The sequence below is a fragment of the Triticum urartu genome, chromosome 4A, assembly GCF_056163025.1.
Source record: "Triticum urartu cultivar PI428250 chromosome 4A, HENAU_Tu73, whole genome shotgun sequence".
NCBI classification, from domain to species: Eukaryota; Viridiplantae; Streptophyta; class Magnoliopsida; order Poales; family Poaceae; genus Triticum; species Triticum urartu.
The window spans coordinates 30,459,362-30,531,450 of NC_141876.1; the positions used below are offsets into that span (position 1 = coordinate 30,459,362).

General features: G+C 42.4%; 1 protein-coding gene, 1 long non-coding RNA gene and 1 other non-coding gene across 4 annotated transcripts; 2 read left to right on the forward strand and 1 right to left on the reverse strand.

Annotated features, from left to right (window-relative positions):
- Positions 1-37,368: 37,368 nt before the first annotated feature.
- On the reverse strand, positions 37,369-38,036 carry LOC147974605 (uncharacterized). The gene is made up of 2 exons (XR_015601974.1): positions 37,752-38,036; positions 37,369-37,655 (listed from the first exon to the last, which is right to left on the reverse strand). It is a non-coding gene; the product is annotated as an uncharacterized LOC147974605 (long non-coding RNA).
- A 5,938-nt stretch (positions 38,037-43,974) lies between these two features.
- Positions 43,975-49,978, forward strand: POD1 (POLLEN DEFECTIVE IN GUIDANCE-like protein). 2 transcript variants are annotated; one of them, XM_048693660.2, is made up of 11 exons: positions 43,980-44,710; positions 45,391-45,542; positions 45,955-46,058; positions 47,065-47,153; positions 47,237-47,310; positions 47,386-47,536; positions 47,864-48,031; positions 48,548-48,645; positions 48,736-48,858; positions 49,242-49,310; positions 49,402-49,978. In XM_048693660.2, the coding sequence occupies exons 1-11, from the start codon at positions 44,149-44,151 to the stop codon at positions 49,600-49,602; spliced, it is 1,791 nt and encodes a 596-aa protein (XP_048549617.2). In that variant the 5' UTR covers positions 43,980-44,148; the 3' UTR covers positions 49,603-49,978. The 2 variants fall into 2 exon arrangements, with proteins under 2 accessions (XP_087373738.1, XP_048549617.2); XM_087517612.1 differs by lacking the exons at positions 48,736-48,858; positions 49,242-49,310; positions 49,402-49,978 and having other exon boundaries at positions 43,975-44,710; positions 47,864-48,161.
- A 2,651-nt stretch (positions 49,979-52,629) lies between these two features.
- Positions 52,630-52,732, forward strand: LOC125529253 (U6 spliceosomal RNA). The gene has a single exon (XR_007292597.1). It is a non-coding gene; the product is annotated as a U6 spliceosomal RNA (small nuclear RNA).
- The last annotated feature ends 19,357 nt before the right edge of the window (positions 52,733-72,089 follow it).

The following is a 72,089-nucleotide window of genomic DNA, read 5'->3' on the forward strand; positions in this document are numbered from 1 at the left end:
TATCATGCCATCTTTTAACTTTTTCTTTAAACAACTTGGCATTTCGTAGGCTTGGGTTCTCCATTCATCGAGTGAGCTAATATCAAATAACCTCTTCTCATCGGCACGTTTAAAATCATAATTGAGCTCTTTAATAGCCCAATATGCCTTGTGTTCTAGTTCAAGAGGTAAGTGACATGCTTTTCCATAAACCATTTTATACGGAGAAATACCCATAGGATTTTTATATGCAGTTCTATAGGCCCATAATGCATCATCAAGTTTCTTGGACCAATTCTTTCTAGACCTATTGACAGTCTTTTGCAAAATTAATTTGAGCTCTCTGTTACTCAAATCTACTTGACCACTAGACTGAGGGTGATAAGGGGATGCAATTATATGATTAACATCATACTTAGCAAGCATTTTACGGAAAGCGCCATGAATAAAATGTGAACCACCATCGGTCATTAAATATCCAGGGACTCCAAATCTTGGAAAATAACTTCTTTAAGCATTTTAACAGAAGTGTTATGATCAGCACTACTAGTTGGAATAGCTTCTACCCACTTAGTAACGTAATCAACAGCAACTAAAATATGTGTATAACCATTAGAGGCAGGAAAAGGCCCCATATAGTCAAAGCCCCAAACATCAAATGGTTCAATAACGAGTGAATAGTTCATAGGCATTTCTTGACGTCTACCAATATTACCAATTCTTTGACATTCATTGCTACCTCTTTTAGCACTGCGTTGGTTTTCCCCGAAGAGGAAGGGATGATGCAGCAAAGTAGCGTAAGTATTTCCATTAGTTTTTGAGAACCAAGGTATCAATCCAGTAGGAGGCTACGCGCGAGTCCCTTGCACCTGCACAAAACAAATAAATCCTCGCAACCAACGCAAATAGGGGTTGTCAATCCCTATAAGGCCACTTACGAGAGTGAGATCTGATAGATATGATAAGATAATATTTTTGGTATTTTTATGATAAAGATGCAAAGTAAAATAAAGGCAAAGTAAATGGCAAAGTAAATAACTAAGTAGTAGGAGATTTATATGATAAAGATAGACCTAGGGGACATAGGTTTCACTAGTGGCTTCTCTCGAGAGCATAAGTATTCTACGGTGGGTGAACAAATTACTGTTGAGCGATTGACAGAATTGAGCATAGTTATGAGAATATCTAGGTATGATCATGTATATAGGCATCACGTCCGAGACAAGTAGACCGACTCCTGCCTGCATCTACTACTATTAATCCACTCATCGACCGCTATCCAGCATGCATCTAGAGTATTAAGTTAAAAACAGAGTAACGCCTTAAGCAAGATGACATGATGTAGAGGGATATACTCATGCAATATGAAGAAAACCCCATCTTGTTATCCTCGATGGAAACAATACAATGCGTGCCTTGCTGCCCTTACTGTCACCGGGAAAGGACACCGCAAGATTGAACCCAAAGCTAAGCACTTCTCCCATTGCAAGAAAGATCAATCTAGTAGGCCAAACCAAACTGATAATTCGAAGAGACTTGCAAAGATAACCAATCATACATAAAAGAATTCAGAGAAGATTCAAATATTATTCATAGATAGACTTGATCATAAACCCACAATTCATCGGTCTCAACAAACACACCGCAAAAAGAAGATTACATCGAATAGATCTCCGCAAGAGAGGGGGAGAACATTGTGTTGAGATCCAAAAAGAGAGAAGAAGACATATAGCTACTAACTATGGACCCGTCGGTCTGAGGTAAACTACTCACACTTCATCGGAGGGGCTATGGTGTTGATGTAGAAGCCCTCCGTGATCGATGCCCCCTCCGGTGGAGCTCCGGAATAGGCCCCGAGATGGGATCTCGTGGATACAGAAAGTTACGGCGGTGGAATTAGGGTTTTGGCTCCGTATCTGATCGTTTGGGGGTACGTGGGTATATATAGGAGGAAGAAGTACGTCGGTGGAGCAACAGGGGGGCCACGAGGGTGGAGGGCGCGCCTGGGGGGTAGGCGCGCCCCCCTACCTCATGGCCTCCTGTTACGTGGCTTGACGTAGGGTCCCAAGTCTCCTGAGTTGTATTCGATGAGAAAATCACGTTCCCGAAGGTTTCATTCCGTTTGATATTCCTTTTCTTAGAAACCCTAAAACAGGCAAAAACAGCAATTCTGGGCTGGGCCTCCGGTTAATAGGTTAGTCCCAAAAATAATATAAAAGTAGATAATAAAGCCCAATAATGTCCAAAACAGTAGATAATATAGCATGGAGCAATCAAAAATTATAGATACGTTGGAGACGTATCAAGCATCCCCAAGCTTAACTCATGCTCGTCCTCGAGTAGGTAAATGATAAAAACAGAATTTTTGATGCGGAGTGCTACTTGGAATAATTTTAATGTAATTCTTCTTAATTGTGGTACGAATATTCAGATCCGAAAGATTCAAGACAAAAGTTCATATTGACATAAAAATGATAATACTTCAAGCATACTAACTAAGCAATTATGTCTTCTCAAAATAACATGGCCAAAGAAAGTTCATCCCTACAAAATCATATGGTTTAGTCATGTTTCATTTTCGTCACACAAGAATGCTATCATCATGCACAACCCCGATGACAAGCCAAGCAATTGTTTCATACTTTAGTAATCTCAAACCTATAAACTTTCACGCAATATATGAGCGCGAGCCATGGACATAGCACTATAGGTGGAATAGAATATAATGAGGGGGTTATGTGGAGAAGACAAAAAAAGGAGAAAGTCTCAAATCAACGAGGCTAATCAATGGGCTATGGAGATGCCCACCGATTGATGTTAATGCAAGGAGTAGGGATTGCCATGCAACGGATGCACTAGAGCTATAAATGTATGAAAGCTCAACAAAAGAAACTAGTGGGTGTGCATCCAACTTGCTTGCTCACGAAGACCTAGGGCACTTGAGGAGGCCCATTGTTGGAATATACAAGCCAAGTTCTATAATGAAAAATTCCCACTAGTATATGAAAGTGATAACATGACTACATGAAAGACTCTCTACTATGAAGATCATGGTGCTACTTTGAAGCACAAGTGTGGCAAAGGATAGTAACATTGTCCCTTCTATCTTTTTCTTTTTTTTCTTTGGGCCTTTTCTCTTCTTCTTTTTATGGCCTTTCTCTTTTTTTGGGCCTTCTCTTTTTTATGGCCTTTCTCTCTTTTTTTTATTCCTCACTTGGGACAATGCTCTAGAAAATGATGATCATCACACTTGTATTTATTTACAACTCGATACTAGAACAAAGATGACTCTATATGAATGCCTCCGGTGGTGTACCGGGATATGCAATGGACTAAGAGTGACATGTATGAAAGAATTATGAACGGTGGCTTTGCCACAAATACTATGTCAACTACATGACCATGCTAAGCAATATGACAATGATGAATGTGTCATGATGGAAAGTTGCATGGCAATATATCTCGGAATGGCTATGGAAATGCCATAATAGGTAGGTATGGTGGCTGTTTTGAGGAAGATATAAGGAGGTTTATGTGTGAAAGAGTGTATCATATCACGGGGTTTGGATGCACCGGCGAAGTTTGCGCCAACTCTCAATGTGAGAAAGGGCAATGCACGGTACCGAAGAGGCTAGCAAGGATGGAAGGGTGAGAGTGCGTATAATCCATGGACTCAACATCAGTCATAAAGAACTCACATACTTATTGCAAAAATCTAAAAGTCATCAAAAACCTCGGTACTACGCGCATGCTCCTAGGGGGATAGATTGGTAGGAAAAGACCATCGCTCGTCCCCGACCGCCACTCATAAGGAAGATAATCAAATAACACCTCATGTTTCAAATTTGTTGCATAACGTTTGCCATACGTGCATGCTATGGGACTTGCAAACCTCAACACAAGTATTTCTCAATTTCACAACTAATCAACTAGCACGACTTTGATATTATTACCTCCATGTCTCAAAACAATCATCAAGCATCAAAAGTCTCTTCGTATTCAATACACTCATAAGAAAGTTTTATTATTAATCTTGCATACCAAGCATATTAGGATTTTAAGCAAACTACCATGCTATTAAGACTCTCAAAATAATCTAAGTGAAGCATGAGAGATCAATAGTTTCTATAAAACAAATCCACCACCGTGCTCTAAAAGATATAAGTGAAGCACTAGAGCAAAATTATATAACTCAAAAGATATAAGCGGAGCACATAGAGTATTCTAACAAATTCCAAATCATGTATGGCTCTCTAAAAAGGTGTGTACAGCAAGGATAATTGTGGTAAACTAACAAGCAAAGACTCAAATAATACAAGATGCTCCAAGCAAAACACATATCATGTGGCGAATAAAAATATAGCTCCAAGTAAAGTTACCGATAGAAGTAGACGAAAGAGGGGATGCCTTCCGGGGCATCCCCAAGCTTTGGCTTTCAGGTGTCCTTAGATTATCTTGGGGGTGCCATGGGAATCCCCAAGCTTAGTCTTGCCACTCCTTGTTCCATAATCTATCAAATCTTTACCCAAAACTTGAAAACTTCACAACACAAAACTTAAAGTAGAAAATCTCGTGAGCTCCGTTAGCGAAAGAAAACAAAAGACCACTTCAAGGTACTGTAATGAACTCATTATTTATTTATATTGGTGTTATTCCTACTGTATTCCAACTTCTCTATGGTTTATAAACTATTTTACTAGCCATAGATTCATCAAAATAAGCAAACAACACACGAAAAACAGAATCTGTCAATAAAAGAACAGTCTGTAGTAATCTGTAGCTAGCGCAAGATCTGGAACCCCAAAAATTCTAAAATAAATTGCTGGACGTGAGGAATGTATCTATTAATTATCTTAAAAAAGAATTAACTAAATATCACTTTCCAAATAAAAATGACAGCAGTTCTCGTGAGCGCTAAAGTTTCTGTTTTTTACAGCAAGTTCAACAAGACTTTCCCCCAAGTCTTCCCAACGGTTCTACTTGGCACAAACACTAATTAAACACAAAAAACACAACCAAAACAGGGGCTAGATAATTTATTTATTACTAAACAGTAGCAAAATGCAAGGAATAAAAATAAAATTGGGTTGCCTCCTAACAAGCGCTATCGTTTAACGCCCCTAGCTAGGCATAACAAGCAAGAATAGATCTAGGTATTGCCATCTTTGGTAGGCAATCCATAAGTGGCTCTCATAATAGATTCATAAGGTAATTTAATTTTCTTTCTAGGAAAGTGTTCCATGCCTTTCCTTAATGGAAATTGGAATCTAATATTTCCTTCCTTCATATCAATAATTGCACCAATCGTTCTAAGGAAAGGTCTACCAAGAATAATAGAATATGAAGGAATTCAATCTATGTCAAGAACGATAAAATCTACGGGCACATAATTCCTATTTGCAACAATAAGAACATCATTAATTCTTCCCATAGGTTTCTTAATAGTGGAATCCGCAAGGTGCAAGTTTAGAGAGCAATCATCAAAATCACGGAAACCTAACAAATCACACAAAGTCTTTGGAATCGTGGAAACACTAGCACCCAAATCACATAAAGCATAGCATTCACGATCTTTAATTTTAATTTTAATAGTTGGTTCCCACTCATCATAAAGTTTTCTAGGGATAGAAACTTCTAATTCAAGTTTTTCTTCATAAGATTGCATCAAGGCATCAACGATATGTTTAGTAAATGCTTTATTTTGACTATAAGCGTGAGGAGAATTTAGCACGGATTGCAACAAGGAAATACAATCAATCAAAGAGCAATTTTCATAGTTAAATTCCTTGAAATCCATAATAGTGGGTTTAGCAACATCTAGGGTTTTAATTTCTTCAATCCCACTTTTATCAAATTTAGCATCAAGATCAAAAGATTCAGAATTCTTGGAACGCCTTCTAGGTAAAGGTGGATCATATTCAGTCCCATCATTATTAGGATTCATATTGCAAAACAAAGATTTAATAGGGGACACATCAATAACTTTTAGATCTTCATCATTATTTTCATAGGAACTAGAAGAACTCGCTTTTATAAAGGCATCTTTCTTAGCACGCATCCTAGCGGTTCTTTCTTTGCACTCATCAATGGAAATTCTCATGTCTTTGAGAGACTCATTGATATCATGCTTAGGTGTAATAGATCTAAGTTTCAAAGAATCAACATCAAGAGAAATTCTATCAACGTTCCTAGCCAAATCATCAATCTTAAGCAATTTTTCTTCAATCATAGCATTAAAATTCTTTTGCAAAGTAATAAATTCTTTAATATTAGATTCAAAATCAGAGGGCATCTTATTATAATTTCCATAAGAATTGTTGTAGGAATTACCATAATTATTAGAGGGATTACTAGGATAAGGCCTAGGGTTGAAATTTCCTCTATACGCGTTATTACCAAAATTGTTCCTACCAACAAAATTCACATCCATAGATTCATTATTATTCCCAATCAAAGTAGACAAGGGCATATTATTAGGATCAGAAGAAACACTCTTATTAGAAAATAATTTCATAAGTTCATCCATCTTTCCACTCAAAACATTAATTTCTTCTATCGCATGCACCTTTTTATTAGTAGATCTTTCAGTATGCCATTGAGAATAATTAACCATAATATTATCTAGGAGTTTAGTAGCTTCTCCTAAACTGATTTCCATAAAAGTGCCTCCCGCGGCCGAATCTAAAAGATTTCTAGAAGCAAAATTCAATCCGGCATAAAAATTTTGTATAATCATCCATAAATTTAAACCATGAGTAGGGCAATTACGTATCATTAATTTCATTCTCTCCCAAGCTTGTGCAACATGTTCATGATCAAGTTGCTTAAAGTTCATAATATCGTTTCTAAGAGAGATGATCTTAGCAGGAGGAAAATACTTAGAGATGAAAGCATCTTTGCCCTTGTTCCATGAATCAATACTATTTTTAGGCAAAGACGAAAACCAAGCTTTAGCACGATCTCTAAGCGAAAAAGGAAATAGCTTAAATTTAACAATATCATTATCCACATATTTCTTCTTTTGCATGTCACACAAATCAACGAAACTATTTAGATGGGTAGCAGCATCTTCACTAGGAAGGCCGGAGAACGGATCTTTCATAACAAGATTCAGTAAAGCAGCATTAATTTCACAAGATTCAGCATCGGTAAGAGGAGCAATCGGAGTGCTAATAAAATCATTGTTGTTGGTATTGGTGAAGTCACACAATTTAGTATTATCTTGAGCCATTGTGACAAACAAGCAAACTAACACACAAGCAAACAAAAAGCAAGCGGGCAAAAAGAGACAAATAGAGGGAGGATAGAGAGAGAGGGCAAATAAAACGGCAAGGGTGAAGTGGGGGAGAGGAAAATGAGAGGCAAATGGAAAATAATGTAATGCGGGAGATAAGGGTATGTGATGGGTACTTGGTATGTTGACTTTTGCGTAGACCTCCCCGGAAACGGCGCCAGAAATCCTTCTTGCTACCTCTTTTAGCACTGCGTTGGTTTTCCCCGAAGAGGAAGGGATGATGCAGCAAAGTAGCGTAAGTATTTCCATTAGTTTTTGAGAACCAAGGTATCAATCCAGTAGGAGGCTACGCGCGAGTCCCTTGCACCTGCACAAAACAAATAAATCCTCGCAACCAACGCAAATAGGGGTTGTCAATCCCTATAAGGCCACTTACGAGAGTGAGATCTGATAGATATGATAAGATAATATTTTGGTCTTTTTATGATAAAGATGCAAAGTAAAATAAAGGCAAAGTAAATAACTAAGTAGTAGGAGATTGATATGATAAAGATAGACCCGGGGGCCATAGGTTTCACTAGTGGCTTCTCTCGAGAGCATAAGTATTCTACGGTGGGTGAACAAATTACTATTGAACAATTGACAGAATTGAGCATAGTTATGAGAATATCTAGGTATGATCATGTATATAGGCATCACGTCCGAGACAAGTAGACCGACTCCTGCCTGCATCTACTACTATTACTCCACTCATCGACTGCTATCCAGCATGCATCTAGAGTATTAAGTAAAAAATAGAGTAACGCCTTAAGCAAGATGACATGATGTAGAGGGATAGACTCATGCAATATGAAGAAAACCCCATCTTATTATCCTTAATGGCAACAATACAATACGTGCCTTGCTGCCCTTACTGTCACCAGGAAAGGACACGGCGAGATTGAACCCAAAGCTAAGCACTTCTCCCATTGCAAGAAAGATCAATCTAGTAGGCCAAACCAAACTGATAATTCAAAGAGACTTGCAAAGATAACCAATCATACATAAAAGAATTCAGAGAAGATTCAAATATTATTCATAGATAGACTTGATCATAAACCCACAATTCATCGGTCTCAACAAACACACCGCGAAAAGAAGATTACATCGAATAGATCTCCACAAGAGAGGGGGAGAACATTGTATTGAGATCCAAAAAGAGAGAAGAAGCCATCTAGCTACTAACTATGGACCCGTAGGTCTGAGGTAAACTACTCACACTTCATCGGAGGGGCTATGGTGTTGATGTAGAAGCCCTCCGTGATCGATGCCCCCTACGGCGGAGCTCCGGAACAGGCCCCAAGATGGGTTCTCGTGGATATAGAAAGTTACGGCGGTGGAATTAGGGTTTTGGCTCCGTATCTGATCGTTTGGGGTACGTGGGTATATATAGGAGGAATAAGTACGTCGGTGGAGCAACAGGGGGCCCACGAGGGTGGAGGGCGCGCCTGGGGGGTAGGCGCGCCCCCCTACCTCGTGGCCTCCTGTTACGTGGCTTGACGTAGGGTCCAAGTCTCCTGAGTTGTATTCGATGAGAAAATCACGTTCCCGAAGGTTTCATTCCGTTTGGACTCCGTTTGATATTCCTTTTCTTCAAAACCCTAAAATAGGCAAAAAAACAGCAATTCTGGGCTGGGCCTCCGGTTAATAGGTTAGTCCCAAAAATAATATAAAAGTGGATAATAAAGCCCAATAATGTCCAAAACAGTAGATAATATAGCATGGAGCAATCAAAAATTATAGATACATTGGAGACATATCATTCATCACAAGATAAGACAAACTTACGGGCATCCTTGAAGAGAGTAGGCCAATAAAAACTAGATTGCAATACCTTATGTGCAGTTCTATCTCCAGCATGGTGTCCTCCATAAACTTCGGAGTGACACTTGCGTAGGATCTGTTCCTGTTCATGCTCAAGTACACAACGTCTAATAACACCATCTACTCCTTCTTTATAAAGATGTGGGTCATCCCAAAAGTAATGCATCAAATCATAGAAGAACCTTTTCTTTTGCTGGTATGTGAAACTAGGTGGTATGAATTTGGCAATAATGTAATTAGCATAATCAGCATACCATGGAGCAGTATGAGAAGCATTTATGACATTTAATTGCTCATCAGGAAAGCTATCATCAATAGGTAGTGGGTCATCAAGCACATTTTCTAACCTATACAAGTTGTGTGCAACGGGGTTCTCAGCTCCCTTTCTATCAACAATATGTAAGTCAAATTCTTGTAGCAAGAGAACCCATCTAATAAGTCTAGGTTTACCATCTTTCTTTTCCATAAGATATTTAATAGCAGCGTCATCAGTGTGAGTAATTACTTTAGAATCAACAATATAAGGTCTAAACTTATCACAAGCAAATGCAACTGCTAAGAATTCTTTTTCAGTAGTAGCATAATTTCTTTGAGCATTATCTAGGGTTTTACTAGCATATTGAATAACGTTTAATTTCTTATTAACTCTTTGCCCTAGAACAGCACCTATAGCATAATCACTAGCATCACACATAACTTCAAAGGGTAAATTCCAATCAGGTGGCTGAACAATAGGTGCAGAGATCAATGCTTTCTTAAGTATTTCAAATGCTTCTACACAATCATCATCAAAAACAAATGGTATATCTTTTTGTAATAAATTAGTCAGAGGTCGAGAAATTTTTGAGAAGTCCTTAATGAACCTCCTATAAAAACCGGCATGACTAAGGAAACTTCTTATACCTTTGATGTCCTTGGGACATGGCATCTTTTCAATAGCATCAACCTTGGCTTTATCAACCTCAATACCTCTTTCAGAAACTTTATGCCCCAAGACAATACCTTCATTAACCATAAAGTGGCACTTTTCCCAATTCAAGACAAGATTAGTTTCTTCACATCTCTGCAAAACTCGATCAAGGTTGCTCAAGTAATCATCAAAAGAAGATCCATAGATGGAGAAATCGTCCATGAAAACCTCACAAATCTTTTCACAAAAGTCAGAGAATATAGCCATCATGCATCTTTGAAAGGTAGCAAGTGCATTACATAAACCAAAAGGCATACGTCTATAAGCAAAAGTACCAACAGGGCAAGTAAAAGTACTCTTTGATTGATCCTTGGCTGACACAGGTATTTGAGAGAAATCAGAATAACCATCTAGAAAGCAAAAATGTGTATGTTTGGATAATCTTTCTAGCATTTGATCGATAAAAGGCAAGGGGTAATGATCCTTTTTAGTGTCCTTATTTAATTTGCGGAAATCAATTACCATCCTATAACCTGTAATAATTCTTTGAGGAATCAATTCATCTTTATCATTAGGAATGACAGTAATACCTCCCTTCTTAGGGACACAATGGACATGACTTACCCACTGACTATCAGCAACGGGATAGATTATACCTGCCTCCAGGAGCTTTAGTATTTCCTTTCTTACCACTTCTTTCATTTTAGGATTCAGCCATCGTTGATGATCATGAACTGGTTTAGCATCTTCTTCCAAATTTATTTTATGTTGACATAGAGTGGGACTAATGCCCTTAAGATCATCAAGAGTATACCCAATAGCAGCACGGTGCTTCTTCAGAGTTTTCAATATTCTCTCTTCCTCATGCTCTGAAAGGTTAGCACTAATAATAACAGGATATATCTTTTTCTCATCAAGATAAGCATATTTAAGAGTATCAGGCAACGGTTTAAGCTCAAACACAGGATCACCCTTGGGTGGAAGAGGATCCCCTAGGATTTCAACAGGCAAATTGTGTTTCATAATAGGTTCCTGTTTAAAGAATACTTCATCTATTTCCCTTCTTTCATTCATAAACATATCATTTTCATGGTCTAGCAAATATTGTTCTAAAGGATCACTAGGAGGTACGGCAATAGAAGCAAGACCAATAATTTCATCCTTACTAGGTAATTCTTCTTCACGGTGTTGTCTACTAAATTTAGAGAAATTAAACTCATGAGACATATCACCTAAACCAATAGTAATAACATCCTTATTGCAGTCTATGTTAGCATTAACAGTGTTTAAGAAGGGTCTACCAAATATAATGGGACAAAAGCTATCTTGTGGGGAACCAAGAACAAGAAAATTAGCAGGATATTTAGTTTTCCCACAGAAGACTTCAACATCTCTCACAATTCCAATTGGTGAAATAGTATCTCTATTGGCAAGTTTAATTATGACATCAATATCTTCTATCTGAGCAGGTGCAATATCATGCATAATTTCTTTGTATAAGTCATAAGGTATAGCACTAGCACTGGCACCCATATCACATAAGCCATGATAACAATGATCTCCTATTTTAACAGAAATAATAGGCATGCCTACCACAGGTCTAGGTTTATCTTTAGCACAAGGTTTAGCAATTCTAGCAGTTTCATCACAGAAATAAATAACATGCCCATCAATATTATCAGCCAAAAGATCTTTAACAATAGCAATATTAGGTTCAACTTTAACTTGCCCAGGAGGTGTATATGTTCTAATATTGCTTTTACAAACCACTGTTGAAGCTTTAGCATGATCCTTTATCCTAACAGGGAAAGGTGGTTTCTCAACATAAGAAGTAGGAACAATAGGATCCATTATAAGTGATAGTCTTTTCTTCAACTTTAATAGGTGCAGCTACTTTTACTTCTATGGGAGGATGATATTTAAACCACTTCTCCTTGGGGAGATCAACATAAGTAGCAAAAGATTCATAGAAAGAAGCTACTATCTCAGAGTCAAGTCCATATTTAGTGCTAAATTTACGGAAAACATCAGTATCCATAAAAGATTTAACACAATCAAACTTAGGTGTCATACCTGACTCCTTACCTTCGTCGAGGTCCCAATCTTCAGAGTTGCGTTTAATTCTTTCCAATAAATCCCATTTGAATTCAATAGTATTCATCATAAAAGAGCCAGCACAAGAAGTATCGAGCATGGTGCGATTGCTATCAGAAAGCCGAGCATAAAATTTTTGAATAATCATTTCTCTTGAGAGCTCATGATTGGGGCATGAATATAACATTGATTTAAGCCTCCCCCAAGCTTGAGCGATGCTTTCTCCTTCGCGAGGCCAAAAATTATATATATAATTGCGATCACGATGAACAAGATGCATAGGATAAAACTTCTGATGAAATTCCAATTTCAATCGTTTGTAGTTCCATGACCCCGTATCATCACATAGCCTATACCATGTCAGTGCATCTTCCTTCAAAGATAAAGGGAAGACCTTCTTCTTAATAACATCTCCGGGTACACCTGCAAGCTTAAATAATCCACAAACTTCATCCACATATATAAGGTGCTCATCAGGATGTAATGTTCCATCTCCTGCAAAAGGATTAGCTAGCAGTTTTTCTATCATACCTGAAGGAATTTCAAAGCAGACATTTTCATTTTCAGTAGGTTCAGTAGGTTGAGGAGCAACTCTTTGCTCTACTGGTCGGGGTGAACATACCCCGAACAAGCCCCTCAGAGGATTACTTTCCATAGTAACAAGTGACAGCAAATTTCAGCACACTATATAAATTTTTCCTTACGAAATTCCACCTACAAAAGGCGCTTCACTCCCCGACAACGGCGCCAGAGAAGAGTCTTGATGACCCACAAGTATAGGGGATCTATCGTAGTCCTTTCGATAAGTAAGAGTGTCGAACCCAACGAGGAGCAGAAGGAAATGATAAGCGGTTTCCAGCAAGGTATTCTCAACAAGTACTGAAATAAGTGGTAACAGATAGTTTTGTGATAGGATAATTTGTAACGAGCAACAAGTAACAAAAGTAAATAAAGTGCAGCAAGGTGGCCCAATCCTTTTTGTAGCAAAGGACAAGCCTGGACAAACTCTTATATAGAGAAAAGCGCTCCCGAGGACACATGGGAATATCGTCAAGCTATTTTCATCACGTTCATATGATTCGCGTTCGGTACTTTGATAATTTGGTATGTGGGTGGACCGGTGCTTGGGTACTGTCCTTACTTGTACAAGCATCCCACTTATGATTAACCTCTATTGCAAGCATCCGCAACTACAACAAAAGTATTAAGGTAAACCTAACCATAGCATGAAACATATGGATCCAAATCAGCCCCTTACGAAGCAACGCATAAACTAGGGTTTAAGATTCTGTCACTCTAGCAACCCATCATCTACTTATTACTTCCCAATGCCTTCCTCTAGGCCCAAATAATGGTGAAGTGTTATGTAGTCGACGTTCACATAACACCACTAGAAGAGAGACAACATACATCTCATCAAAATATCGAACGAATACCAAATTCACATGACTACTAATAGCAAGACTTCTCCCATGTCCTCGGGAACAAACGTAACTATTAACAAAGCATAATCATGTTCATAATCAGAGGGGTATTAATATGCATATAGGATCTGAACATATGATCTTCCACCAAATAAACCAACTAGCATCAACTACAAGGAGTAATTAACACTACTAGCAACCTACTAGTACCAATCCCGGACTTGGAGACAAGAATTGGATACAAGAGATGAACTAGGGTTTTGAGAGGAGATGGTGCTGGTGAAGATGTTGATGGAGATTTCCCTCTCCCGATTAGAGGAGCGTTGGTGATGACGATGGCGATGATTTCCCCCTCCCAGAGGGAAGTTTCCCCGGCAGAACAGCTCTACCGGAGCCCTAGGCTGGATCCGCCAAGGTTCCGCCTCGTGGCGGCGGAGTTTCATCCGAGGAGATGGCTTATGATTTTTTCCTCATCAAAAGACTCCATATAGCAGAAGATGGCCATCGGAGGGCCACCAGGGGGCCCACGAGGTAGGGGGGCGCGCCCCCCACCCTCATGGGCAGGGTGTGGCCCCCCTGGTGAACTTCTTGCGCTCAGTATTTTATATATATATATATTCTGAAAACGTCTTCTGTGAAGTTTCAGGACTTTTGGAGTTGTGCAGAATAGGTCTCTAATATTTGCTCCTTTTCCAGCCCAGAATCCCAACTGCCGGCATTCTAATATTTTATGTAAACCTTATAAAATAAGAGAGAATATGCATAAGTATGGTGACATAATGTGTAATAACAGCCTATAATGCAATAAATATCGATATAAAAGCATGATGCAAAATGGACGTATCAATGGTGATGACGATGGTGATGATTTCCCCCTCCCGGAGGGAAGTTTCTCCGGCAGAACAGTGATAACCCACAAGTATAGGGGATCGCAACAGTTTTCGAGGGTAGAGTATTCAACCAAAATTTATTGATTCGACACAAGGGGAGCCAAAGAATATTCTCAAGTATTAGCAGCTGAGTTGTCAATTCAACCACACCTGGATAACTTAATATCTGCAACAAAGTATTTAGTAGCAAAGTAATATGATAGTAGTGGTAACGGTGGTAAAAGATAACCGTAGCAAAAGTAATATTTTTGGTGTTTTATAGTGATGATAACAATAGCAACGGAAAAGTAAATAAGCGAAGAACAATATGTGAAAAGCTCGTAGGCATTGGATCGGTGATGGAGAATTATGCCGGATGTGGTTCATCATGTAATAGTCATAACATAGGGTGACACAGAACTAGCTCCAATTCATCAATGTAATGTAGGCATGTATTCAGAATATAGTCATACGTGCTTATGGAAAATAACTTGCATGACATCTTTTGTCCTACCCTCCCGTGGCAGCGGGGTCCTAGCGGAAACTAAGGGATATTAAGGACTCCTTTTAATAGAGTACCGGACCAAAGCATTAACACATAGTGAATACATGAACTCCTCAAACTATGGTCATCACCGGGAGTGGTCCCGATTATTGTCACTTTGGGGTTGCCGGATCATAACACATAGTAGGTGACTATAGACTTGCAAGATAGGATCAAGAACTCACATATATTCATGAAAACATAATAGGTTCAGATCTGAAATCATGGCACTCGGGCCCTAGTGACAAGCATTAAGCATAGCAAAGTCATAGCAACATCAATCTCAGAACATAGTGGATACTAGGGATCAAACCCTAACAAAACTAACTCGATTACATGATAAATCTCATCCAACCCATCACCATTCAGCAAGCCTACGATGGAATTACTCACGCACGGCGTTGAGCATCATGAAATTGGTGATGGAGGATGGTTGATGATGACGATGGTGACGGATTCCCCTCTCCGGAGTCCCGAATGGACTCCAGATCAGCCCTCCCGAGGGAGTTTAGGGCTTGGCAGTGGCTCCGTATCGTAAAACACGATGAATCTTTCTCCCTAATTTTTTTTCTCCCCGAACACGAATATATGGAGTTGGAGTTGAGGTCGGTGGAGTTCCAGGGGGGTCACGAGGCAGGGGGCGCGCCCAGGGAGGTAGGCGCGCCCCCCACCCTCGTGGCTAGGGTGTGGGCCCCCTGGCCTTGATTCTTTGCCAGTATTTTTTATTATTTCCAAAAATAATCTCCATGGAGTTTCAGGTCATTCCGAGAACTTTTGTTTCTGCACATAAATAACACCATGGCAATTCTGCTGAAAACAGCGTCAGTCCGGGTTAGTTCCATTCAAATCATGCAAGTTAGAGTCCAAAACAAGGGCAAAAGTGTTTGGAAAAGTAGATACGACGAAGACGTATCAACTCCCTCAAGCTTAAACCTTTGCTTGTCCTCAAGCAATTTAGTTGACAAACTGAAAGTGATAAAGAAAAACTTTTAAACTCTGTTTGCTCTTGTTGTTGTAAATATGTAAAACCAGCATTCAAGTTTTCAGCAAAGATTATGAACTAACCATATTCACAATAACACTTAGGTCTCATGTTCACTCGTATCAATGGCATAATCAACTAGCGAGCAATAATAATAAATCTTAGATGACAACACTTTCTCAAAACAATCATGATATGATATAACAGGATGGTATCTCACTAGCCCTTTCTGAGACCGCAAAACATAAATGCAGAGCACCTTTAAAGATCAAGGACTGACTAGACATTGTAATTCATTGCAAAAGAGATCTAGTCAAGTCATACTCATTGTAAACTAACAGTAATGAATACAAATGACAGCGGTGCTCTCCAACTTGTGCTTTTTAATATGAGGATGATGACTCAACATAAAAGTAAATAGATAGGCCCTTCGTAGAGGGAAGCAGGGATTTGTAGAGGTGCCAGAGCTCGGTTTTAAAGCAGAGATAAATAATATTGTGAGCGGCATACTTTCATCGTCAACATAACAACCAAGAGATGGCGATATCTTCCATGCTACACACATTATAGGCGGTTCCCAAACAGAATGGTAAAGTTTATAATCCCCCTCCACCAACAAGCATCAATCCATGGCTTGCTCGAAACAACGAGTGCCTCCAACTAACAATAGTCCCAGGGGAGTTTTGTTTGCAATTATTTTGATTTGATTTGCATAAAGCATGGGACTGGGCATCCCGGTGACCAGCCATTTTCTCGTGAGTGAGGAGCGGAGTCCACTCCTCTTGAGAATAACCCGCCTAACATGGAAGATACAGACATCCCTAGTTGATACATGAGCTATTCGAGCATACAAAACAGAATGTTTATTTGAAGGTTTAGAGTTTGGCACATACAAATTTACTTGGAACGGCAGGTAGATACCGTATATAGGTAGGTATGGTGGACTCATATGGAATAACTTTGGGGTTTATGGGATTGGATGCACAAGCAGTATTCCCACTTAGTACAGGTGAAGGCTAGAAAAAGACTGGGAAGCGACCAGCTAGAGAGCGACAACAGTCATGAACATGCATTAAAATTAATCAACACCGAATGCAAGCATGAGTAGGATATAATGCACCATGAACATAAATATCGTAGAGGCTATGTTGATTTTGTTTCAACTACATGTGTGAACATGTTCCAAGTCAAGCCACTCGAATCGTTCAAAAGAGGATACCACCCTATCATACCACATCACAACCATTTTAATAGCATGTTGGCATGCAAGGTAAACCATTATAAGCTCCTAGCTAATTAAGCATGGCACAAGCAACTATAATCTCTAATTGTCATTGCAAACATGTTCATTCATAATAGGTTGAATCAGGAACAATGAACTAATCATATTTACAAAAACAAGAGAGGTCGAGTTCATACCAGTTTCTCTCATCTCAATCAGTACATCATATATTGTCATAATTACCTTTCACTTGCACGACCGAACGATGTGAATAATAGTAACAATACACGTGCATTGAACTAAGCTAGAATCTGCAAGCATTCAATAAACAGGAGAAGACAAGGCAATATGGGCTCTTTTGTCAGATCAACAATAATGCATATAAGAGCCACTTTAACAATTTAATTATGGTCTTCTCCTATCGACCCCCAAAGAAAAGAAAAGAAATAAAACTATTTACACGGGAAAGCTCCCAACAAGCAAAAGAAGAAAGGGAAGTATTTTTTGAGTTTTCTTTTTAATTACTACTACAAGCATGGAAATTAAACTAATTAAAAGCTACAACTTTTTTTGTTTTTCTTAAGGTTTATTAAACACACAAGAAGAAAGCATAAAAGGGGAAAATAAACTAGCATGGATGATACAATGAAAAAGTATGAGCACCGACAACTAGCAATGAGTGTGTGAACATGAATGTAATGTCGGTGAGAAATACGTACTCCCCCAAGCTTAGGCTTTTGGCCTAAGTGGGTTTATTGCCACGGATGGCCTGGCGGATATCCAAAGTTGTAGTTGGGGTCGTACTGAGATGCAGCAGTCATTGCATCATGGGCTGCAGCTTGGAGGTGAGCTATCTCAGCCCTCCTCGTATACTCTTCCGCCTCCTCTCTGGTTATAAAATATCTCCCTTTTGCCTGAAAGTCAAAGAAAGTAGAAGTAAGGAGAGCGATGTGATAGGTGTGTCGTCTGTCAAAGATTAGTCGGTACTAGAGGAACTGATCGTTCCTCTCAACAAAATGATGACGAACCATAGCCTCATAATCCAAATAAGTAGGAGGCAACTCAATATCATCCTCACGTATGGTTATACGAAGAAAATTAGCTATACGGTTGCATAAATTCCACCAAAGAAAACTCCATTAAATCTATTATGATGCAACCTACATGCAACAATGGTTTCCAAATTATAATGTTTATCTCCTAACACAGCACTCCTAAGAATACTGAGGTCAGGGACACACATATGACATGCTTCATCTTTACCATTTATGCACCTACATATGAAGAGAGCAAAATAATGTATAGCAGGAAAATGAATGCTCCCTATGGTAGCTTGTGCTATATCTCTAGATTCCCCCATAGTTATACTAGCAAGAAAATCTCTAAACTTAGATTTGCGAGGTTCACTAGTACTACCCCATTGTGGAAGTTTGCAAGCAGTGGTAAAATCCTCTAAGTCCATAGTATAAGAAATTTCATAGAGATCAAACAGGACAGTTTGAGAATTGCGTGAAGATGAAAATTCAAACCTCCTCACAAAGGAACTAGTGAGATAGTGGTAACAACGGCACTTTTCTGCCTCGAAGCTCACAAGATCAGCATTACGCAAATATGCGTTAAATTCTTCCTTAATTCCTGCTCGATCCATGAAGTCCTCTGAAGGCCATTCACAAGGCCGTACTGGGGCGTCCGTTGGTGGTTCATCATCATCATCATGCATTGCAAGCCTAGGTCCTTGCTTCCTTGAACGACCACCTTGGTACATTTTCCTAAACATATTCTTCTTCTGAAAAATTTCTGAAATTTTTAGTAACTTCAAATAAAAGTGAACCAAGCTCAACAAAATTGATAGCAACTACTCCTACAAGTGCCTAGGACCTATATCATGCATTAGAACTACTTGGAACCATATAAATTTGTCATGCAAGCTCAAGAACATGGTCACCTAGGCAGCACAAATTTGCAATGAATAAAGCACTAGAACAAAAACTAATTGGACCAATGGAGGAGTCACATACCAAGGAACAATCCCCCAAAGCAGTTTTGTGAGAGATGCTTTGAGCAAGGAGATCAAAAATCGCAGCAAAATGAGCTAGAACTCGTGCTTGAGCTGGATGGTGATTTTTTTGAGAGGAAGAAGTGTGTGGGTGCAGGAATAAGTGGAGGGGAGCCACCGTGGGCCCACGAGGCAGGGGGCGCGCCCAGGGGGTGTGCGCGCCCTAGACCCTCGTGGCCAGGTGCTTGCTCCCCCTGCTGTGTTCTCAGTGCCAGATATTCTCAAATATGTTAGAAAAAAATCATATTAAATTGGCAGGGCATTTGGAGAACTTTTATTTTCGGGGTATTTTTATATTGCATGGATAAATCAGAAAACAGACAAAAAATACTATTTTTACTTTATTTCAACTGAATAACAGAAAGTAAAGAGAGGGTACAGAAGGTTGTGCTTTCTAACTTCATCCATCTCATGTTCATCAAAAGGAATCCACTAACAAGGTTGATCAAGTCTTGTTAACAAACTCATTTCGAGTAACATGAAACCGGAGAAATTTCGAATGACACTATGTTACCTCAACGGGGATATGCACATCCCCAATAATAATAATATCATATTTCTTCTTGACAGTAGGAAGAGGAAATTCAAAACCTCCAAAAATAATCGATGGAATTTTTCCAATAGAATTGATGCTGTGAACTTGAGGTTGTTTCCTCGAAAAGTGTATCGTATGCTCATTACCATTAACATGAAAAGTGACATTGCCTTTGTTGCAATCAATAACAGCCCCTGCAGTATTCAGAAAAGGTCTTCCAAGAATAATAGACATACTATCGTCCTCGGGAATATCAATAATAACAAAGGTCGTTAAAATAGTAACATTGGCAACTACAACAGGCACATCATCACAAATACCGACAAGTATAGCACTTGATTTATCAGCTATTTGCAAGGATATTTCAGTAGGTGTTAACTTATTCAAATCAAGTCTATGATATAAAGAGAGAGGCATAACACTAACACCGACTCCAAGATCACATAAAGCAGTTTTAACATAGTTTCTTTTAATGGAGCATGGTATAGTTGGTACTCTGGGATCTCCAAGTTTCTTTGGTATTCCTCCCTTAAAAGTATAATTAGCAAGCATGGTGAAAATTTTAGCTTCCGGTATCTTTCTTTTATTAGTAACAATATCTTTCATGTACTTAGCATAAGGATTCATTTTAAGCATATCAATCAAACGCATACGCAAAAAGATAGGTCTAATCATTTCAACAAAGCGCTCAAAATCCTCATCATCCTTTTTCTTGGATGGCTTAGGAGGAAAAGGCATGGGTTTCTGAACCCAAGGCTCTCTTTCCTTACCGTGTTTCCTAGCAACAAAGTCTCTTTTATCATAATGTTGATTCTTTGATTGTGGGTTATCAAGATCAACAACAGGTTCAATTTCTATATCATTATCCTTATTGGGTTGAGCATCAACATGAACATCGTCATTAACATTTTCATTAGGTTCATGTTCATTACCAGATTGTGTTTCAGCGTCAGAAATAGAAATATCATTAGGGTTCTCAGGTGGTTCAGCAATAGGTTCACTAGAAGCATGCAAAGTCCTATCATTTTTATTTTTCTTCCTTTTAGAAGGACTAGATGCATCAATATCATTTCTCTGGGAATCTTGCTCAATTCTCTTAGGATGGCCCTCAGGATACAAAGGTTCCTGGGTCATTTTACCACCTCTAGTCATAACTCTAATAGCATTATCGTTTTTCTTACTATTTAATTCATTGAGCAAATCATTCTGAGCTTTAAGTACTTGTTCTACTTGAGTGGTAACCATAGAAGCATCTTTACTAATGAGTTTAAGTTAACCTTTAACTCTAGACATATAATCACCCAAGTGTTCAATCATATAAGCATTTTGTTTCAATTATCTACCAAAATAAGCATTGAAGTTATCAAACTCATCCAAACATTGGCTAGCAAACTTAGTGTAACGCCCCGGACACACCCGCTGGTGGTCGTTACTCCTGGCGGGATCTAGACTGGCCCCACAGATCAATACTAGTCTTTTCTGCGCACTTTGTCCTCACTCGTGCGCACCCGGGAGCAACTTTCCGGTCGGTCACCCATCCTGAAACTACTCCAAGCTGAGCATGCTTAACTTTGGAGTTCTGTCCGAATGGGCTCCCGGAAAAGAAGGAATTCCTTATTGATATGAGTAGTCTATCATCCCTAATAATCCAGGCTATCACATACACCCCCACTCAGAGGAACTGACGTCCTCGTCGGGCCACATGAACATTCCCTCCTGGCACATACGTTTGTGCATCTAGTCTGGTACATGTGCCATGTCGTGTGCCACGACGGGTCACAAACGTCATGAACAACATGACCGCGCACCTGTCCACAAACATCCGTGTAACCGTGAGGATCGGCTCTGATACCAACTTGTAATGCCCCGGACACACCCGCCGGTGGTCGTTACTCCTGGCGGGATCTAGGCTGACCCCATAGATCAATACTAGTCTTTTATGCGCACTTTGTGCTCACTCGTGCGCATCCGGGAGCAACTTCCCAGTCAGTCACCCATCCTGAAACTACTCCAAGCTGAGCACGCTTAACTTTGGAGTTCTGTGCGAATGGGCTCCCGGAAAAGAAGGAATTCCTTATTGATATGAGTAATCTATCATCCCTAATAAGCCAGGCTATCACACTTAGTAGGAGGGATTTCAGCTTTATCATATCTATAGAGAGAATTTACCTTTACTACCTGTGTCGGGTTATCAAGACCATGTGTTTCTTCAATAGGTGATGGATTAAAACCATATATTTCTTCAACAGGCGGTAAATTAAGACCATGTATTTCTTCAATAGGAGGTAAATTCTTAACATCTTTAGCTTTAATACCTTTTTCTTTCATGGATTTCTTTGCCTCTTGCATATCTTCACGACTGAGAAATAGAACACCCCTTTTTCTTCGGAGTTGGTTTAGGAATAGGCTCAGGAGTTGGCTCTAGAGCTGGCTCAGGAAGTGTCCAATTATTTTCATTTGTCAACATATTATTCAATAGAATTTCAGCTTCATCCGGTGTTCTTTCCTTGAAAACAGAACCAGCACAACTATCCAGGTAATCTCTGGAAGCATTGGTTAGTCCATTATAAAAGATATCAAGTATTTCATTTTTCTTAAGAGGATGATCAGGCAAACCATTAAGTAATTGGAGAAGCCTCCCCCAAGCTTGTGGGAGACTCTCCTCTTTAATTTGCACAAAATTATATATATCCCTTAAGGCAGCTAGTTTCTTATGAGCAGGGAAATATTTAGCAGAGAAGTAATAAATCATATCCTGGGGACTACGCACACAACCAGGATCAAGAGAATTAAACCATATCTTAGCATCACCCTTTAATGAGAACGGAAATATTTTAAGGATATAAAAGTAGCGAGTTCTCTCATCATTAGTGAACAGGGTGGCTATATCATTTAATTTAGTAAGATGTGCCACAACAGTTTCAGATTCATAGCCATAAAAAGGATCAGATTCAACCAAAGTAATTATATCAGGATCAATAGATAATTCATAATCCTTATTAGTAACAAAGATAGGTGAAGTAGCATAAGCAGGATCATATTTCATTCTAGCATTCAGAGTTTTTTGTTTAAGCTTAGCTAATAATTTCTTAAGATCACTTCTATCATTGCATGCAAGAAAGTCTCTTTTAGTTTCTTCATCCATAACACAGCCCTCAGGCACAACAGGAAATTCATATTTATTAGGAGAGCCTTCATCATCACTTTCATCAATATTATCAGTTTCAATAATTTCATTCTCTCTAGCCCTAGCAAGTTGTTCATCAAGAAATTCACCAAGTGGCACAGTAGTATCAAGCATAGAAGTAGTTTCATCATAAGTATCATGCATAGCAGAAGTGGCATCATCAATAATATGTGACATATCAGAATTAATAGTAGAAGCGGGTTTAGGTGTCGCAAGCTTACTCAAAACAGAAGGTGAATCAAGTGCAAAGCTAGATGGCAGTTCCTTACCCCCATCGTAGTTGAGGGATAAATTTTTGTTTTTGTGTCTTTCAAGTTCTTCATAGTGCCAGCAGATATAAATCCCAAGTGACTCAAAGAATAGAGCTATGCTCCCCGGCAACGGTGCCAGAAAATAGTCTTGATAACCCACAAGTATAGGGGATCGCAACAGTTTTCGAGGGTAGAGTATTCAACCCAAATTTATTGATTCGACACAAGGGGAGCCAAAGAATATTCTCAAGTATTAGCAGCTGAGTTGTCAATTCAACCACACCTGGATAACTTAATATCTGCAGCAAATTATTTAGTAGCAAAGTAATATGATAGTAGTGGTAACGGTAGCAAAAGTAATATTTTTGGTGTTTTATAGTGATGATAGCAATAGCAACGGAAAAGTAAATAAGCGAAGAACAATATGTGAAAAGCTCGTAGGCATTAGATCGGTGATGGAGAATTATGCCGGGTGTGGTTCATCATGTAACAGTCATAACATAGGGTGACACAGAACTAGCTCCAATTCATCAATGTAATGTAGGCATGTATTCCGAATATAGTCATGCATGCTTATGGAAAAGAACTTGCATGACATCTTTTATCCTACCCTCCCGTGGCAGCGGGGTCCTAGCGGAAACTAAGGGATATTAAGGCCTCCTTTTAATAGAGTATCGGACCAAAGCATTAACACATAGTGAATACATGAACTCCTCAAACTATGGTCATCACCGGGAGTGGTCCCGATTATTGTCACTTTGGGGTTGCCGGATCATAATACATAGTAGGTGACTATAGACTTGCAAGATAGGATCAAGAACTCACATGTATTCATGAAAACATAATAGGTTCAGATCTGAAATCATGGCACTCGGGCCCTAGTGACAAGCATTAAGCATAGCAAAGTCATAGCAACATCAATCTCAAAACATAGTGGATACTAGGGATCAAACCTAACAAAACTAACTCGATTACATGATAAATCTCATCCAACCCATCACTGTCCAGCAAGCCTACGCATCATGAAATTGGTGATGGAGGATGGTTGATGATGACGATGGCGACGTATTCCCCTCTCCGAAGCCCTGAACGGACTCTAGATCAGCCCTCCCGAGAGAGTTTAGGGCTTGGCGGTGGCTCCGTATCGTAAAACGCGATGAATCTTTCTCCCTGATTTTTTTCTCCCCGAACACGAATAATGGAGTTGGAGTTGAGGTCGGTGGAGTTCCAGGGGGCCCACGAGGTAGGGGCACGCGCCCCACCCTCGTGGCTAGGGTGTGGGCCCCCTGGCCTTGATTCTTTGCTAGTATTTTTTTTATTTCCAAAAATAATCTCCGTGGAGTTTCAGGTTATTTCGAGAACTTTTGTTTCTGCACATAAATAACACCATGGCAATTCTGCTGAAAACAGCGTCAGTCCGGGTTAGTTCCATTCAAATCATGCAAGTTAGAGTCCAAAACAAGGGCAAAAGTATTTGAAAAAGTAGATACGACGGAGACGTATCAAACAGCTCCGCCGGAGCCCTAGATTGGTTCCGCCAAGGTTCCGCCTCGTGGCGGTGGAGTTTCGTCCCGTGAGCTTGCTTATAATTTTTTCCTGAACGAAAGACCTCATATAGCAGAAGATGGGCATCAGAGGGCTGCCAGGGGGCCCACGAGGCAGGGGGCGCGCCCAGGGGGTAGGGCGCGCCCCCACCCTCGTGGATGGTGGGTGGCCTCCCTCTGGTACTTCTTTTGCCCAATATTTTTTATATATTTTGAAACGTGCTCCTGTGAAGTTTTATGACTTTTGGAGTTGTGCAGAATAGGTCTCTAATATTTGCTCCTTTTCCAGCCCAGAATTCCAGCTGCCGGCCTTCTCCCTCTTCATGTAAACCTTGTAAAATAAGAGATAATATGCATAAGTATTGTGACATAATGTGTAATAACAGTCCATAATTGTAACGCCCTCGATGCGGCTATAGCTCCCACGTGTCGAGGCATGACTTAGAGGCATAACCGCATTCGAGGGCGTGACAAGTTGGTAATCAGAGCCTTCCCCGACCTTAGGAGCCCCCATTGCTTGATCGTTTTTAGCGGCCGAGTTGAGTCTAGAAAAATGTTTTGAGTCATTTAGGAATTATATATCGGAGAGTTTAGGAATTCTTTTTACTTCCCAGTCTCCTCATCGCTCTGGTAAGGCATCCTGACGTAGAGTTTGACTCTTCTCTTCTCAAATTTCACTAAAAAAATTTAGGATCACGCGGGTATCTTGGAATCGTTCCGATGGTTTCGTGACGAGAACATTGTTCTTGGTGCCTCCTGTCTTTAGGGGTTGTGGCAGTATCCCGGGGAGTTGAGCTCCGAGGTGTTGTCGTCACAATTTTATCGTTGCAGTTCTGGAATACCTGAGTTTAGTACGCCGACATCGAAAATCTCTTTTATGCAGTTCGTTGGTGATATAACCTCGACGCCACCCAGTACTGGGGCGGGAGTTTGGGAGTATCGCCATAACTTGTATAACGGATGCTTTTCGAAGGTTGAGGTAGATGGTTTCCGAAGTTTTTTCTTGGTTATGTGTTGAAGGATGGATACAGCTGGATGTAGGATTTGCTAGATTTTGGTGAGATATTATGCTTCCCCTGTATCCCCAACACCTGATTGCATAACCGGAAAGGTTCGGAGTTTCATAGGTGGGAATTCTTGTAGCTCTAGTTCTTCTTCCACGGATATTTGGTTTGAGATTGGGATTTCTTACCGAGTATTCGTTCTTGATCCGTACCTTGTTGATTTATTTCTCTACCTAAATTCTAAGTGGCTTCTCAATTTATGGATATGTGACCATTTCAAGAGGAATGCATTCGTTCTTATGTTCAGATGTGAAGACTTTATATTGCAATTTTCATTCCGTTGGATTCAGCTTCATTTTATCTGTCAATGTGCTAACGGTGGTCAACCTCTTCAGGATGGCTCCCGCTAAGAGCACCAACCAGAATCAGAATCAGGATCCGCCCCCACCTCCACCTCCTCCGGAGGCATGGCAAGCTGTGATGGCCGCAACCAATGCAAACACACAATTGATCATGCAAATTCTTCAAGAGCGCAATCAAGCGAACCAAGGCAACCAAGGCAACAATCAGAATCACTTTGCTACACTCAACCAGTTCCTTGCTAATGGGCCAAAGACTTTTAGCAATTGTGTTGAGGCAACTGATGCTGACGATTGGCTCGTGGATCTGTGCAAGCATTTCGAGTGCAGTAACGTCGGGCCTGAGGACTTCTTCAAGTTCGCTTCCTTCCAACTCAAAGACCAAGCTGCAGAATGGTTCCAGCAGTACAAGGATTCCAGAGGTGGACGTGCGATTACCTGGGATGAATTCCGTCAAGACTTCAAAGCTCATCATATTCCCCAAAGCGTGGTTGAAAGCAAGCGTGAGGAATTCCGCAACCTGAAGCAAGGCTCTTTGTCTGTCTATGACTACAACAAGTTGTTTCAGAAGCTCGCCCGCTTTGCTAAGTAGGACGTCCCTGACGAGAAGAGCATGATATACCAGTTCAGGGGTGGTCTCAGAGAAGAAATTCAGCTAGCTCTTGTTCTCTTTGAGCCCTTGAGATACAATGAGTTCTACAACATGGCATTGAAGCAAGAGGCCGCTCAATTGAGGTGTGATGCTTCCAAGAAGCGAGTCAGAGATGCTACTCCTTCTTCCTCTACTCAAGTGGCCAAGCAGCAGAAGTATTGGCTTCCTCCTCCTCCTCCTCCGTTTCGTCAGCCATATCAGAAGAACAAAGGTGGCAGTGGATCTTCCCACCCACCCAACCCTGGCTTTCAGAACAAGACTTCGTCTCAAGCTCCAAGATCGAGTGCTCCGTATCACCGTCCGCTTTCAGAGGTCACGTGCAACAAGTACCAACAGAAGGGTCACTATGCCAACAAATGCTTCAATCAGAGGCGTCTCCCTCCTCCTCCTGTGAGATCGGCAAGTACAGTTGTGGTCAAGCATAACCCCAAGCACACCAAGGTCAACTTGATGAATGCAGCTCAGGCAGAGGACTCGTCAGATGTCATCATGGGTAACCTTCCTGTTAACGATGTTCCTGCAAAAGTTCTTTTTGACACTGGTGCATCACATTGTTTCATCTCGAAACCTTTTGCATCTAAGCATGAGTTGATTTCCCAAGTTATGCATACACCGTTAGCAGTTGTCTCTCTGGGTAGATGTTTGCTCGCTAACCACAAGGTTCCGGATATTTCTATCATGTTGGGTGACTTCAAGTTTCTGGTTTCTCCAATGGTTCTTGGTAACTCGGATATTGATCTTATTCTCGGGACGGATTGGCTTTCTAAGCACAAGGCTCAGCTTGATTGTGCAGCCAGGCAGATTCAATTGACTCATTCGTCTGAGGATGTAATTGTCTTTGCCGCTCGGGATAATACCATCCGTCTGTTTTCTCTCAATGACAAGGGTGAACTGGATGCCATCTCGCAAATTCCAGTCGTTTGTGAGTATCAAGACGTCTTTCCAGAAGAGCTTCCAGGAATGCCTCCGCACCAGTCAGTTGAATTCGTCATCGATCTTGAGCCTGGCACGGAACCTGTTTGCAAGCGTCCTTACAAGCTCGGACCTGAAGAGTTGAAGGAGCTGAAGAACCAACTCGATGTTCAAGAGAGAATGGGTCTCATCCGGCCTAGTTCTTCTTTGTGGGGTTGTGGTGTTCTTTTTGTGAAGAAGAAGGATGGAACGGACCGACTTTGTGTTGATTACCGTCCATTGAACAAGAAGACCATCAAGAACAAATACCCACTTCCCAACATCAACGAGCTGTTCGAACAACTCAAAGGTGCCCAAGTATTCTCCAAGCTTGATCTCTGTATGGGTTATCATCAGATTCGAATCCGTGAGCAAGATATTCCCAAGATGGCTTTCAGGACAAGTTTTGGTTCATATGAATACACTATCATGTCTTTTGGCCTCGTCAACACTCCTCCGACGTTCTCTCGCATGATGAACTTCATCTTCAACGCCTACACCAATGACTTCGTTTTGGTCTATCTCGACGACATTCTGGTCTTTTCGAAGAACAAGGAAGATCATGCCAAGCACTTGCGTTTGGTACTCGATAAGCTCAGGGAACACAAGTTCTACGCCAAGTTCTCCAAGTGCGAATTTTGGCTCGTTGAGGTTCTTTATCTTGGTCATATCATCTCTGCCAAGGGCATTGCGGTGAATCCTGAGAAGGTGTCTGCAATTGTGAATTGGGAACCTCCTCAGAACGTGAAGCAACTCCGTAGCTTCCTCGGTCTCGCAAGCTACTGTCGAAGATTCGTTGAAAACTTTTCTAAGATCGCGAAGCCTCTCTCAAATCTTCTCCAGAAGCACGTCAAGTACGTTTGGTCTCCGGAGTGTGACATTGCTTTCAACACTTTGAAAGAGAAATTGGTCACTGCTCCAGTTCTGACTCCGCCTGATGAATCCAAGCCGTACGAGGTCTTTTGTGATGCCTCTCTCCAAGGTCTCGGCGCAGTGTTGATGCAAGAGAAGAAAGTTGTGGCTTATACCTCTCGCCAGTTGAAGCCCAACGAGAAGAACTACCCCACTCATGACCTTGAGTTGGCGGCGGTTGTGCATGCTCTTTTGACTTGGAGACATCTCTTATTGGGAAGAAAAGTGGACATTTTCACTGATCACAAGAGTCTCAAGTACATCTTCACTCAGCCTAATCTCAACCTCAGGCAGACTCGATGGGTCGAAATGATTCAAGAGTATAATCCGAGTATCGAGTATACTCCAGGCAAGGCCAATGTGATTGCTGACGCATTGAGCAGGAAGGCTTACCGCAACAGTCTGATTCTCAAGCCTTATCAACCCGATCTTTGTGAAGCTTTCCGCAAACTTAATCTGCAAGTTGTTCCTCAAGGTTTCCTCGCCAACCTTCAAGTCTCTCCTACCTTGGAAGACCAGATTCGCCAAGCTCACCTTCTTGATGCTATGGTGAAAAAGGTGAAGATTGGGATTGCCAAGAGTCAACCCAAGTACAAGTGCTACCGCCTTGATGACAAGGATACTCTCTTCTTCGAGGATCGTATTGTTTTGCCCAAAGGTGACCTCCGTAAAGTGATCATGAACGAGGCTCACAATTATCTCCTCTCCATCCACCCTGGGAGCACGAAGATGTATCAGGACCTCAAGCAGGCTTATTGGTGGACTGAATGAAGCGCGAGATTGCTCAGTTCGTGAATGAATGTGATGTCTACAGAAGAGTGAAGGCAGAACACCAAAGGCCAGCGGGTCTCCTCCAAGCTCTTGCCATTCCAGAACGGAAGTTTGACCACATTGAGATGGACTTCGTGACTGGGTTTCCAAAGTCCAAATGTGGCAATGATACTATATTCGTTGTCATCGACAAACTCACTAAAGTGGCTCACTTTCTGCCTATCAAAGAGTCAATCACTGCAGCTCAATTGGCGGAACTCTATACCTCTTGAATTGTCTCTCTGCACGGTATTCCACAAGTGATCTCTTCAGACTGTGGCAGCTTCTTTACCTCCAAGTTTTGGGATTCTTTTCAGAAGGCCATGGGAACCAACATCCGCTTCAGCACAGTTTTCCATCCTCAAACTAGCGGTCAAGTCGAGCGTGTCAACCAGATTCTTGAAGATATGCTCAGGGCTTGTGTGATCTCCTTCGGCATGAAGTGGGAGGATTGTCTTCCTTATGTTGAATTATCCTACAACAACAGTTTTCAAGCAAGTTCGGGCAAGGCCCCATTTGAAATTCTGTATGGCAGAAAGCGCCGTACCCCTCTCAACTGGTCTGAAACCGGTGAACGTCAGCTTTTGGGTAATGACTTAATCACAGAGGCAGAGGAAATGTGCAAAGTCATTCGAGATAACCTCAAAGCAGCCCAATCCCGCCAGAAGAGCTACTATGATAGTAAGCACCGTGATTTGGCTTTCGAGATCGGAGATCATGTTTACCTCCGCGTCTCTCCAATGAAAGGTACTCGTCGCTTCGGTATCAAAGGGAAGCTTTCCCCTAGATACGTGGGACCTTTCAAGATCGTCAGCAAGAGAGGCGATCTCGCCTATCAACTCGAGCTTCCTTCAAACTTTGCAAACGTTCATGACGTGTTCCATGTCTCTCAACTTCGCAAGTGCTTCAAGACTCCTGACCGCACTGTCAACTTCGAGGACATTGAGCTCCAAGAAGATCTCTCTTATCGTGAGCACCCTGTTGCTATTCTTGAAGAGACTGAACGCAAGACTCGCAACAAGTCAATTAAATTCCTCAAAGTCAAGTGGTCACACCATTCCGACCGTGAAGCCACCTGGGAACGCGAGGATCACCTCCGTTCTGAGTACCCGGCGTTCTCAGTCCTAGATCTCGGGACGAGATCCTCTCGTAGTGGTGGAGTGTTGTAACACCCCGGATATGATTTTCCCAATATGTACTCCAACTCTTGCCGTTTCCGACGTTAAGTTATTTTATTTTCTCGGGTTCGGGTTTTTGTCTCCGTGTGTTGTTGTCGTTGTCATGCATCTCATATCATATCATCATGTGCATTGCATTTGCATACGTGTTCATTTCATGCATTCGAGCATTTTTCCCATTGTCCGTTTTGCATTCCGGCGCTTCGTTCTCCTCCGGTGGTCATTTCTACCTTTCTTTCATGTGTGGAGATTAAACACTTCCGCATTGGACCGAGACTTGCCAAGCAACCTTGGTTTACTACCGGTAGACCGCCTATCAAGTTTCGTACCATTTGGACTTCGTTTGATACTCCAACGGTTAACCGAGGGACCGAAAAGGCCTCGTGTGTGTTGCAGCCCAACACCTCTCCAATTTGGCCCAAAACCCACCAAAACCTGCTCCATCATCTAGAGCGTTCGATCACGATCGCGTGGCCGAAAACCACACCTCATTTGGACTCTCGTAGCTCCTCCTATGCCTATATATAGACCCACTCCCGAAATTTTCGGATCTCTCCACCCCTAACCCTAAAAAAATCAGCTCCTCCACGCACCGGACGTGTCTGGCCCGCGCCGGACAACGTCCGCCACCGACCGCAGCCAACCGTGAGGTGCCACGTGTCCCTCCGGCCTCCTCCCGCCGCCGGCCCGCCGGGCCCAAGGCCGGCCCCCTCCGTCCCGCGCCCGGGCCTCGCCTCCTCCTCCCGAGCGCCTCGCCGCGCCGCCCCTTGCCTCGCCGGCCGGCGCCGCCGCGCCAGCACCTCGCCGCACTTCTCCGGCCGTGCTGCACCTCGCCGCCGGCGCCGCCACACCGCCCGCCGCCGCGGATCCTCGTCGTCCGCGCCTCCCCGCCGGCCGGATCCGTTGAACCGGCCCCTCTCCGGCGTCCCCGCGGCAAGTACCAACTCCGGCGAGCTCCAAGCCCCTCCGGCCATCCTCGAAGTCCGTGCATGAACAGTAACTCCGGCGAGATCTGGATCTGAGATCCACCTCGGTTGACTTTTGCCCCGAAACCCTAGTTATTTTGCTATGTTCATCGTGCTATAACTTTGCATCCGTAGCTCCGTTTTGGGCATATAGCATATCAAAATGTTCATCTCAGAGAGTACATCATTTCATCTCATTGCATCATTTTCATTTGAGTTCATCTTGATGCCCGAAATGCTGTTAGAAGAATGCTATTTGAGATATTTGTCAGATCTGCTGCTCCTATTAGATATTTGTCATTTTTGCCATGATTATTGTGTGCATGATATGCCCCTGAGCTCTACATGAATTTTGTTATATGTTTTTCCATCTATCCAGGGGTGCAAACCATGTATTTTTGTGATGTGTGTGGTGACTAGCACAAGCTTGCAAAGTGGTGCATTCGTTAATGCTGATTTCAGGGACTTGGCATTTCCACCAAGTCCTTGAGCTGTTTATCTCAATGTGCCATATGTTCATGTTGTTTCCTAGTGATCCGTGCCTATTTTGAGGATGATCAGTAAGGATGTTTTGTTAATCTTGTAGTGCTCTATCCATCCATGTCTTTGTTTGCAATTATGGAGCACCCTAGCTTGAGTCAATCGAGCTCTACTTTTGCTATTTCGTGAAACTCGGCAGATTGTCTACTTATTAGCAATTTTGCCGAGAATGTTGTAGTTGATCTGTGCATGCTATGTTATTGTTCTTGCCATGTCTAGCTTGTATTTTGTGTATTCTTGATGGGTGTATGCTTAGATTGTCATGAAATGCTCTGTAGTGAGTGCATCGAGCTTGTAAACATGCCTACTTGATATCTGTTTTCAGCATGCTCCAGTTTTCACTAAGTCTGAGAACTGATTATGTTTTTGCCATGTTCACATGCTTGCAAATGTATTTTCTGATCCCTTTTGGCTCAAGGTCACTAAGGGAATTTTGTTAATCTCTTTGAGTAGCTCCATGCCATGCTTTACTTTGCCATGTTCAGGTCCTGTAGCATATAGTTTTCATGCTCCAAAGTGTGCTATCTGATCTGAAATTTCAGACAAGTGTTAATTTCACTAAGTCTGAGATCTGTTTACCAAATGTATTTTTGCCATGCTTGTTTGAACCTGTTATTAGATGAATTGGCCGTAGCTCAGTGCTAGTCTTTTGTTAAGCATCATGAGTGGATCCATGCCATGTATTTTTTATGCCATGTTTGGGTGCTGTAGCATGTTCATCTTGTTGCATTTAGATGGCTACTTGCTGTAAATCACAGAACGTGGTCATATTTGAATCGCTTGCCATTTCCAAACCGTAACTCCGATTCCGGCGTTCTTTATATCGTTTTCAAGCGATTTCATCTCATCTTTCCAGTGGCACACTTGGATTTCCATGTTGAGTCCAGGTTCATGCATTCCTTGTCAAATCTTGCATATGCATCCCATTTTTGCATCCCGCATAGCATACCATCTTTGCATCATATTGTTTGAGCTTTGCACGTGGTTGATTGTGTCCTTGTTGCTTGTTTGTCTTGTTTGGGTAGAGCCGGGAGACGAGTTCGCTAACGAGGAGCCCGTTGAGTTTGCTTTCGAGGATCCAGTCAACTCTGACAACTTTGCAGGCAAGATGATCATACCCTCGAAATCACTACTATCTTTGCTTTGCTAGATGCTCGCTCTTTTGCTATGCCTATGCTACGATGCCTACCACTTGCTTATCATGCCTCCCAAATTGCCATGTTCAACCTCTAACCCACCATGTCCTAGCAAACCGTTGATTGGCTATGTTACCGCTTTGCTCAGCCCCTCTTATAGCGTTGCTAGTTGCAGGTGAAGATTGGAGACCGTTCCTTGTTGGAACATTATTTACTTGTTGGGATATCATTATATTGCCATGTTATCTTAATGCATCTATATACTTGGTGAAGGGTGGAAGGCTCGGCCTCTCGCCTAGTGTTTTGTTCCGCTCTTGCCACCCTAGTTTCCGTCATATCGGTGTTATGTTTCCGGATTTTTGCATTCCTTACGCGGTTGGGTGACAATGGGAACCCCTTGATAGTTCGCCTTAATTAAAGCTTTTCCAGCAATGCCCAACCTTGGTTTTACCATTTGCCACCTAGCCTCTTTTTCCCTTGGGTTTCCGGAGCCCGAAGGTCATCTTATTTTAACCCCCCCCCCCCCCGGGCCAGTGCTCCTCTGAGTGTTGGTCCACCTCGTCAGCCGCCGGTGGCCATCAGGGGCAACTCTCGGCTGGCCTACCGGAAGTTTGGACAATCTGAGTGTGCCCTGAGAACGAGATATGTGCAGCTCCTATCGGGATTTGTCGGCACATTCGGGCGGTGTTGCTGGATTTGTTTTAACTTGTCGAAGTGTCTTGTAGAACCTGGATACCGAGTCTGATCGGAATGTCTCGGGAGAAGGTATATTCCTTCGTTGACCGTGAGAGCTTGTCATGGGCTAAGTTGGGACTCCCCTGCAGGGATCTGAACTTTCGAAAGTCGTGCCCGCTGTTATGGGCAGATGGGAATTTGTTAATGTTCGGTTGTAGACAACTTGAACCTTAACTTAATTAAAATGAATCAATAGTGTGAGTTACCGTGATGGTCTCTTCTCGGCGGAGTCCGGGAAGTGAACACGGTGTTGGAGTAATGATTGCCGCAGGATGTCCTTTAGTTACTCGCTCGCGCTTTGCCTCCTCTTCTCGCTCTCTTTTGCGAACAGGTTAGCCACCATATATGCTAGTCGCTTGCTGCAGCTCCACATATTTACCTTGCCTTACCTATAAGCTTAAATAGTCTTGATCGCGAGGGTGCGAGATTGCTGAGTCCCTGTGGCTCATAGATTACTTCCAAACCAGATGCAGGGCCTGATGATTCCGTTCCAGATGACGCGCTTGAGCTCAAGTGGGAGTTTGACGAGGACTCACGCCGTTACTACGTGTCTTTCCCTGATAATCAGTAGTGGTGCCCAGTTGGGGTGATCGGGGCCGTGTCGCATGTTGGGTTTATCTTTTATTTTGACGCCGTAGTCGGGCCATGAGTGTTTGCTTGATGTAATGTTATTTATGTACTTTGATTGACGTGGTGAGTGTAAGCCAATTTTGTATCTCCCCTTTTATTATCTATATTATATGGGATGTTGTGAAGATTGCCTAACTTGCGACATTGCTTTCAATGCGGTTATACCTCTAAATCGTGCCTCGACACGTGGGAGCTATAGCCGCATCGAGGACGTTACAATAATGCAATAAATATCAATATAAAAGTATGATGCAAAATGGACGTATCATGTATCACGACGACGTTTGTGTTGAATAAGAGGAATGGCCATGCCTCATCTTAGACGGGCCAGAATCTTCGTGCAGATTCAGCCCAACAGCTATTGGACAACATTCCCGAAACTTGGCCAGTGTCTGCCTGTCGGCCCAGACGTCGAGTTTGGACGTTTTGCCGGACTAGCCTAGTCTCCAGGCGAAATGTGCTGGTATATTCCCATTTCATTTGCTAAAGAAAAGGTATATTCCCGTTTCAACCAGGGTAAACCCTATTTGACGCATTTTGCGTCAAACAGTCGGGAAAACGCACACGCGAGGCCACGCATCGAGCGATTTGGGTCGGAGCTTACTAGAACTTTGAGGTTCCAGTTTTGGGAACCTTCTAAAGAATTCCCAGCCGGTTTTTACTGGTTTTGGGAACCTTCTAGAATGTTCCTGAACCTTTTTCCTTTCTATTTTTCGTTTTTCTTTTTTTTCTTTTGTGTCCTTTTTCTTTTTATGTTTCTTTTTTTCTTTTAATTTTTAATTTCTTTTAATTTTCTTGTTCAAGTTTTTTTCATTTTCTCAAAATTTTATGAAAATTAAAAATGTTTGTATTTCTTAAAGTTTGTTCATTTTTTCAGTTTTTCTTCCTGTATTCAAATTTTGTTCAGAAATTCCAGAAAAGTTTAAGTATTTCAAAATTTGTTCACTTCTTTTCAAAAAAGTTTGAAAATCCCAAAAAAGGATAAAAATTTCTGAACAATTTTATAATTTTGTTCATGAACTTGAAAAATGATCATGTTTTCAAAATTTGTTCGGAAGTTCAAAACAATTGTTTTCATATTTATTTTTGTTCACAAATTTAAAATATGTTTAGTGTTTGAAATAATGTTCTAGCTTTACAAATTTGTTCAGAAATTCAAAATATGTTCAGGTTTTAAAATTTTGTTCGCAAATTCATAAAATGTTTGAGCTTTGAAATAATTGTTTTCAATTTGGAGAAATGTTTCTTTTTTAAGTGTTTGTTAATTTTTTTTCAAAAAATGTTTGTGTTTGTTACAAAATTGTTCGTAATTTCAAAAAATGTTCTCGTTTGCAATTTTGGGATTTTTTTAGCAAACTTTAAGCTTTATCACTGTCGTTGTAGTTTCTTTTACTTTTGCACTGCACATTTAGCACAAGAGCTAGTTGGCCACTGTCGACACTTCGACGCAATTAGCGTCACATAGGAGCTCCCTCAACCAGGGTCGCCACGGATAATCCTACACCTACGAAGGGGCTACGAAGACCTACGTAAAATTCTAAACTATAAACCTATCGGCCCCCTGATTTTAATGGGGGGTGGGCCCCTCCTCACCAATCTATCCAATAAGCCCTCTACACGATGCTGGTTACGTAGAACATGTAAGGGTGTGTTTGGTAGCATGTATGGACCTAGCCTAGTTGTTCTCCTCTCATACATGCTGAGTTCATGCAGTTGCTGTTGTTTGGCAGCGATGTATGCGCTGAGACATGCTGAGCAGAGACTTTATTTGCCAGCCTACATGTGTTTCGACATGCTGAACAATTTTAAATTCTAATTTTTTGAATGATGAACAAAATTGAAACAACATGAAAACAAATTTAAACATATTTTCAAAATTTAAACAAAATTTGAAATACTAAAGATTTCTTCAAAATTATTTAAAATTTAAAATTCTGAACATATTTTGAAAATTTGAACATATTTGAAATTCTTAACTTTTGATAATTTAAACAAATTTTGAATATTTTATATATTTTTTTGAAATTCTGCTTTTTTCCAAAATTCAAAAACTTTTGATTTTTCTAAATTCCGAACATTTTTAAATTTTCAAAAACACTTATTGAAAATTCAAACAAAATTTGAAATACAGAACAATTTTTTGAAAATTAAAACAATTTTGAAATTTAAAACATTTTCAAAAAATTGAAATTCTGAACGATTTCGAAATTTAAACAATTTTTGTAATTCTTAATATTTTTCAGAAATTTGAACAAATTTTGAAATTATGAACATTTTTTTGAAAATATAAACATATATGAACGCGATCCGGTGGGTGGGGACGAGGGTCAGGGCCAGCATGGCTGCCTTCATGCACCCTGTTTGGGGTGCATGAGATGAGCATGGTTGGGGGCCCTTTTATGCATGAGATGGGCATAGCTCAGGTAAGCCCGTGCACCCTACCAAACAAGCAAAAGCGGGTCGGATTGGGAACTTTTGCCCTCATGCGCCCTCCGTGCATCCTACCAAACACACCCTAACAGATTTTACGTAAGTCTAGCATTGTCCAGTCGCCACTTGTGGCTAGGCTATCCACATGATCCTTTTTTATTTATTCCTTTGAACTTCCTAATTAATCAATAAAGTGGCATTTACCCTAACGCTGCGTTTGGATGTCCATATTGGAAGGCTCTGTAATGAATTGGTTGGAATACCATTTCAGCAAGGAAACTGAAATGGACATGAATACGAATTCACTTGTTTGGTTGTTCACTGAATTGCCTCATGGAATCTGTGAGGTTTCAATACTAAATCCTGCTTGGATGACAAACATTGAAATTGCATATTCACATTGATTGTGAAGCTTTTATCCTTCTATCTACAGGAAACATCAAATTTGTCCATACACATACGCACAAGAATCATTAAATTTGCCCACATCCACACACATAGAAACCGAAGAGTAGGCAAGCACAGTCAGGAAGCTTCAGCAGCGATAGCCTCCTAGTAGCCGCAGCTGCAGCAACTAAATGCAGCGGCGGACACCCATAGTTTTCGCGCCGGAGGCGGTCGAGCGGACGGGCCTGTGGCGGACGCCCATGGCTGCCGAGCTGGAGGCAGTGCACGACGCGTCAGTGGAGGGGACGGGTGAGATGCGGCGGTGCCGGAAGATGTTGCAGGAGGAGGGGGCCGAGGAGGGAACGCACCTGGACGCCGCCGAGCTTCGCAGCCGCCGCCCACCTCGGAGCTCGCTATCTCCCTTCCTGCCTTTTCTCCTTATCTGTTCGCGAGTGGGGAAAAGGGAAGTGAACCGGTACGTTTTGCGGGATGGGCGATTTCAACACAATTCGGAGCCGGAGGCCTCCGTATTGTGGGTAGGCTGTTTGCGTGGGAGTGATTTCAGCCTGAATTTAGTTTCATTACCGGCCACCAATTCAGTGTCCAGCCAAACAGATGAAATAAAACTTACCAATACCAAATCCAATACAAGCCCCCCAATGAAGACATCCAAACACAGTGTAAAAGAAAGTACATTCCCGTTTCAGAAGGAAAAGGGAAACAACACTACACGACAATTCCACGTGTGTGTATGTATATCTAAAAATAGAAAGACTGTTCCTCGTGCCGTTCTCGCGTTTTGTATTGGCCGGCCATGACTTTACTGCCGCCGTTTCTCGCCTTCTCGGATGATTCCGTGAAAATGCTGCCCAAGTACCTGCACGGCCGGAAAACTTCTCACGAAGAAACGCTGGAAAACTGCGTCGTATTTCCATGCACGCGCTCTCCCTGCGCTATATATGCGGTTCACTCCGTTCGTACGAGGCCGTACCAAAAGTCCAAGACTCAAAAGGTGAAACCCACAAGAGATCGAGCTGTTGCCATGGCTTCCCGTGCCGCACCGTCCAGCTGCTCGGCGTCGACGAGCAAGCTGCTCCTCCTCCTTGTCTTGGTCGCCGCCGCCGCGGCGCACGGCGTGGCCGCGGCGAGGCCGGGGCCGGGAGCGGCGGGCGCGCACGGCGGAGGTGCGAGCGCGAGGCTGCTGTCGGGGCCGGGGGCCTCTTGCTGCACGCACGACCGGAACTCGGAGGGAACCTCGTGCTGCCCGCACAGGCCACCTCCGTAGTAGTCCACGGCAGACTGCGCCCGAAATGTGTAGAGTAAATTATTTGGTTGCTGATCGTTCATTCATTCGTGTACAGATAGAAATCAACCGTGTATATTCCTTCTTTGGTGTCTGGTCGTTGTTTGTTTCTAAACTACAGTAGCGGCGTCTCTCGTTAGGAGAACCATGAGTTATAAGGTGTCAGAAGAGTACTTCTAAATTGTGTAACTAATAACATGATGATTACTGATCTATGTGTGATTTGGTTAGTACGTGGCTGGTTATGAAAATTTCTTCTTTTTTTCTTTTGAACACGGTACAGACAACAAGCGCTCATATACTCATCCGTATGAACACACACACACATCCTATTCTATGAGCACCTTCGAGAGATTGAGTCAGCATATCATCTTAAGATTGACATAATCACCAAAGGTGCCTCATAGTCGACAAAAACGTCGCCTTCCACTGAAGATGCATCACTGAAAATTTTAAAATAAATTCATGAATAAATGTGAGCACCAGGACACCAGGACTTGAACTCTGGTGGACTGATAATACCATTGTCCTCCTAACCATCCTACCACAAATTGATTCATGATTATGAAAATTTCTAGCTCCAAACTACACACAGCCAATTGATGCATACATGTCCTCTCGTAGTGCATTAGTTACCTCCAGAGATTGCATCAACTGTTGAAATAACGAACGTCGTTGCAAAACGTAGCACTTCGGAGCTGCCAACCGTTCCATTTGGAACCACCGATGCACATGGCAAACCTTCTGTTGGCCTCTCAGGATTTTTGAACCCCCTCACTCATTTTTTTAAAGTGGTTACAGAGATTTTGCCACTGCCAATGTAGTAGCCTCAGATCCTCACAATGCTATTTGTTCACTCTGATCAAATGATCTGCAAATTGCCACCTTAGCCTCGTCTATTTATACTCCCGCCTATCTCACATGTTCACTTGAAGCAAACTTCACTCCTATCATATGTCGTGAGTGAAAACTCCACCTTGTGCTAATTTCAAAGGGCTTTCTATTCCAATCATCTAAGTCAATTCATTGAGATATGATCCCTCTTTGTTTCACTCATACTTCTCCAATCCAAAAGCCAAATGTTGAGATAGTTCGTGTATTGATGAAATTATCTTTTGAAGCACAAGAGAAGGAGATTCATCACCAGGCAATCTCAATCTTATTACTCTTGGAAGGTGTGCGCCTCCTAGATTGGCTATATACTTGGGAGTCTTCAAGTATGTGAAAAAACAAAAAGTTTGTAAGGGCCCGAAGATCACGTTCATGAAGATTTACCCGTATTGAGGCTCGGCCTTCGTGAGCATAAGCCATATTGTCTTTGTAGACCCTTCGTGATTGTCCTTTTGCGGACTTGGTCCTTAGTGGAACCTCGCAACTAGGATCCTCGTGATCTCATATCTATAGTGGATCAAAGCCTCAATCAACATGGATGTTAAATAATGCAAACTATTCGAAGTTGCAAACCACGAAAAAATCTTCACCGAGCCAACCCATGTCCTCATATCTCTAACTCTACCTTGTTATGTACACTTTCATGTATTTACTTTTAGTTGTCTATACTCTTGTAGACTTGCATGTGTAGGGTGCTTGATCGACTACCATAGCAAAGCTAAAATTGCAAGGAAACTAAATTTTGTGAAAAGAGTTACTTTTTTCGAAGTAGTCTATTCACCACCACCTCTAGACATACATAAACCCATATCTGCATATCTCTAACTCTACATTGTTACGTACACTTGCATGTATTTACTTTTAGTGGTCTATACTCTTGTAGACTTGCATGTATGGGATGCTTCATAGACTACCATACAAAAGCTAAATTTGCAAGGAAACTAAATTTTGTAAAAGGAGTTAGTTTTTTCTAAATAGTATATTCTCCCCCACCTCTAGACATACTTAATCGATCCTACAACTATCCTAATTCTCCACATTAACCATGGCAATCCAACTAGAACAAACCTACTGCTTGCAAACAAAGCCTGCATCTAACCTAAACTCCATCAGGAGATAGATACATAGATAGATAGATACATAGATAGATAGATAGAGAGATTGATATAGAGCGAGGGGGGGGGGGGTGGAGGAGCCTTTGGTGCAGTTGTTTGCTCCTTGCATGTGAGGATGTGGCCAAAGGTGTAGTATCAACCAGTCGCCCCAATATTTCACACATACCCTGGTTCTTGAAACCACTACTCAGGAATAAAATCATCCCAAGCCAATGGTGGTTCCATGAACATATAATTTTGTTTTTACTTCATTTTTTCACGTGTTTTGCACTTTTCCTTTGCTCACACCTTCTTTTCTCAGGTTCGCACTCTTTCCTCAAGAGACCGGTTCCTCTGCAAGCTACCATGTTTGTTTTCCAAATCTCAGCCATGGCGGTGGAACCATAGGACAACCATCCAATGTGTAGATCGTTGAAATTGCCCTAGGATAAAAGGTGACGGGAAGAGCCGAGTGAGTTGACATGTATGGCTCCAGTGAGGCAGCCATGCATGGGTCAATTATTGATTAGGTTTTGCCACAAACCTTTTTTTGCTTAGTTGGAGGCCTAGAGTAGGAGGATGGTGTTGCTTATAGTACTTGTGCCCTAATGCAGCCTATTGACATCCTTTCTCTTTCTAGACAAACATCCTTCAGCTTCACTTTACCCCACTGGAGGTTTATAACCCACTCAAATCGATGGGGAACACACCAAGTTGTGCAGCTTTGATGGTCAATATTAACATGCTCTGTTGGTGGACGTCTTTCGCATTCCTTACCTAGCATTGTTGCAATGGATGAACCACTATGTAATACCAACAATTTCTTGCACTGGAAAAATCCTTTAGATGCGAGGCAACAACCATACCAAAGCATAATCCATCATTGCACAACCCAACCGTTCTTCCTTCTCAACCTCATCAAACATTAGATGCTCCATGCCCAACACCCTCCATACATCCGTTATATTGGTTAATCATATGGGAACTAAACTAGATCTTGCACTCCTATTGGGCACACATGACATTGGCCGTTCGTCTCAATATGGCGGCTAGCTAGCCTCACTAACCATGCACAACTTGCGTAGCAGAAAATTTCATCTCCGTCGGTATAGACACCTTCCAAGCTTTTCTCCCATATTGGATTCACCCTACTCCATCCAAACAATCCTATCACTAGGATCGACTACTATACCATACTATTGCTCTCATTGCAGATGATAAAGGTACCTTTTTTTTTGCTAAAAAGGCATCTTTGTGTGGTGGTGCCACACCACCATGTCCTACATATCCCATTTTGATGATGAGATCAATCATAGCCTATGCACGTTAATTGGGAGGAAAGCTTCTTATGATAGTAGCTCATTCTAGCCTTGTGTAACAGGATTAATAAAATCACCAACCTTTCTAATTGGTGTTCCTCCTTTTTATCATGGAAACTTTCCTAGACGGGTTGTTCCAAACATCTATTTTTCGCTCGTCATCCAACCTCTAGATACAAGCCTAACGAGGAGTCTACAATTACACCATTTTGCTTCACTAGTGAATGAAGAGCCATCTTCTAGCTTTTGATATGGTCTGGACAATACAAATTTACTTTTATGATTTGAGGCATGTTGTGAAGAGCCTCCAGCTTAACATTGTCAATCTAACACAATGTATCTCTCTAAACCTGCTGCCTCTCTCTTTCTTCTGCACATAGATAAAAACTAAATATCCTGCTATAGCTGGTGACAATTACATAATTATTTTGACAATTTAAATACATAACATATCATTTGTGGGTATTGATTGAACTAGTGCCTTAAATGAAATCGCCTTGCCTCACGTTGATAATGTTTTCTCCATCCATCGACACGGTCAACCAAATGTTGGAGATAATCTATCCAATCAACCTCAACAAGGGAAGGTAGACCCAACTACTTATGATTAAGGAACTCTGTTGAATCAAGGACCGATTGCCATATTATACCCAACTTCTGTATCTAAGCTACAACATACTCTTTGACTTTGGGTCACTGGCCAACTATCCCAGTATGCACAATACATATCCAATAATCCCAACGATTGATTGCATTGAATTATTGTGCTTTCATCAAAACAACGAAATCTACAACTAAAAAAGGAATCTACATTAAATAATGATTGTGAAACTGAAAATCTATCACATGTTGACTGTATTGTGTTTTGTTGTTAGTTTTCTTCTTGGGCTTATCGCAGTTACCCTCTTTTAGGCCCTTTTATTTGTTTTCCTTTTTTCTCTTTCAGTCCGAGGAAAAAAAGTGTGAAGCTGAAAATGTATGTTCACATACCTCGACTTTTTGTAAGCCATCTATCTCATATCCGAGCTTTCGGTCTATATGTGACTCCATGTAATTTCTAACCCAATCGTGAACCAAAAATCTCGAGCATCCCTTTCAGATCTTCTACTATAATCTGCATATGAGTTCTATAAAATAAAAATAAAAATTACACCAGCCTTCTTCTTTCTCCAATTTTACGCAGCCCGCCGAAGATTGAAAATGACACTGAACTAGCAGTAAAAGAAAGGGCACCTAGAAATGCCCTTACCATACCATTCTTTGACGACCGCAATAGCCACTCGACCCTTAAGATGAGATCTATAAATCGATGAAACAACATCCATCATCTTCAATCCCGAGGGTTAAAAAACTCGGACCATGCCACAGAACAACACAGAAGAAGAAGTCGAAGTCGCCACATCAATAGCCAACCAATAGCTCTTCTTGAAAGGTACAACAACTGTCATGATTTTATGGGAACCAACAGATCTGCAGACAAAAACTCTCACAGACCCTTCATCAACGTTGGATCGGATATCTTTCAGGCAGGGAGAGGGTAGTGAGACCTTATTTCAAGACGCGTCTGTTGCCGCCTCTTGATGCCATTATGAAAACAAAACTTAAGAAAAAAAACGAGACAGACGGATTCCACTCCTCTTGCCACTAGCGAGGGCGCCGAAAGGGACGAGGAGGGGAGCCAAGGCGGCGGCGAGTAGGAAAGTTGCTCCGGTGGCTAGGGTTCCTTCCTTGTTGGCCTAGGTGTCATGTTTGTGACGAAGCATGTGCTGGCGGGTAATCTGTAAATGAGCTGACATGGCAATCGACATGACTTGACTGAATCTGACGTGGAGCGTGCCCCAGGAAGCAAAGGAACAAGGCGCATTGCTTCCTTCCTGGGATGCCACGACACTCCCTGTCATTCGCCCCACACACGTCATCGCCATCTCACAGAAAAAAGATCGCAAAATAACATCCGAAATTAAGCGAAAACGAGAAGGGAATTAGAAGCATTAGAAGCACACATTAAACGCGAGAAAAATAATCTCCCGTGCTGCGTCCGTTACTCCTCCACCGCCTCCCCTCCCCTCCCGTCTCCGCTCCTCGCCGGCGCGCGGCGGCGAGGCCCGCGCCTAGGGTTTGCGAGGGGGCCCTCCCGGCGCCGCCACCCACGCCGCCCATGTCACTCCGATCCGGCGGCCGCAAGCTCTCCTTCGAGCTCCTCTCCAGCGGCCTCCCCGCCGACGACGACGTGGACGACGACACGTCCCCGCGCTCCCTCCCCGAGACCTCCTCCGATGGCCAGCGCCGCCGCAGGAGGCGCTCCAGGCGCAAGCAGGGCGGGCTCCAGAGCCCCCCGATCGCGGAGGAGGAGCCGCGCGTGGACGCCCACCCGCCCGCGGCGCTCAGGGTCGCGGATCTGATGCCCGTGGTGGAGAAGGTCTGCCAGACCTCGGACGCGGAGAGGTCCGCGACGAGCTGCGTGGCGTATGTTGGTGTCGAGTTGAGGCAGAGGAACGTGGCCGGGAATGGGAGGGTGGTGACGTTTGCGGAGGACGCGGCTAGCAGCTGCGGAAGCAGCTCGCGTGAAAGCGCCGCGGCCGCCGCCGCCGCCGCCGCGGTGCCGGATGTGATTGACCCGGCCCGGCGGCCTGAGGCGAACGGTGTCGTGAAGAAACTGGAGAAGGATGAGTCGCTGGACTGGGAAAAGTACATCAAGGAGAACAGCAACGTTCTCGGAGGTACAGATTTCTGTTACCTTTCTTTCATGTTGTGACGTTGTTTTGATGGTGCTGGTTATAACATTCGCATTTAGAGTGTGTCACTTGTGAATTTCGTACCAGCAACCAGCAGAGTCTATGAACATTGTGACATAAACGAAACAGCGAAACAGCCCGAGGTACAAATTAGGAATTACTTTTGGGGCACACTGAAGTGGCTCCCTTATGGGTTTTGCCTGTCCTGCTAAAGTTGGAGGATCCTGAGAAATAAAGTGTACCTGGTTTAGAAAGAACACTGGCATCATGTTTTTAGTTGGAATATGTAAACATTCACCAGAAAACCTGCAGATAATCATATCATAACCTGCATTTTCTAAGTAAGAAAATAAGGATGCACTGATTTTCTATAAGCTCGTCAAACGGACTTGTGCAATACGATACAAATGGGTGAAAATAGTATAACTACAGAAAGTTGAAGCAAATAATTTAAACTAGTGAGGTACTCTGTTCATGTTTTTTTAATGGAAACCTCTAAAAACTATCATTACTAGTCTGGGGATTTGCATTTCTTTTTGACTGTCTAATCGTTGTTGCTTTGTATTGGCCATATATGAGAACAACTTTTAGTCAGATTTCCTATTGCACACTGAATTAGTTCAATGTATGCATTTACACCTCTTTTCAACTATGTGATACTGCAGAAGTCGAGCGCCGTGACAATTCACCATTCAGATACTTCATTGGAGAAATGTATAGCGGCAATTCGCTTAGGAGTACAATTGCAGTGGGTAATGACAAGAAGCGACAGCGGGTCTACAACACTATGTTTCATGTGCCTTGGAGATGTGAACGGGTATATATCTCACTTGCAAATATGCCCCCTTCTTTGTACCCTATATATTGGATTTTTTTTGGAATTATAGGGCCATCCTAATTATTTCGAATTTTAGGGCATTCTAAATTATTTGGAATAGTTTGCCAGCATTGCTGGAGATGAATCCAATATGCATCAGTTGTAATATTTCTGGAACCATGTCATCAGCACATATTTTAACTGAAATGAATATATAATTAAATTCAGATCCTTGTTAAGATATGAATAGATACGAGTTATGCTTTTTGCAGTAATTAATAAATTAATAAAAATAATGTATTCGACAATTGACAACCACATTCAAAAGATAGCTAAATGTTTCAGTTCAGTAGTTCTAGATGTAGCATGTCTGTAATCATGGGGAGATTTTTGATTGTGATCAATGCTGCAGCTAATTGTCGCAGGATTCTTTGTCTGCCTGGATTCCTTTCTGTCTTTGCTCACCATCATGCCTGCAAGAATTGTGATGACAGTATGGCGAATTCTGAAAACCAGGTGGGTTCACGATGATGCTGTAAACTTGATTATTTACACATAGATTATGTGCATACTATTTTGTTATGTATGGATTCCATTAAGTTTTATGATTTACCAAATTTAGTTTTATGATTTTGTTCCTAAAAGAGGATACCATTCGGTTTTGTTGTCAGCAACTGAATCTAGAGATTACTTCCTATTGGAACATATTTATGTGATGTTTGGGAGGTCTCTGCTTAAACTTAAAGCTACCACAAGTTTAAAACTTTATTAAGACATCTCTATAGGCCTTCTCAGATTAGCTTAATCCCTTGCTCAAATCATTAACTCTTTGTTTAAGATTTTCCAAGAAACTAGCTAAAAACTTCTATGTGAAGTTAAGCACTTTCAGAGAGGGCCTCAGAATGTTTGGGGATTTACATGATTAGTTTTGATTGATAATTTGTATCATAGTTAACAATATTTCAGGCTCAAAATTCAACAGCAACTGTGTCAAAAATGTTTAGGGAACTTTCTCGTTTAAAACCGAGAACAATCGTGTTATTCTGCCATATCGCTCACCATTTTTCTGTAATAAAATAATGGTATCTTTTTTATCTAAAAATAAGGACATCTTGTTTTTTTTTTGGCATGAGGACATCTTGGGCAGAAGTGAATAATTTAGTCTGCTGAAGTGAATCTTTTCTGAATAAATTAATGACACCTTGCTGCTTTGCTAGTTAAGTGTCTGATTATGTGATTGCTATCGTCTATTGCCAGTATTAGTTTAGTTGGTAGGTCGTACCTTTTCTATTTTTAAAGTGGCAAACATTTATGATAGCCATGACTATACCAGCAGGAGAAATCCTGTTGAATTATTTACATTAGTGCTGCACAAAGTGCTTGTAACATTAAGTGATTTTTCATCTGTTTACTTATATTTGCCATTTGATTGTACACACTATGCACCACCCTTTCCCATTTTACTATTTTGTTTTCGGCCGTATACTGCCGTGTACTTATTTATCGAATGTGTTTGTGACAGGCAGTTTCTTCGGCCAAATGCTGCTGATTTGTCAGATTATGGATGTTTTGTAGTTCTAGCCCTAGGAGTTGCTTCTTTGCAAATGATAGGTTCGTTATTTTCCCTTTGATTTTGCCAAACTAAAATGATACACATAATTGATAATCCTCAAACAATTTGTTTTGTGTGTCAGATATTAGTTTGATTTACCATGTCATTCGTGGCCAGGGCACGATCAAGCTCTATGTGGTATACAACGTACTAGAGGTGAGGGAAGTATTTTTTTTAAATGTATGTACATTTTTATTAGTTAGCACACTTACCTTTTTCTGTTACTTTTAGATCTTTGACAAACTATGTCAATCATTTGGCGAGGATGTGTTGCAAGTTTTGTTCAACTCAGCTGAGGGACTGTCAACATGTTCAACTGACAGGGTCACATTCGAACTGTTGCGGTTCCTTTTGGATGGAGCTATTGCAGTCCTCGCATTTGATATCCTTGGCTCCAAACTATCCTGTCTTATTTTTACATGCCTTTGTTTAATTTATTTACATTCTACAAGTTTGAGATGTCAGAATTCCCCAATTCAAAGGAAAACTATGTAGCCCACACTGATATGCAGCACCGAGCTGATTATAAGCTCACAGTAAAGACATGGTAGTCATCGTGTAACATTAGTTTTAGTTGGAATCACAGTGACTTAAGTTTTATCTAACATAAGTTCGTCCAGCTTTCAGTTCGACTGTAAGTTTACTTTATTAACCTTTGCTGCTGCCATTTCATATTAATCTGGATTTGGTTTCCTTAACAAGTCATTACTTGTGCATTCATTTGTCCTCTTAGCCCAAGCTATCACCCTGTCAACATGTATTATTGCCCATAATAATGCACTATTGGCTCTTTTGGTGTCCAATAATTTTGCCGAGATTAAAAGCAATGTATTTAAGAAAGTTAGCAAAGAGAACCTTCACAATCTGGTTTACTATGGTGAGTGTGCTTATGATTGTGTCATTTCCATGATTCTAAATCAGATGCTGATGGATGACTGTATTTGCTACGTTTCCATCGTCTGGATGATCCTTTTGAATTCATCGTTGCTGCATAGCTGCATTTGTCAGTATGTCATGTGTGGCTTATTGTTGTTGTCTAGCTACTTAGTGTTCAGCACTTCCATCTCCTTATGTGGAATGAACCGTGCTGAGTTGGACTCCATAGATAAATTGTCTGCATAGACCTTTTTACATATTGGATATTCATTAACTTTCTAGAAGCAAATTCTTGGCCATTTTGTAAGTGCAAGGTTCAAAACCCTTTCGTGCCGTAGTAGCAAGAAATTGTGAGCATTGGTTGCAAACGGTTCACTGCATGCAATATAACTGCTATGTTTTATGCTACACGTGGTTAGTTAGCAATTGGCTGTGTGTTCTATATTTATCATGCCATTGTTACATTTTTTCTTCATCATTTTTTTCAACACTTAATTTTTGAGTTGTTGATTTGCAGATATCATTGAGAGGTTTCATATCACAGCATTTTTACTGTTTGTACTAGCTCAAAATATCTTGGAAGCAGAGGGGCCATGGTTTGACAGTTTTCTTATTGTATGTTGAATTTTTTTCCTTTCTGTTCTTGTCGTAATCAGAGACTTGGATGATTTCAAAAAGTAATATTACTTCCTTTTGTCACTGCAGAATGCTTCCTATGTATTTATGTGTGAAGTGCTTATTGATGCTATCAAGCACTCATTCCTTGCAAAATTTAATGAGATAAAGCCAGTTGCTTATTCAGAGTTTCTGGAAGACTTATCCAAGCAGGTGATACGCTGACAAATAACTTGGCATGCGTATCTTGGTTCAAATACATTGCTGGCTACACAGCCTATGCCCCTGTGATACTCGGATAAATAAACAAACAACAAATGAGGTTCAGAGTAAATGACCCTATCAGTTAAAAATGCTAACACGCATTCATGCATGCGGAACACTGCTTATTTGATTTGTGGGAAATATTTGTTTTACTACTCTTGTTGTTTTGCTTCGTTGGGTTTGTAGTTTTATGTCAGTGGTTCTGTGGCATGTATTTGCCTTTATCCTGATAGGGTCATTTAGGAAATTCTATCTAGACACTTGCCAAGAATTGAACCTTTTCATCTGATGTTATTACTAATGCCCGTCTCGCTGAAAAAATATGTGCACAGATATTGAATGAGCAACCTGATGACCGTCAGAAAGATCTAACATTCATCCCCCTTGCCCCTGCTTGTGTGGTAAGTGACGTCCAAATGTCCATGCTCTTATACTGCCAATTTGTATGTACATATATTTTACTAACGAGCAAGGTATTCATTGTCTCTCTAGGTAATTCGTGTGCTGACTCCAGTGTATGCCACCCTGCTTCCTGCTGGGCCGTTTACCTGGAGAATATTCTGGATTTTGCTCTGGTCAGTTCTGACCTATTTTATCCTCGCCATCTTCAAGATACTTGTGGGACTGATACTGCGTTGCCTCGCGACTTGGTATATCAATCTACGTCTCACAAGAAAACAACATGCGGACTGAGCACCTGACACCATAATCCTGGTGTTAAGATGACAGCATTCTTGAGAAGACAATTTGATGTGGTGCGCGAAGTACAGCAACTGCCGCATCAGCCGTGAGTTCGATCACCTGCCCATGACAGAAATCTTGATAGTGTAGTACAGCACAGAGGAATATGTCGAACATCTTTTTCAGCAAACCATTTCGTCGATTCAAGGAACTAGGTATAGTCCAATTTTGCCGCGTTTACAACATCTTTCTGTCATCCTTCTGTGGATAGTTCATTTCATCCTAAAGTTATCTGCCTCAACCTAGAGAAGATTTTTTTGTAAAGCCCTGTGGATCTGTCTGTTTTGTATAATTCATTTAAGAAGAAAATATGGCAGCTTCGTCGGCAGTGGCTTTCTTCTTCTAGTCTTTCTGTGTCACGTATGGCTCGTGTCTGGGCTGGGCGTGGCAGCGTTTTTTTTTTCTAGCAGTTAAGATTATTGCCAAAAAAGAAAAAAATATCTTATGCCTTTCTAAAAATATATTTCTGTGTCACGCATGTCTCAACCTAGAGAAGATTTTTGTAAAACTTTGCGAATCTGGCAGTTTTGTACACTTCATTTGAAAACTCTGCTATGAATTGGGATATCTGGTATGGTTAGTAAATCATTGATGTGGACCAATGATTTGCAGAACTGCCAACTCCGGGGATCATATAATTTAGAGTCAAATACACCACGGGTACCTCAACTTGTCTGGTGCGGTCACTTTGGTGCCTAAACTTATAAAATACACAAAACTGGTGCCGTAACTTGTCCGAGCGTTCAAATACGGTGCCTCCGACCGTATCCCGGCATATGCACTGCCCACATGGCGTGCCAACGTGACATCGGCCCACATGTCAGTGGGTGTGAGAGGAGTGTCGTCATGGTTGTTTTACAGAAAACTCCTTGTACTTTATATAATTTTCACAAAAGCTCTTGACATTTTATTTAAATACGTCAAACTGCATCGATCCCACCTATCACATCTAGGCCTCGCATGTCAGCACATGAGATAAAATAGTAATAAGGTGTGAGAGGAGTGTCGTCATGGTTGTTTTACAGAAAACTCCTTGTACTTTATATAATTTTCACAAAAGCTCTTGACATTTTATTTAAATACGTCAAACTGCATCGATCCCACCTATCACATCTAGGCCTCGCATGTCAGCACATGAGATAAAATAGCAATAAAAAAAGTTCCCGGCAAGATTCGAACATACAAGGGCGAACAGCCTACACACATGTGCTAATCACTACGCCTATAATAGTTGACTGTGCAATATCCTAATACGCTTCTATTTTACCAAGAAACTGGGTGAAATAAAAAAGAAAAAATTGATTTGTTTGAAATTGAAAAAAATATTAAGAATGTCTCACGTTTGAAAAAAAGAACTATTCAACATATTACCTACCATCAACTTAAAAAAGTTTTAGTGCTTTTAAAAAAATCATCATATTTTTGGAAAATTCTCACGTGTATTAATAAATTATAAATGTATTTTTCAAAAATGTATGCGATGCATTCAAAAAAAATTACAACATCTATTTCATAAAATGTTCAATGTGTATTAAAAAATTTAGTGTAAAATTATTCTTACATTTCTACAAACATGTGTTAACACATTTATAAAATTTATTGTTTCTACACAATGATTTTTAATACATGTTGAACAATTTTCAAAATATAACGTTGTTGATTTTTAATAATTATGTATTCTAAAAATACAACGAAGATACAAAATAATCTGCATGCTTGTGGTCCTGACTGAAGATGCAAAACAAATTTGTAATATTTTATAATATATGTTGAATTGTTTAAATCAACATAAATTTTAGAAAAAGTTCATGGTTAAATCTTTGAACTACAAATAATAAAAAATAGAATAAAAATTTAGATATACAATCACATATTGATAATTAGTGTATTTTAATATTAAAATATTGTATATCATAAAAATCAAACAGTAACTTAAAAAACAGGATAAAAATTACAGAGCGATAGATAGACTTTCTAGCTAACAACTGTACATAAAGTACTATTTGTTTTGGTGGCTAGCGTGCGTACTAGCTATTTAACCTTGGATGTACCAGGGTCGAAACCAATTCAAAGACACAGTTTATTTTTATTTTTCCTGTTATCGGCATATACAGAGCAAGGGTTTATTTGTGACTTTAATTAAATCTTAGGGGATTTTTTACACACAAAAACTCGGACGCATTTCACCCAGCACAGGCATCGCTCACACCCACTGACATCTGGGTCAACCACCAGTTGTCACTCCACGTGGACAACACATATGGTGGCATACGGGCGGAGGCACCATACATGCACCGTGCGACAAGTTATAGCACCATTTTTGTGTATTTTACAAGTTTAGATACTATACTGACCGCAACGGACAGGTTAAGGCACCTGTGATGTATTTAACTCTATAATTTATAATCTTTGAAGCAAAACTCTGCGAGGACTTGTCTTGTAAATCTGCTCCCAGCATGAAAGCTCGGAACAAATGTACATACGCGTTTGTACAAATGTACGTACACGTTTATATATATATATATATATATATATATATATATATATATATATATATATATATATATATATATATTAAAATGTATGAGAGGATGCAGCTGCCTCCATGTTGCTTTACATCGAGAGAAAACCAGTCAAATAACCAGCGTTCTCCCCCACGGTGAAAAAAGAAGCCGCCGCATCGCAGCTCAAAAAGAAAAAGGAACCCCCCACATCGGCAGACTAACACGAAGACTCAGTATTCCTCCAAGAAAAAACACGAAGGCTCAGTATTCCCTACAAGCATGAAGGCCCATTACGGCCTCCAACTATTTTGGGCCACACCGAGAGATCCAGCCTACTCGTAGCCCACCGCACGTTCCGACGGCGCTTCCGTCTGGACGAACCACGCGGGGAGCAGAAGGCTCGTTCGTTTAGTCCCACATCGGCTAGCGAAGGAGAGCAAGACCAGTTTATAAGCCGCGCGCTGCACACAGACTCGTCCCTTCGGGGACATCCGATAAAATTGGAACGATACAGAGAAGATTAGCATGGCCCCTGCGCAAGGATGACACGCACAAATCGAGAAATGGTCCAAATTTTTTTGGGATTTCACGCGCCGGTCCCTGGAGCCTTCTGTTCAGCCCCTTGTGCATACAGCTCTTTTACAAAGTGGTCCTCTTTCTGTTTGGCAAGATCCTCACTGCTTCCATCTCCAAATTGGGTGTTGTTTCCTATTGCAGATACACCCTTTAAGATTATTATTTACAAGACTGCACCCTTTAAGATCTGACGTCTTGGACCTTGGATTTTCTTTTTTATTACAAAAGCGCCCTTTTCCAGGATCGCCACACCCGTATAGGAGTACTTTATTTAAATTTGGTTTATTTATTTATTTATCCTAACACCTGGCACTAGAACGAGGTCACCTGACATCAGTGCACTCAGAGCATATGAAATTTTCGGCATGCTATTAGTTATCGCGTGATTGACGCCCAGCCATTTCGAATTTCGATGGCTCTTGTACGCTGGACTAATCCACGGCTGGACTAATCCAGCAGAGTCGCTTCTCCAAACCTCTTGTACGCTGCAAATGATGGTCGACCAACCCGGGGCGGCACGGCCACCCTGGTGGCAGCTCTCAATCCATACGTACATCACTAGTTTATACTATCAACTAATCAACCGAGTAGACTAATCACACTAGTTCAGTAAGTTTATTGGGCTGAAGTCAAAAATTACTACCTTGCTAATCCGTTGAACAAAAGTCAAAAGAATTGTAGAGTCGGAATTATTCTCGTGAAACTACTCTCTTTGTTCCTAAATATAAGTCATTTTAGAGATTTCAATATTGACTACATACAACGCAAAATGACTGAATCTATATTCCAAAATATGTCTATATACATCCGTTTGTAGTTCATATTGAAATCTTTAAAAAGACTAATATTTAGAATTCCGAGGGAGTAGGATTCAAGGGGACTATATAATTCATACCATGACTGTTCAAAAAATAATTAAATCATGCCACAAGGATACAAGGAGAATCTAAAGTACTCCCTCCGTTCACATAAATAGTGTCTTCACTTACAGTTTCCAGGCTCCTACACGGCCAAGTCGATCTATCACTACCTCTGCTTCGAGCTGACTAGATCGCTACCTCTGCTCCGAGCTGACTAGATCGCCCACCGCGAAATGCACATGGAGGAGATGGGCACCGCTTAAATGCAAACTATTCACCTGGCTTGCCCTACAGAACAGGTTGTGGACGTCGGATAGAAGAGCCAGACACAGGCTACAGGACCACCCGCCGGCCTATTACACGTGCATGCAGGCGGAAGATAATGTGGGCCATATCCTGGCGAATTGTATCTATGCTCAAGAGGTGTGGCACAGAGTGTTCGGTCTTCTTGAGATCAACGTGCAAGGACCGGTAGAGACTGATGTGTTCACGGAGTGGTGGCTTGCAGCACGCACGTGATTCAGAGGAGCTGACCATAGAGGTTTTGATACGATGGTGACGACAGTAGCGCGGGCCCTGTGGAAGCAGAAGAATGCTAGGGTATTCAACAGGACCAACAAGCAGAAGACAGCGTTCGACCTTCCATTCATGATCCTGGATGAAATCGCTGAGTGGAGAATGGCGGGTGTGGGCGTCGGAGGACTACAATGTTTTGTGAGAAGTTAGCCTAGGGTAGCGAGGTGTTGGTGTTGCGTGTGTTGTACCGTCCTTCGTGTTCACACCTAGGATGGGATCTTGTAATTATATTTATCTCTTTTATAAACTTATGGTACACCAGTTTTCATGCTCGGCTTATTGCTCTTGTGTGTCATGTTGGGGCCCTTCTCCTTGGTCTATTTCTTTGCATTTGCAGCCCCAGTCACAACTTCAAATATTCTAGGCAGGTTATTTATCATGTTGAAAAGTCGCCTCCTGTGTGAGGCAAAACACGGCGCAGGTTATCAAACACCCATGGCGGCAGAAAACCGTTTTTTTACTGAAAACTGACCATATTTTGGCATCACTAATTAGATTATGACCACGGACCATTATGCAAAAGGTAAATTGCAGTGAACCTTCATGTTTCTCTAATTATGAACTCAATTTCAACTAAATGAATTGCATAATTATATGTTGAGATCAATTTGCTGATGCTCAACAACACCCCCCCCCCCCCCCCCCCCGACACACACAAATGTCCATCACTCTTAAATGGATTTTTTTTTTCTTTTCTTTTTGCTACTAAAACAAATCTACATGCACCAATCCATCACTCTTAACCACACTGAGGACGTTTTTTGGGTGGTAAGACACAAATCCCCGTGCCAGTATCATTTCGCAATTGTTGTATATTAGAGCCGCCTTTTCCTAGCAGGCAGCCAACTTGATTAATCAGCAGTTACAGAATTCTCACAGACAACTCCATCGTTGGGATCTTCATCAACAACAATCTTATCATGTGTCTTCAGTGGCGCATCTTGGGAAAAAACAATGGGGCTTGATGCATGTTCTCTAAGCCATTGATATTGTAAATAGTTTTGGAGTGATTTTGGTAATGTGATATACTAGTTGAACACTGCTATGCATACAACGGTTTTCAGCCGATCCATGCACGTTGCTTCACATCGAGCCATCCATTCATAGAATTAAGTGCAGCACATCCATCAGATTACCAATCGTCCATGAATCGTGCAGGGAGTGTCGGCTGTGTAGTAGTTTCGATACTAGCTACTCTCTCGTCTACACCAGGAATAGAGTCAGCAGCCTTCATCTTTACTTTAATCTTCCTTCTAAGGGCCTTAACAATATGACCACCTCTCCCCAAGGCACGACCAATGTTTTTTCCTAGGCACAATATCCTGTGAATGGTTTCTATTGGCCGAGAGGAAATGGGTCCATCATCTTGAAGTTTACCATTTCTCTTTCAATCATCAGAATCGAAACTAGTCCTCTTGTTGGAAGTACGTGGATTATGTCTTCTAGGTTTATCATAATCCATCAGTCTGAACAAAGAAAGGTCCGTGAAAACGACGAAGCTATGTAAAATAGGAGGGGGCCGTGCCCCCCCCCCCCCCCCCCCGTGCATATATATGATGCAATGAGATGAGGAGGCGTGCAATCTAGCAGCCCCAATTCAGACGATTTACACTCCCCTCCACTGTATAAGAAGAGCAGCTGCTGCCCCAAAGTTCACACAAGAACCAAGTTGCAGCTCAAGGGAAGCAAAAGCTAGGAGGAAAAGCTAGGCGCGACAACACCGATCAGACCGGAAGGGAAATGGCTCTCCTCCTCCTTGTGATCATTTCTTTTGTGTCGGCGCCACCCTCCACGACTTTGGCGATGCCACAACACACGTGCAAGTTCGAACTTGCTAGTCTTGCGGCGGTCTCTTGCCAAGATTCTGTGCAGTCTCCTGCAGCTTCGTGTTGCGATGCTCTCCTTTATGCGGTGGATCTGGAGTCCAGTTTTGAGTTAGATATAGGGGTGCTTGTTGCCTATGCGAATTTATGTTGGTACGGAACATTCCATTCGATCTTCCATCCGTGTATCGTTCTTGCCATGGCAAGGATTCCGACTTGGTTGTGGCGTGGCCAACGTACATGAAGGAATTCAATGGTGTTTGCCATGAGGACAGCGCCCCATTTCCTAAGCGCAAAGAGATAAAGAAGTCACCGGACATATTCCCTCTGTTTCAGTTTACAAGTCTTGCGCGTATACCTAGGTTGTTAATTTTATCACCGTAATATAAACTATATAACACAAAAATTATACCATTTGAAAATAGAACATCTGCCTAGTTGGAAGTTTGGTTATTGTGAAGTGCTGTGTTGACCCCTGCTACTATTAGTTGTGTGTTTTGGCTTGCCTACCACGTTGTTTACTCATGTCATGTAATCACCCCAATGGACGCCCTGCAGCTTTTGGATGGCCCATTGCCGGAAATGGCTCTCCTCCTCCTTGTGATCCTTTCTTTTGTGTCGGCGCCACTCTCCACGACTTTGGCGATGCCACAACACACGTGCAAGTTCGAACTTGCTAGTCTTGCGGCGGTCTCTTGCCAAGATTCTGTGCAGTCTCCTGCAGCTTCGTGTTGCGATGCTCTCCTTTATGCGGTGGATCTGGAGCCCAGTTTTGAGTTAGATATAGGGGTGCTTGTTGCCTATGCGAATTTATGTTGGTACGGAACATTCCATTCGATCTTCCATCCGTGTAACGTTCTTGCCATGGCAAGGATTCCGACTTGGTTGTGGCATGGCCAACGTACATGAAGGAATTCAATGGTGTTTGCCATGAGGACGGCGCCCCATTTCCTAAGCACATAGAGATAAAGAAGTCACTGGACATATTTCCTCTGTTTCAGTTTACAAGTCTTGCGCGTATACCTAGGTTGTTAATTTTATCACCGTAATATAAACTATATAACACAAAAATTATACCATTTGAAAATAGAACATCTGCCTAGCTGGAAGTTTGGTTATTGTGAAGTGCTGTGTTGACCCCTGCTACTATTAGTTGTGTGTTTTGGCTTGCCTACCACGTTGTTTGCTCATGCCATGTAATCACCCCAATGGACGCCCTGCAGCTTTTGGATGGCCCATTGCCGGAAATGGCTCTCCTCGTCCTTGTGATCCTTTCTTTTGTGTCGGCGCCACTCTCCACGACTTTGGCGATGCCACAACACACGTGCAAGTTCGAACTTGCTAGTCTTGCGGCGGTCTCTTGCCAAGATTCTGTGCAGTCTCCTGCAGCTTCGTGTTGCGATGCTCTCCTTTATGCGGTGGATCTGGAGCCCAGTTTTGAGTTAGATATAGGGGTGCTTGTTGCCTATGCGAATTTATGTTGGTATGGAACATTCCATTCGATCTTCCATCTGTGTAACGTTCTTGCCATGGCAAGGATTCTGACTTGGTTGTGGCGTGGCCAACGTACATGAAGGAATTCAATGGTGTTTGCCATGAGGACGGCGCCCCATTTCCTAAGCGCAAAGAGATAAAGAATTCACTGGACATATTCCCTCCGTTTCAGTTTACAAGTCTTGCGCGTATACCTAGGTTGTTAATTTTATCACCGTAATATAAACTATATAACACAAAAATTATACCGTTTGAAAATAGAACATCTGCCTAGCTGGAAGTTTGGTTATTGTGAAATGTTGTGTTGACCCCTGCTACTATTAGTTGTGTGTTTTGGCTTGCCTACCACGTTGTTTGCTCATGTCATGTAATCACCCTAATGGACGCCCTGCAGCTTTTGGATGGCCCATTGCCGGTAACCTAGGAATCGATCTCCCGACCTCACACTCCAAACCCGAGCCATTGGCCACTACACCACACACACCAACTGAACATCCAGGTGCAAAACACCATAAGAACACACAGCAGCGCTGAGATTTGGAGAACATTTCTTGAAAATTGCAAGCAGTTTTGAAATGTCACATTTTTTAAAAAAAAACTGAAGATGTTTTGTTATTCCAATTTAAAAATAAAACACAAATGCAAATCCCAAACAATTTACAAAAACGCGAATTTTTTTTCAAAAATTAATATTTTCTGAAAAACGAACAAACACGAACATTATTTTAAATTTTGGAATATTTTCTGAGATCACAAATAATTTTAAAAATATAACAAAAATGGTAAACAAGAATATTTTTAAATTCAGCACCAATAAAGTTAAAACAAGAACTTTTTTTAAAGGTGCAAACAAAATTTGTATTGTACGCTTTTTCGGAAATGCGAACAAAATTTGTAACATGGGAATATTTGTTGAAATTGCGAACAAAAATGTTGAAACCGCAAAAAAAATTAAACATGAACGTTTTTTTAAAATGTGTGTTTTTAAAACGAGAACGTTTTTTGAAACTCCTGAACATTTTTCAAAACACGAACAATTTTCTAGAACTGTGAATAAATTTGAAAACAAGGACAATTTTTGAAATTGTGAACAAATTTTATAAATGATATTTTTTTAAGTCCTGAAGATTTTGGAAATACGAACACTTTTTAAAACGTGAACAAATTTTTAACAGAAGAACATTTTTTTAAAATTTCAAGCAATATTTGAAATTTCCGAACAAAAGAAACAGGGAAAAGAACAAAAGAAAAAAAAGACAAGGAAAAAAAGTAAAACGAAAAAGATGCATAAACAGGATTTTTTTTTTAGAAAACCTGGTTCTGGAACCTTCTAAAAAGTTCCCAAAACCGATAAAAAACGGTTGGGAATCTCTGGAAGGTCCCTAAAGCTGGAATCGCGGCAACACTTTAACGGGCCGGACCAGCTTAGCGCTTCGATCGCCAGGCTGTGCGAAACGTCAATATTTGACGCCTGCTGCGTCAAATAGGATATTCCTGCGCGGCATACATGTGGGCCGGGCCAACTATCTGATGTCCGGTTCCTGGAAGATTATAGAACCTTACGAAATCGGTTTTTTTTTCTTGTTATTACTTTAGGGTCTTTTCTCCTTTTCTTTTTTTCCTTTCATCTTTTAGTTTTCAGTTTTTTCACTTAATTTTTTTAGTTTTTATCTTTCGTTTTTTTTTCAAATTTTGAGAACATTTTGTTCAAATCGGTGAACATTTTCTGAAATTCAAAGATTTTTTTCAAATCTGGGTGAACAAGTTTTGAATCCAATTCGTTCATCAAATTCAAAAATGTTCATTTTCTTTAAACAGCGAACAAATTTTACATTTTTGAATTTACAAACATTCTTCATGAACATTTTTGAAACCATGAACAGTTTTTGAAATCATGAACATTTTTTAAATTCAGTACTTTTTTAAAACCATGAACATTTTTCTACAGATACATGATTTTTTTAAAATTGTGAAAATTTTATTTAATTTCACAAACATTTTTTGAGAGCATTTAATAAAAATGCATAAACATTTTTAAAAAATTCATGAACAACTTTTGAATACACGATTATTTTTGAATCCGTGACCATTTATCATTTCCTAAACATTTTTTCAAAATTCGCAACTTTTTTGAAATCCTGAATTACTTAAAAAATAAAAAAATGAAAACAGAAAAAAGAAAACAATACAAAAAAAGAAAAAAGAAAGGAGCATCCGGTCCCGCACATGGGTTAGCCCATGACGGCGCGCGGGGCGGATGGGTACGCGCTTGGAAGATACCTGGCGCTTTGTTCGCCGTATAGGAGCTCCCCATGTAGGGGCTATTCGGTTCTATGACTTGGAATGCCACACTTTGCCACACATTTTTAGCAAAGCTTGCCTAATGTTAGTTAACAAAATGAGAGTCACAAATTGCCAAGTCTAAGGGAATCTTGGCACACATTTTATGTGTATGTAATGTGGGGTCCTAATGTCGTTTGCCTAAGGCGTGACTTGAACTAAACACCCATCTAAGTTGGTCAAATTTGCATAAACTTAAGTGTGGCAACCTTTGGAAAACTTAGTTTCAAACCAAACAGCCCCGTACTCCACACTACAATTTGTGCGAACTAGCGGAACGTCTTGCCTTCTCAGGCCGAAAGCTTCGTGTTATATAGATGGGGCGCACCTCCCATAACAGCGCATACATTCGGTTGAGATTACATACTTAGAGATCAAGAAAAGGAGATAGAGATAAGAAGTTACATGAGATAAACATTATACTCTAACAACCTAACTATCACCTAGGTGCGCATGTCATGTAGATATGTGTCTGTCATGTATGTTTAACACCCTCCCTTAATCACAACTCCATTAAGTTGAGATTATACTTGAAGTTTTCAAAGCGCTTGACAGGCAATGCCTTTGTGAATCCATCTGCAATTTGATCACTGGAATGCACAAAATGAATGTCAAGTTGTTTGTGAGCCACCCTTTCTCTGACAAAATGAAAATCTATCTCAATGTGTTTCGTCCTGACATGAAACACTGGGTTAGCTGAAAGATAGGTGGCACCAAGGTTATCACACCACAAACATGGAGCTTGTTTACTCTTTATACCAAGTTCCTTGAGAATGGATTGAACCCATATGATTTCAGCTGTGGCATTTGCCAAAGTCTTATATTCTGCCTCTGTACTAGATCTGGAGACTGTAGCTTGCTTGCGAGCACACCATGAAATTAAGTTGGATCCAAAGAAAACAGCAAGACCACCAGTAGAGCGTCTATCATCAAGATAGCCTGCCCAATCAGAATCAGAGAATGCACTGACAAGTGTAGAGGATGAATTGCTGAAATTAAGACCCATACTTAATGTGTTGTTGACATATCTAACTATCCGTTTGGCAGCAGTGAGATGAACAGTTGTAGGTGCATGAAGGAACTGACATACTTTGTTGACAGCAAAAAAAATATCAGGCCTAGTAAGAGTAAGATATTGAAGAGCTCCTACCAAGCTTCTGTATTTTGTGCTTCCTCTTGAGTCAAGAGAGTTCCTTGTGTGAGAGATAATTTATCTGAGCTGGATAGTGGAGTAGGTGTAGGTTTACAACTTTGTAGACCAGCTTTTCTTACCAAGTCAACTGCATACTTTTCTTGGGAGAGATGAAGTCCATCTTTGTGCCTCTTTGCTTCAATCCCAAGAAAATAGTGCAAGTCTCCAAGATCCTTCAAGGCAAAATCTGCACTCAAATATTTCAACAGTCCTGTGATAGCTTCATTAGATGAGCTTGTCACAATAATATCATCAACATATATTAGGACAAATATGCATGTATTGGACTTGTTGTAGATGAACAGAGAAGTGTCAGATTTTGAAGGAACAAAACCAAGTGTTTGCATTTTGTGACAGAGACGGGAATACCATGCTCTTGGTGCCTGTTTTAAACCATAAAGTGCTTTGTCCAACTTGCAGACATGAGAGGGTGCACTTTTACTTATAAACCCAGGAGGTTGTTTCATGTATATCTCCTCTTTCAGAACACCATGAAGAAACGCGTTCTGAACATCAAGTTGTCTGAGACTCCATCCCCTGGAAACAGCGATAGACAAAACAAGACGGATAGTGGCAGCTTTAACAACTGGACTAAATGTGTCCTCGTAATCTATGCCATACCGTTGTTTAAAACCCTTTGCAACGAGCCTAGCTTTGTAGCGATCAATAGTTCCATTAGATTTCCTTTTGATCCTGAATACCCACTTGCAATCAATTAAATTTTTACCTTGCTATGGGGGAACTAAATGTCAAGTTTTATTTTTCTTGAGTGCCATGTATTCTTCGTTCATAGCATTTTTCCACCTTTCATCACCAAGTGCTTCCTCAAGCATCTGTGGTTCACCTGTAGAACAAACCATACCATATTTGGTCATGTGTTTATAATTAATGGGATGTATTACCCCATGTTGTAGTCGTGTACGTCATGACGGTGCAGAAGTGGGATCCCCGACCACAGAGAATCCCGGAGCAGAAGCTCCTGTAGCAGAATCTGCTCCCATTGGATCTTCTGTGGCAGCTTGATCAAGTGCAGCATCTTCAGTTGGCGCAGAAGATCCCGGGGCCTCATCATTGGTGGATGATGGCGTATCCGCCTCGAGTCGGACGCCAGTCAGGCGCGTGGACGCGCGCGCAGGTGCGCAGGAGTTCGCGCCAGATCCCGCAGCAGGCCCGGGCCCTGTGTCAGACTGGCGAATTGGGTCGCGCCGCTTGTACGTGACCGGTTGGTCACGGAATCGCGCGCCGTCCTGACGAGCCGCGGGCTGCCGCGTGCCAGACGAGGGTTGGCGCGGAGAGGAGCTCGGGCCGCCACCAGTTGAGGCATGACGCGTGACGCGTGGCGCGCGCTGGGCTGGGAATAGCCGCGCGGTCGGCTGGCGCGTCAGCCGGCGCGGATCCCAAGGGAGATCGACTGAACTGCTGCTGTGGAGCCGATCCCGAGGAGGATTTGCCTCCTGGATGCAGACACATGTGATATGGCGCTGCTGGCGCATTTTTTTTCATAGATTTCTCCATTGTTTTCGCTGTTATCTCCTGTAACATCATCAGAAGGCTCATGCACACCATTAGTAGCAGGATTAGTCAACAGTTGGTCATCATAATTCGGACCCCCTTGATCAATAGTGATGAGATGAGTGGGCAGGAGGAGAATTTCTTCTCAGAGGCGAGCACCGGCGTTTGGATGTAAGGTGGCGAATGGAAATTTTGTTTCGTCAAAAACGACATCACGAGATATATAGACACGGGCAGTGGATATATCTAAACACTTGACACCTTTGTGTTGAGGGCTATACCCTAGAAAAACACATTGCTTTGAGCGAAGCATGAGTTTTCTTTGATTGTATGGGCGAAGATTCGGCCAACAAGCACACCCAAACACGCGAAGAGATTTGTAGTCTGGTTTTGTGTGAAGAAGTCTTTCTACCGGAGTTTCATGGTTGATGACTCGACTAGGGAGCATATTAATGATGTGAACAGCGGTAAGAAAAGCCTCATCCCAAAACTTTAGGGGCATGGAGGCCCCTGCCAGGAGAGCTAGCCCGACCTCAACTATGTGTCTGTGCTTTCGTTCAGCAGAGCCATTCTGTTGATGGGCATGAGGGCATGATACATGGTGTGATATGCCAAGTGTTTGGAAGAAGGAGTTTAGTTTTTCATACCCCCCAGTCCGATTGGACTGCAATAATTTTGCTATCAAATTTTCGTTCAACCAAGGCTTGAAAGTTTTGAAAAACTTGAAAGACATCGGATCTCTTTTTGAGGAGGTAAATCCATACAAACTTGCTATAGTCATCTATGAAGCTCACATAATACTCATGTCTACCAACAGAAGTGGGAGCAGGACCCCACACATCAGAGAAGATTAATAGAAGTGGTTTGGTAGAAACACTAGTAGATATGGGATAAGGTAATTGATGACTTTTAGCACATTGACAGGAATCGCAAATAGTTTCGACATTTCGCTCACCAACAAATGGGAGTTTATTTTTCCTAAGAAATCTTTCAACTAAAGAAAAAGCAGCATGCCCTAATCTATCGTGCCACCGTTTTGACGAGACTTTGACAACACCATTGGCTTGTTTATTGAGTCTCCTAAGCTCCGGAATCAACGGGTAAAGCCCTCGAACACATCTACCTCGATAGAGAACCTTCTTCGTGGCCTGGTCCTTGATGAAAAAGAAATATGGATGAAATTTGAGGAAAACATGATTATCAAGGGCAATTCTATGAACGGAGAGGAGACTTTTAGCAGCACTAGGGACATGCAAATTTTTCTTGAGATGAATTGAACGGTGAGGGGTACGAAAAGTAGAATGACCAATGTGACAAATCTGCATACCTTCTCCACTTGCCGTGTGGATGTGATCTTTGCCACGGTACTTTTCTTTCATGGTGACCTTCTCAAGCTCATTGGTGATGTGATTGGTGGCGCTGCTATCAACGTACCAATTTGTGTCGATGTCGTAGGATCCATCAGCCGCAGCAGCCACTTTTTCTTCATCTTGGGAGTCATCGTCATCTTCATCATAACGGTACCAGCAATCCTTCGCGGTGTTCCCTGGCTTACCACAAATTTGGCAACAAGGCATCTCTGGTCGGGCCCGAGTTGGACCGCCGCCACGACGACCGCGGGATGCACCGGTGTCGGTGTCAAAACCGGCGGATATCGGGTAGGGGGTCCCGAACTGTGCGTCTAGGCCGGATGGTAACAGGAGGCAGGGAACACGATGTTTTACCCAGGTTCGGGCCCTCTTGATGGAGGTAAAACCCTACGTCCTGCTTGATTAATATTGATGATATGGGTAGTACAAGAGTAGATCTACCACGAGATCAAGGAGGCTAAACCCTAGAAGCTAGCCTATGGTATGATTGTTGTGTATGGAGTTGATTGCCTATGGACTACAACCCTCCGGTTTATATAGACACCGGATAGGGTTAGGGTTACATAGAGTCGGTTACAATGGTAGGAGATCTTGAATATCCGCATCGCCAAGCTTGCCTTCCACGCCAAGGAAAGTCCCATCCGGACACGGGACGAAGTCTTCAATCTTGTATCTTCATAGTCCAGGAGTCCGGCTGAAGGTATAGTTCGGCTACCCGAACACCCCCTAATCCAGGACTCCCTCAGTAGCCCCTGAACCAGGCTTCAATGACGACGAGTCCGACGCGCAAATTGTCTTCGGCATTGCAAGGCGGGTTCCTCCTCCAAGTCCTTCATAGAAGATTGTAAACACCGATAGTAGTGTCCGGTTCTGCAAAATAAGCTTCCACATATTGCCATAGAGAGAATAATATTGACACAAATCAAATCTGCCAACGTATTCCGCAGTGCGTCATCACACTACGGCCAAGTCCTTTACTCGAATCGTTTTTACTTTTCCACCTCAGCATGTTTTGCGAGGCGGTTTCCTTGGCACGTCTTGTCAAAGCAGAGATCGTGTGCCCCCTTTATGGGATCTCCTCAATACGGACGTGGGTAACCCCACCGCGCCATTTATCACGGCACTTGGGAGGCAAGCGAGTTTTACTAGGCAGGTGGGGATGCACAACCGCATCCGCCCATATAAGGGGACAAGGATCCACCTTTTTACCTACGCCTTCTTCCTCCACTGCCTATCCATCTCCTGTGCACCCGAGCTCCAGCGCCCAAGCCCGCACTTCCCACCTGAACCTTCTCCAGCAATGTCCGGAGCGGGAGGCAAGTGGATGGTCTCCTCCGTCACGGAGGGCAAAGTCAAGAAGCTAAGGAAGGCCGGATACTTGTCCAAGGACATCGCACATCGGCTTCCCGAAGAGGGGCAGCTTCTCCCCACCCCAAGGCCCCATGAGAGGGTAGTATTCCTTCCCCACTTCCTCCGCGGACTGGGTTTTCCACTCCACCCATTTGTCCGGGGGCTCATGTTCTACTACGGCCTGGATTTCCACGATCTGGCTCCGAACTTCATCCTCAACATCTCGGCGTTTATCGTCGTGTGCGAGGCTTTTCTCCGTGTCCGCCCTCATTTCGGCCTCTGGCTCAAGACCTTCAACGTCAAGCCCAAGGTGGTGCGCGGCAGCCAAACGGAGTGCGGAGGCGCCATGGCGGGCAAGATGGCCAACGTCCTATGGTTCGAGGGCTCTTTTGTGGAGACCCTAAAGGGGTGGCAATCCGGGTGGTTTTACATCACCGAGCCATGGAATCCGAACAGGATCGCAGCCCCTGAGTTCCGATCCGGGCCCCCCACGCGGCTTATGTCCTGGAAAGAGACGGGCCTGTCATGGGGTGACGAAAAAGAGGTGACCGGATTGCAAACATGCATCCAGTCCCTGGTGAACAAGCCAGTCCGGCTAGTTAATGTAATCCAGGTTATGCTCGTCCGCCTGATCCTCCCGTGCCAACAACGGGATTTTAATCTGTGGGAGTTCGACCCGGCGCAGCACCAAACTCTTAGCAAGCTCTTTGACACGACGTACGAAGATGCCTGGAAGGTGCTATTCAAGGGCGCCGAGGCTCCCGCATCCGCTTCCGAGGACCGCGGATACAGCTCACAGCGTCACGCTAGCGAGGTATGCCATCTACACCTTTTACAGGATGTTAAGCTTTTTTCATAGTTTGACTCTATGCGGGATCTAAACTCCCTTACCTTTGACAAGCTTGGCGGGCGATATCCGGACCGATTAACTGTCCGACTCCGCTGCCCGAAGACCCAGCACCTGCTCTCCTAGTGAATCTGCTGGTTCCGGCACCTTATGTGGTGCCGGAGAAGAAGGCCAAGAAGAAGAAGGCCACGGGGACTCGAAAGAGTTCCCGGCATATGGTGGTGTCGGACTCGTCGTCCGACGAGTCCGAGACGCACTCCTCCCGTGAAGACGAAGAGGAGGAAGAAGAAACCTCTCCCCCTCCAGCGGGGGGAGGAAAGAAGAGTAAGGCCGCCCCAGTAGGGGAGGCCGAAGGGTCCAAGAAGAGGAAAACCCCTCCGCTGGACTACGCCCCCGACGCCGACGAGGACGAAGAGGAGTGGCCGGACAGGGCCAGGCGTCCGGCGAAATCGTAAGTGTTCGGATACCAGAGTAACTCATGATATTCCTTTTGTTGCACAGCTTTCCCTAATGTCGAATATAATTATGCAGTCCGCCCCGGGCCGAATTCGACGAATCGTCGGGCGGCTCCCTGGACTCATCGGACGTGAACTCAGCTCCGTCCACTGTCTCCCCCCGCACTGCAGACGACGCTGAAGTGGCGTCGCGACAAACTCCGGGGCAGGAGGAGGTGGTCCTGGAGGAGCCGCAAGGCACCCTCCCGGACTCCAGGAGTGAAGGGGACAAGGCCCCCCAGGGCTCCAAGTCCGGCTTTGAGCCGGACACCGTGCCGGAATCTTCAACAGTTCCGGACCACGGTGGGCGAACTCCTTCTAAGAGGAGCGAGCCTTCTAAGCCGGCGGCCTATGTCCAACCGGAGGTGCCGGACAATCTGCTGGAGGTGCTTGACGGCGCCTCCATCGACGAGGGGCACCATACTATTATGAGTACGGTGATCCAGAGGGTTCAGTCCGCCAAGAGCGGACTGACTGAAGCTTGCGCTAGCCTTCTGACAGGCTTTGAGGTAAGTAAAAAATATGTAAGAATATAACCGCATAGACAGTAGCCCCTGATGCTCTGTTTGGCGTTCGGAAAGAAAAGCCGAATAGAGGATCTATTAAATTTTGCAGGAGTCTAACAACAAAGAGTCAATATGCGTATGCAGGCTTCGCTGCTAGCCACCGCCGCACTGACTGCGGAGGTGGGTGCCCTGAGACAGGGACTCGAGCGGATCGAGCAAGAGCTTGGCCTTGCCAAGCGGCAGCTCGAGGAGAAAGAAGATAAGAAATACCTTACAGAAAAAAGTGCCTATAGAGAGGCGTGATTGCAAAAAATAACAGGATTGTACTGCTTATTGTAGGGGCCACGACTGAGGTGGCGACCCTCAAGCAGGCGCTGTCCGGGGCCGAAAAGAAAGCGGCCGCGGAGCGCACCGAGTGAGAGAAACTTGAGGCCCGTGTCGGCGAGGTGCAGCAAGGGCTTCAGGCTCTCATGAAGAAACATGAGAGTCTGGAGCTTGAGTCAAAGACGCAAGCGTCCGAGCTCGCGGCGGCCCTTGAGACTGCTAAGTCTGCCAAGGCCGAAGCCCAAAAGGCCCTCCAAGAGTTGGAGGAGGTGAAAAAGATAGCAGCGGGTAAGGCATTCTTTATGCAAAGCAGAAATATAAAAGTAAACTACTTGTTACTTACCCGAATCCGGAGCTCTCCAGGGGCATTCGCAGATCTTCCCCACAGCGTATCCGACGCCGCCGCATTCTACCGAGCTGAAGAGGGCAGCTCGATGGAGAAGGTGTTCTGGTCTCAGTATGCTGAGGCCGGACACCTTGTGTGAAGGAAATATGCCCTAGAGGCAATAATAAAGTTATTATTTATTTCCTTATAATCATGATAAATGTTTATTATTCATGCTAGAATTGTATTAACCGGAAACATAATACATGTGTGAATACATAGACAAACAAAGTGTCACTAGTATGCCTCTACTTGACTAGCTCGTTAATCAAAGATGGTTATGTTTCCTAACCATGAACAATGAGTTGTTATTTGATTAACGGGATCACATCATCAAGAGAATGATCTGATTGACATGACCCATTCCATTAGCTTAGCACCCGATCGTTTAGTATGTTGCTATTGCTTTCTTCATGACTTATACATGTTCCTATAACTATGAGATTATGCAACTCCCGTTTACCGGAGGAACACTTTGGGTACTACCAAACGTCACAACGTAACTGGGTGATTATAAAGGAGTACTACAGGTGTCTCCAAAGGTACATGTTGGGTTGGCGTATTTCGAGATTAGGTTTTGTCACTCCGATTGTCGGAGAGGTATCTCTGGGCCCTCTCGGTAATGCACATCACTTAAGCCTTGCAAGCATTGCAACTAAATGAGTTAGTTGCGGGATGATGTATTACAGAACGAGTAAAGAGACTTACCGGCAACGAGATTGAACTAGGTATTGGAATACCGACGATCGAATCTCGGGCAAGTAACATACCGATGACAAAGGGAACGACGTATGTTGTTATGCGGTCTGACCGATAAAGATCTTCGTAGAATATGTAGGAGCCAATATGGGCATCCAGGTCCCGCTATTGGTTATTGACCGGAGACGTGTCTCGGTCATGTCTACATTGTTCTCGAACCCGTAGGGTCCGCACGCTTAAGGTTACGATGACAGTTATATTATGAGTTTATGCATTTTGATGTACCGAAGATTGTTCGGAGTCCCGGATGTGATCACGGACATGACGAGGAGTCTCGAAATGGTCGAGACATAAAGATTGATATATTGGAAGCCTATGTTTGGATATCGGAAGTGTTCCAGGTGAAATCGGGATTTCACCGGAGTACCGGGAGGTTACCGGAACCCCCCGGGAGCTATATGGGCCATTATGGGCCTTGGTGGAAAAGAGAAGAGGCAACCCCTCATGGGCCGCGCGCCCCTCCCCTCCCTTGGTCCGAATAGGACAACGAGAGGGGGCCGGCCCCTCTCTCTCTTTTTCCCCCTCCGCAAGTCCTATTCCAACTAGGATTGGGGGGGGGGAATCCTACTCCCAGAGGGAGTAGGACTCTCCTGGCGCGCCCTCCTTGGCCGGCCGCCTCCCCCCTTTTGGTCCTTTATATACTGAGGCAGAGGCACCCTAGAGACACACAAGTTGATCCACGTGATCTATTCCTTAGCCGTGTGCGGCGCCCCCTGCCACCATAGTCCTCGATAATATTGTAGCGGTGCTTAGGCGAAGCCCTGCAGCAGTAGTACATCAAGATCGTCACCACGCTGTCGTGCTGACGGAACTCTTCCCCGCCACTTTGCTGGATCGGAGTCCGGGGATCGTCATCGAGCTGAACGTGTGCTAGAACTCGGAGGTGCCGTAGTTTCGGTGCTTGATCGGTCGGATCGTGAAGATGTACGACTACATCAACCAAACGCTTCCGTTGTCGATCTACTAGGTATGTAGATCACACTCCCCCCCCTCGTTGCTATGCATCACATGATCTTGCGTGTGCGTAGGAATTTTTTTGAAATTACTACGTTCCCCAACAGTGGCATCCGAGCCTAGGTTTTATATGTTGATGTTATATGCACGAGTAGAACACAAGTGAGTTGTGGGCGATATAAGTCATACTGCTTACCAGCATGTCATAATTTGGTTCGGCGGTATTGTTGGATGAAGCGGCCCAGACCGACATTACGCGTACGCTTACGCGAGACCGGTTCTCCCGACGTGCTTTGCACAGAGGTGGCTTGTGGGTGACAGTCTCTCCCACTTTAGTTGAACTGAGTGTGGCTACGCCCGGTCCTTGCGAAGGTTAAAACAGCACCAACTTGACAAACTATCGTTGTGGTTTTGATGCGTAGGTAAGATTGGTTCTTGCTTAAGCCCGTAGCAGCCACGTAAAACTTGCAACAACAAAGTAGAGGACGTCTAACTTGTTTTTGCAGGGCATGTTGTGATGTGATATGGTCAAGACATGATGCTGAATTTTATTGTATGAGATGATCATGTTTTGTAACCGAGTTATCGGCAACCGGCAGGAGCCATATGGTTGTCGCTTTATTGTATGCAATGCAATCGCGATGTAATGCTTTACTTGATCACTAGACGGTAGCGATAGTCATGAAAGCACAAGCTTGGCGAGGCGACAATGATGCTACGATGGAGATCAAGGTGGCACGCCGGTGACGATGGTGATCACGACGGTGCTTCGGAGATGGAGATCACAAGCACAAGATGATGATGGCCATATCATATCACTTATATTGATTGCATGTGATGTTTATCTTTTATGCATCTTATCTTGCTTTGATTGACGGTAGCATTATAAGATGATCTCTCACTAATTATCAAGAAGTGTTCTCCCTGAGTATGCACCGTTGCGAAAGTTCTTCGTGCTGAGACACCACGTGATGATCGGGTGTGATAGGTTCTACGTTCAAATACAAGGGGTGCAAAACAGTTGCACACGCGGAATACTCAGGTTATACTTGACGAGCCAAGCATATACAGATATGGCCTCGGAACACGGAGACCGAAAGGTCGAGCGTGAATCATATAGTAGATATGATCAACATAATGATGTTCACCAATGAAACTGCTCCATCTCACGTGATGATCGGACATGGTTTAGTTGATTTGGATCACGTAATCACTTAGAGGATTAGAGGGATGTCTATCTAAGTGGGAGTTCTTTAAGTAAATTAACTGAACTTAAATTTATCATGAAACTTAGTACCTGATAAGTATCTTGCTCGTTTATGCTTGTTTGTAGATAGATGGCTCGTGCTGTTGTTCCGTTGAATTTTAATGCGTTCCTTGAGAAAGCAAAGTTGAAAGATGATGGTAGCAATTACACGGACTGGGTCCGTAACTTGAGGATTATCCTCATTGCTGCACAGAAGAATTACGTCCTGGAAGCACCGCTGGGTACCAGGCCTGCTGCAGGAGGAACGCCGGATGTTATGAACGTCTGGCAGAGCAAAGCTGATGACTACTCGATAGTTCAGTGTGCCATGCCTTACGGCTTAGAATCGGGACTTCAACGACGTTTTGAACGTCATGGAGCATATGAGATGTTCCAGGAGTTGAAGTTAATATTTCAAGCAAATGCCCGGATTGAGAGATATGAAGTCTCCAATAAGTTCTATAGCTGCAAGATGGAGGAGAACAGTTCTGTTAGTGAGCATATACTCAAAATGTCTGGGTATAATAATCACTTGATTCAATTGGGAGTTAATCTTCCAGATGATTGCATCATTGACAGAATTCTCCAATCACTGCCACCAAGCTACAAGAGCTTCGTGATGAACTATAATATGCAAGGGATGAATAAGACTATTCCCAAGCTCTTCGCGATGCTGAAAGCTGCGGAGGTAGAAATCAAGAAGGAGCATCAAGTGTTGATGGTCAACAAGACCACTAGTTTCAAGAAAAAGGGCAAAGGAAAGAAGAAGGGGAACTTCAAAAAGAACGGCAAGCAAGTTGCTGCTCAAGAGAAGAAACCCAAACCTGGACCTAAGTCTGAAACTGAGTGCTTCTATTGCAAGCAGACTGGTCACTGGAAGCGGAACTGCCCCAAGTATTTGGCGGATAAGAAGGATGGCAAGGTGAACAAAGGTATATGTGATATACATGTTATTGATGTGTACCTTACTAATGCTCGCAGTAGCACCTGGGTATTTGATACTGGTTCTGTTGCTAATATTTGCAACTCGAAACAGGGACTACGGATTAAGCGAAGATTGGTTAAGGACGAGGTGACGATGCGCGTGGGAAACGGTTCCAAAGTCGATGTGATCGCAGTCGGCACGCTACCTCTACATCTACCTTCGGGATTAATATTAGACCTAAATAATTGTTATTTGGTGCCAGCGTTAAGCATGAACATTATATCTGGATCTTGTTTGATGCGAGACGGTTATTCATTTAAATCAGAGAATAATGGTTGTTCTATTTATATGAGTAATATCTTTTATGGTCATGCACCCTTGAAGAGTGGTCTATTCTTGTTG

What these genes read in the sequence shown, in the direction of transcription:
- POD1 (XM_048693660.2), top strand. Translation starts at nt 44,149, where the DNA reads ATGTCACTCCGATCCGGCGGCCGCAAGCTCTCCTTCGAGCTCCTCTCC. An exon ending in GAACAGCAACGTTCTCGGAG is followed by an intron (nt 44,711 to 45,390) that starts GTACAGATTTCT and finishes GTGATACTGCAG; the next exon opens with AAGTCGAGCGCCGTGACAAT. An exon ending in TCACAATCTGGTTTACTATG is followed by an intron (nt 48,032 to 48,547) that starts GTGAGTGTGCTT and finishes GTTGATTTGCAG; the next exon opens with ATATCATTGAGAGGTTTCAT.